Raw genomic sequence first — 55,432 nt, 5'->3', positions numbered from 1 at the left:
GGCCTACACCAAGCTAGCTTCCCACCGAGAGGTTGGAATTCCTATGATTCCTTTTGCTGGACAATTTCTGAAGAAGAATTCTTACAAAGTGCTGAAATAGTTTCTCAACGTCTCAAGGCTCATGGATATCAGGTACAGATACTGCAATCTGCAATGAACTATAACTTTGGATGATTTGACCGTGTTAGTAGTACTTTGGGAGTTTGGTTATATATAGACTGATTTCTTTCCATCAACTCCTGTAGTTTGTCGTGGTGGACTATCTCTGGTATAGGAAGAAAGTCAAGGGTGCTTATCCGGATTCTCTTGGATTTGACGTGATTGATAAATGGGGAAGGATGGTCCCTGACCCAGGAAGGTGGCCTTCTTCCATAGGTGGGAAAGGGTTCAGTGAAGTAGCTAATAAAGTACATAGCATGGGTTTGAAGTTTGGGATTCATGTTATGAGAGGGATAAGCACACAAGCTGTCAATGCAAACACCCCTATCCTGGATACAACAAAGGTGTTGCTTTGCATTTCTGCTATGACTTGATTTTCTTTTCTCTTCTGTATTAGAATTTTGTAGTGAAGAATGCCCCTACATAACAATTTTACCTGAAAAAATACAAAATTGGCAAGCAGAATATGGGAATAATGTTTTATCTCATGAAAGTTCTTTTTGGCCTTTGATTTCCTCCTTTGCAATTTCCTAGGGAGGTGCTTATGAAGAATCTGGTCGAGTATGGCGTGCAAAAGACATAGCAATGCCAGAAAGGGCTTGTTCATGGATGCGTAACGGTTTCATGAGTGTAAATACAAAGTTGGAAGCTGGGAGAGCATTTTTGAGATCCCTTTATGAGCAATATGCTGCGTGGGGTGTTGATTTAGGTACTAGGACTACTATCATGATGTGTATCACGTCATAAACAAAAATCGTGATGATTTTAAATAATTTATGGCACTATCTTCACCTTTGTAGATGAAGTAGCTGTACTGTTTTGTTCCATCAAGATAAACTTAGCAGATAGAATTGGTATTTTAGTAGTCCCATAGATTTCAGGTAATGTTATCATATCATGGAGCTTCTATTTTCACGACTATATAATCAACACAGCCTCTTCCTTGGGCCACATTTGTATTGTAAACTTAGTTGGCTACAAGTTTCCTTTTTCATCCATTCAAAACTCTAAACTTATGTAAACGTTTAAAGAATTGATTAATTGTTCATTCATTTGTTAATTCAGGGGTTACATGGAAAAATGCAATAGAAATGACTCCGTGGAATCTTAACTCGATGATCTATGAGAATATAAGTGATTATATGAGTACTTTGGCAGCAATCTTGATAGTTTTTCTGCCTGTGCAGTGAAACATGACTGTGTGTTTGGTGATGACTTGGATTTAAATGAAATAACTTATGTATCAGAGGTAATCTACACTTTCCTCTCCCTCTTACCTCCTCCCTACCTCTCATTCTCATATAAACACAGAGTGGTAATATTTTGCCAATGACTTATTGGTTAACTTATCATATGACAATGTCATACCAGGTTCTCAACAAGCTTAATCGCCCTATTTTGTATTCTCTGTCCCCTGGAGCCACTGTGACACCAGCAATGGCCAAGGATGTCAGTGGACTAGTCAACATGTATCGAATAACAGGAGATGACTGGGATAAATGGGCAGATGTCAGGGCTCATTTTGATGTAACAAGGTGATTAAGTTATTTATATTTCTGTTTTAAGATACTTTCAGCCGTCTGCACAATGTTGCAATCATTCTACTTTCCATATACATTCTGTTTTTCCATCACCATATTAAATAACTTTAGTTAATTTAATTCTGTACCAGGGATTTTTCTACAGCTAATATGATTGGAGGAAAAGGTTTAAAGGGGAATTCGTGGCCTGATTTGGACATGCTACCATTTGGATGGCTAACTGATCCAGGTAACGAGACAGGGATGCTACCTTTTATTTGTCTATTCTGCATGTCGTGACCCTCATACTGTGCATGGGTTGATTATTAGTATGCATTTATAGATCAGTTAGTTCATTTATTTATGCTTTCATGTGACCTAGAATCTCCTAGCAGTGTAAAGCATTCTCTGCAGACGTATTTATTCGAATAACATGAGGATAATGTTGGTATGCAGGATTTTTGTCTTTAGAAAACTTAAAAGTTGTTCCCAATATCGTATCCTAGATAATTGTGATGAGCTTGACTTATTAGTATATGGATTACAGAATTACTTGTTTTCTCCGTATTCTATTTGCAGGTTCAAATGAAGGTCCACACAGGTATAGTAACCTCAATCTAGAAGAGCAAAGGACACAGGTATTGATAAAAGGCGTAACTGAGTTGCTTTCCTATATATTCATTTATCTATTTTGATATGTTTACATGCCAGACCATGAGTGAATCTATTCTTATCTGACAGATGACTTTGTGGTCTTTGGCGAAGTCTCCCCTTATGTATGGGGGGGATGTGCGGAAGATTGATCCTACCACATATGAACTTATCACAAATCCTACCCTGCTAGAGATTAATTACTTCAGCTCAAATAATATGGAGGCATGTGAGCTATCTAACTTACTTTTTGGGAATAATAGGCACTCGAGGCATATGAACTTATCATGAATCATTTAACTTCTGCAATGACAGTTTCCCTACATCACTAGCTCAAATAATTTGAAGCACCCTGGAGGGAAAAAAAGAAGACCCAAGAAAGGAATAAAAGCATCGTACACACAGTCATTAGGTCTGACTCGCTGTTCTGAATCAAAGGCAAGCGGTTGGTCTATTGAAAGTCTTAACCAAGAGCTTGAAAGAATCTGTTGGAAAAGGAGTTTAGAAAACAAGCATCAGGCCCCCTTCTGCGTACACAAAAGAGAACTTCAGTTCAGATTGTAATCATACTTTATCTTCTCCATTCGTCCAATTTCCATTTAAATATTTCTGTTGTTAATTGTTACGTTGGTATTGTTGCAGAGACGGGGAGAGTATGTATCAAGAGGACTATCGAGGAAAACATCAATTAGTTGCAACCGACAAAATGAATTTTTGCTTGAATGGTTCTCCAAAACATAAGGTTACTTCTAATGAGTTCAAGAGAGGTACCTTTTCACCTTGCGGATGGGATTCAAATCAGGTATGTTGTAGTCCATACTCCATGTACAAGAGTAGCGTGTGGCTCTTAATCTTTAGGGAAGGAATCCTGTGTATGATTTGGGATCAACTTCGTTATGTGCATATTATCTTTTTTACCGTTATTTAAGTATCATATGCCTTGGCCAGTTTGTATTCTATTGGATGCTGATCTATCTGGTCTTCTACAGATATGGGAACTGAACTCCAATGGGACCCTGGTAAATAGTTACTCCGGTCTTTGTGCAACAGTAGAGTATGTTGAAGGTGAATTTTCGTAAACATTTACCACATTTTAGAACTAGTTTCCTGGGGTTATACTTTTCTTCTTTTCTTTTTCCCTTATCACTCATAAAGCAAATTGGTCACTCATGCAGCTAATGCTAATTCTGGTGGGGTTCGCTCTTGGATTGCAACAGGAAGAAAAGGTCTCTCGCTACTTTCTAACAAACACTCTAGATGAATGTCAATAAATTTCTTCTATTCTGCAACTGCAAAACATCAAAATCGGAAAGATTCTTATAGCTAAATCATGAGTAGCATTCAAAAACTTAAATAACACCTAAATTATATAGGATTTGGCTCCTATTAAATAAGGGTCCTATCAACTATTATGTTTTCATTCACTTCACCCTCTAATAGGAGTCACAGTCAAATCCAATACTTATACAACGGCAAATTTTTAAGAAAACAGAAATAGTGAATACTGTACTTCCTGAACAATTCAACTTACATATTACATGATATCAGTATATATATCCTCGTCTCTACTATCTGAAAAGCCAAGGAACCCTCCCCCACCCCACAACATGCATGTGCACTCAAAGAAAATGCTTTGAAGATATTCTTGTATAACTCTTTAACTCTTATATCTGTATTCAGGGGAAATTTATCTTGCTTTCTTCAATCTAAGCGAGCAAAAGACGGTGATATATGCGAAGACATCATATCTGGCTAAGGTTCTTCCTGACAGAACCATCGATTCATGCAAGGGCAAGGAAGTGTGGAGTGGAAAGGAAGTATTAACAACGCATGGGACGATATCAATGAACGTGGGAATCCATGGATGTGCATTATTTGTTCTATATTGCCACTAGTCTGGCCTCCCCCCCTTATTTAATTACTCTTTCTCTGGTTGGGATTAATTAAAATTTGTATGTTAATGCAATGCAATGCGGTATGTAACTGTTGGACCCACCACGTCAGACAAACCGCATAGGTAATTATAGTTGTATTTTTTTTTCTTTTTAATAGCAATTATAGTTGTATGTTAGTAAGCCCCATGTTTTTCCAAGTAAACACATTTTATTTGATAGGGGTGCAACTGCCAGGTACATGATTAAGAGGAGTTTAAAAATTAAAAAAAAAAATGTGCAATAATCTTTTATATATTATTTTATATCTAAATATAAAAATATGATATAGTTATAAAATTTTATTACTTTTATTGTAGATTTTTTTATAAATCGCATTCATCAAAAAGTGAAATATATTTTTAGTACCTTAAAACATTTTTAAATTTTGATTTTAATCTTTTAAAACAAATTTATCATATTTTGGGTCATTTTAATTTGGAGATGCAACATTATTACTCCTAAAAGTTATTTCTACGGTCTATAATAATAGACTATGACAATAGTATAGAAGAAAATTAAGTATAATAATAGGCAATAGTATAGAAGCAAATTAAATAAAAAAATATAGTATCATCGATTTTATATTTATTGATATTATGTTATTTGTTTAATATAATAAATAATAAACTATAACATTTTTAAATAAATTATGTATTTATTTTTATGTTATAAATATTTTTATTTTAAAATACTTATGTATAAAGGTTTACAAAATGTGTTAGGAATGCCACTTTGTGGTGTTGTTAGGGCTCCATAGATCACTGTCTAGATCGTAAGATGACTTAGTGCGTGTTTGTTTTAGTTTTTGGACGTGAAAATTCACGTTTGTGATAAGTAAAAAATTGTAACTTCTACATAAATTGGCTTGTAAACGTGGAGAGAGAGTGAAAAATCACGTTTCTAAATCTAAAGCAAACACACACTTATAACACGTGATGGAGTGTAGTGAAAAGTGAAAACTCAAACGGAGTATCTAAACCAGAAACTACTTGTAGTTAGAAAATTGACAATGCTCATGGTGAGTTAAACAAAATGACCAGCAAAAACTAACAACACAGCATAGTATAAGCTAGTTGCCAGCTGCTACCATCACTTTAGTTAAGCGCTGCATGCGAAGTTCCATCTTTTTTCAACCAAAAGAATTATTAAAAAAAAAAAAAAAAAAAAAAAAAAACTATTTAATTTAATTAAAAAAACTCACTTAAAAGAGAAAATAAACTATGGATCGAGAGTTATGTAACTTCACTCAATTGCAAACTATCATCTGATAATTTATCAACGTTTATAACAAATAACTAAAATGTTATATTAACAATAAATTGTAAGGCTAATTTTTATATATTGAATATGAATTTTTATATCTTACAATAATATTTTTTAATAAAAAAATTTAATGAGAAAGTTTATAATTTTTTAACTTTTTTATCTAATTTAATTTTTATTTATCATATCATAATTATTTATTTATAGTCTTTCATATTGGGATAATTCTAAATTTCTCTACATCATTCTCCTATTTCTTTTCTATAATAAGTATCGGACACTTTAGAGCATCTCCAATGCTAGATTCTTATCCGATTCTTAAGTTTAAGCTCTCATTGCTTATAAGAAACCTGCATTGGAGCATGCTGACATGGCAGGTCAAATTGCTAAAATTTAAACACTGTTGCTTATATAAGAGACAATTGCTTAAGAATAAAAAAATAATTTAATATTTCTTTCCTTTACTAATGCCAATAACTATAATAATTAAATTTTTTAAAATTTATTAAAAATGAAGTATGAGTGATTAAAAAGTGGAGGTGCTTATAAGCAATTTTAATTGGAGTAAAAATTATAAAAATGTAATATAAGTTGTTTATGAGTGACATGACAGTGTAGAATCTATTTAAAAAAAGGTTTTTTGTTAAGCTAACAATTAGAAGATAAAGAAACTCCTAAACATTAGCTATGAATCTGATTGTATAAAAATGAAATCATTTTATCCTAATAATTATAATTATATATATTCAGCTAATCACTCCTTAATTTTTTAGGTTAACATTGTATTTTTAATTCAAAATCCTTCAAACAAAATTCAATATATATGTCCAAGATAATAATTATATTTTTTTTACAAAATAATAAGAAGATTTGTAAAAAGGTATGCAAATGTTTGGAGCGAACTATCAATTTACTCATCCAAAACACTAGCAAATTAGTTCATGAAAGAAAGAAAGATTTAAAATCGTCTTCAACACCATTGTTAATGTTTATTAATTGAGATGGATAAATTGAGACTTATAATCTAACTTATTTAAAGTCTTATTTAACCTAATTGCTTTAATAAAAAAGTTGGATTAAAAATTTTAAAAACATCTATGAAGAAGTGTGACCTATTATTGTGAATTTTAAAATATGTAGTATAAATGTATAATCTTATTATATATCACATTTTTAATTGTATAGTAATGTTTAAGATGCACGCTTATATAAGTTTTACAAATATTGTTATAATACCCTACTGGGCTAAATGGGCTTTTCACATTCACAGCACTAGGGTTCCAAAACCTCACTAGTACATAAACGGTTCGTTAGACCGAACGTGCCGCATTGCATTATTGCTCTGTGCGAGGCTTCAATTTGCAGCTAGGGTTTCGCTTAGAGCAGACATGGGAGTCTTCACCTTTGTCCTCCGCAACTCCGGCGGCGAATGGACCGCCAAGCAGCATTCCGGCGACATCGAAGCCTCCGCTGACTCCACCTTCGATCTTCAACGGAAGCTCGTGCAAGCCGCCCTCGCCGTTGATTCCTCCGGCGCCGTTCAGTCCTCTTTCTCTCTCGTGTCCCCTTCCTCCGCTGTGTTCCAGGTACACCTTTTCACATCCCTTACGATTGTTGCTTTATTTATTTATTTATTATTATTCGGAACTGAAAATTTACGGTTTATGTTTGCTCTGCGTTTATCTTTCATGTTTTTTGTTTGTATTATTTCGATTCCGTAGAATATGATAATTTCTGTGCGTCAGTGCATTGTGTCTTTTGATAGTTATTGACATGTGAGATTCTGTTGAGGAATGATTAGTTTGGCTTTGTTATGCTTTTTCTTCTTTGTGGTATTTTGTTTTTTCATTCAGATTATTCCGAGAATATGAGTTGACTTGAAGTGAAAGAGTTTTGGTGCTCTGACTTGCAAAGCTTCACCATTGTTCATTACCAAAGAGTTTATGTACACTAATGCTTATTGATTAATGGTAGAGTCATAAAATTTGTAAGCAGTGAATCAATCATAATTAGAGTGTCACCTATATTCTATTCAAATATTTATTATACTGATGCTGATTAACGTGAAATTATTGTTTAAGTTGAAAAATAACACCAATTGGATCTACGATCGTGTTTATTGACGAGCCATAGAATCATATAACTTAGATGCAATGATTCAATCATAAATAGAGTTTCACCTTAAAAATCTAAGCAAATCTTTACTATGCTGATTGCTGGTTAACGTGAAATTCTAATTCAAATTGAACAATAGCATCAATTACATGTACGGAGAATTGAATTCAAGTTTTGTCGGTTGATTACTTGTTCTATTGGTTATGAATGTTGGCCTTTTAGCCTTGGTGGTTTAATTTTTTGGATTGAAGCATTAAGTGGATCACTGATGTGGTTTTTTTTTTTCCCTGTGTCGATTGTTTTGTTCAGGTGATAGTGGGTGGTGCAGTATTTGTTGGAGGTGGTGGTGCTGTTGCAGCTGCACCTGCGGGTGGTGCTGCCCCAGCTGGCGATGCTGCTCCGGCTGCTGAGAAAAAGGAAGAGAAGGTAGAGGAAGAGTCGGATGATGATATGGGATTGGGACTTTTTGATTAGAGTTTTTTCTGCTTTTTATTGAGTTTTTATGGCAAAGAGCTTTTAATGTTTAATCCTATAGATTGTATTTGTGTATTGGTTTGTGCCAGTTAATGGTACACTGAACTTCGTCAGATAGAGTTTTGTGTTGCGACCTATATGGATCTTTCTGTATCGGGTTTTACTAACGAATTTCTTTTTTTCTAAAACATGTCACCCTTTTATTTTTCTATTTTTTTAATCACTGGCTGCTTGAATTTTGTGCGGATTACATCTAAGAACAATTTTCGCCATTCGTATTACTACATTTTCTTGCTAGAAACTGATTTTATCCCCAAATTCTCTTTTTTTTCCTCTTTCTGTAAAATGATGCTTGTTTTTACCTCAATTTAACACATTAACCGGTTGATTCTAACTTTGTTATCGTTTTGTAATTTTTTCTTGCTGATTGTAAAAAGGATAATCCAACCCTTCTATGTAACGGCTAAAGTAAATTTAAACGTACAGTGTATGGAAAATGTCAGCAAAGCACATTTTCTAACATCTTTTTGATAGACCAGTGAAACTTCAAGCTATCCAAAATGCATTCCTTTCACCATGAGGGCATATAAGTGGAAAAGTGAATTTTGGTCGTGTAACCTAACATGGATAACTAAGATTATTTTTAATTAGATTTAATTTTAATCAATTTGAAGTTGACCACTAGAGTTAGCCTAGTGGTTGGATGGGGAGGAGTTTGAATAATTAGAAACATCAGGACTTAGGTTCAATTTTCATTGTAATTTTTTCTATCTTTAAAAAAAAAATTAATTTGAAGTTAAGTTCTACGATTTAGTTTTTTTCTCGTTATCTTTTATTATGGTGAGAATATATGAAATGAGGTTTTTTTCTACCGTGAAAAAAAGAAGAAAAAATCATGTTTTAAATGGTAAAAATATTTAAAGGGGAATGTAGATGACTTTTAAAAGTGATCATGCGAGTGATAAACTTTTAAGGACAAAACTATTAATCTTGATCTTCACGTTGGGGTATATGACTCAAATTTATAGTCTCCACAGCTCATGGAAGAAAAAAAAATCTTATTTCTACTAAAGGAAAGAGACACTTCATGTTTTTAAATATTTTTAAAAGTAAAATAAATAAATAAAAATATAATAATTTGAGCAATTATTTAAAATTAATTAATGATAGTTATTAAAAGAATTTATTTTTTAAAAAAAAATAAGGGTATAATCGTCCACAATTGTGGATACGAAAAATGGTTAAAAAAAGTATTTTCTTTATAAATTAGTATACATTTATCTTTATGAAATATTGAATAAATGTTATCTTTATAAAATAACAAATTTTAATGTTAGTCACTAAATTATATTTTACTTTTAACTTTCTAAAATTTAAAGTAATTATTATTTGTTTCTAACATTTATTGTAGAATATTTATTACAAGTTCACATATTACATAATATTAAAAATAGTTGTCAACTAATTGTGATTATGACTCGAAACTTGTTAAGTCAAGAATCTCAAGTTGAGAGTTAGACGGTTTTCTTCTTTCTTTTTCTCCTCTTCTTAGTTGATCAATTAGAGGTAAAAGAAGTTTGTGATTGATGATTCTAGTGTTGTAGTTTATATTTTCTATTAAATTCTCTTTATGTTTGTTTTATATTGAAAATTGAAAGGAGATGATGATTATGTTGAGTTGTGATTTTGGTTATGTTTTGAATGAAATTTGATGATCATTGGTTTATAATGGTTGCATGTTGTGTATGAAATAGTTTTTGAGTAGTTCATGGTGCCTAGATGTTGTATTATAATGTTAGTGGGTTGTTGGATTTTAGGTGGATTTGGGCAACTCGAATTTTTGTCAAGTGCAAAAATTATCATTGTGTCATGTGTGACTCAAAGTCAAGGGTTTTCTATCTCATGACATTAGGCACATGATTGGTTGCATCAGACACAAGGAGAGAGAATCGTTTTTGACTTGGTCATGTCAGACATTAAGTTGAATGACATCAAGCATAAGGACAAAAAATTGTCTCTACGTAAATTGACATTAAGCACCAATGTAGTGACGCCAAATATGAGTTAGGCAGTGGCCCTTTACTTTATTTGGGGTTGAGCATGGATTTTGTCACACCAAGCATGAGGGAGTGGGGGGCTCTCTAACTTAGTCGCGTCAAACGAGGGTGGTTTGGCATCAAACGTAGGCGAGACAGTAAGCCCTTTATCTCAATGGCATTAGGCGCCTAGGGATGGGGTTGGGTGTGAGCTGTGTGATTTCTATTTTTATGTTTTAAGTTGTCTAATAGTTGAATGACGATGATAAATCATTATTTTTTAAATTGATAAACTATATAATGATGTTTAAGTTGCTAAGTTGTAAGTTGATAGTTGAAAAAGTTGTAAAGTTGAATGATATTATAGTTGATTAAGTTGTTAAACTATTAGACATGTGGTGTAGATATATACCTTTGTTAAGATACATAAAAATTAGAGGAGAGTAGCAATTGTTTTAGAAATTTAAAAATTTTCATTATGGATATAAGTTGTGGTGCTTCGAGATTTTATGCAAAATCCATACGTGGGCAAGGTTGAGACATAAGTGTATAAAATAACTAATTGAATAAGGTACAAGGCCAATGACTTAGTATTTATTCTTAAATTTTAAAAACTGTTATTTAAATACTTAAATATTTATTGTGTTGTTGATATATATTTGTTTATTCTAAAAGTAAATCTACCTAGACTTATTTCGTTCAATAACTCGTGTTCTACATTAAATTTCAACGATTCAACTATTGAATTTAAAATTCTTAATGCATAGATTAAATTCGCAAATTCTTAAAAAAAATTGAAAATCACACACATACATACATATATATATATATATGTGTGTGTGTAAAAAAGATGTAGTATTTCCACAAATGAACCTTTATTTCATGTTGGTTTTTACCCATATCTACATATTTATGTGTTTTTCAATAATTATTACATGTTAACTTTATGTAATTGTATCTAATTTTCATCGCTAGTAATTGGTATGTAAGTGTAGGGATTATAGTCAATCATTACAAGTTTTAATTAACTTGAATTTATTTAATTAATTTTTAATTAATTTTACAAATTACAAAATTTTAGATAATAATTAATTAAAACTTGTAATTTAACACACATATTAATACAACGAGTTCGAGTGAAATAATTCGATTTTCACTCATGTGTATCTTGTACAAACTGATAACTTTTTTTATTATAAAATATATAAGAACTATAAATTTAATTCACATAAATATATGATGAATGACCAGTATTAAAAAATATTTAATATCCGCATGACCATTAAAAAAATGACCATATTTTTATTTTAATTTTGATCGTTCAAATTTAATACACTACACTCACTTACTTGTTTAGCATAATAGCAAGTCATATTTTCATATTTGAATGATTAAAATAATTTTAATTTTAAATTAAGTCAATAAATTATACGGTTGAGATTCCTTTTTATCACGTTTTGATTTCCCACCTAATACCATTTTATGGTCGTTGGGAGTCGTCGTTCCCACGTTACAAAAAGGAAGTTCTGTTTTTAACTTTTTATGTTTCTTGTTGGATGAAATAATCTGTCCATGTATAAAATTTACAAAGTTGCGTTTTACATTTTTAGCTCAAAATGAATGTATAAATTCTTTTTTGCTTTGAGAGGAAAAATAAGATTTGCTAATTGCTATTAAAGTTTGTCACTGAAATTATTTAATTAAAAACAGTGTGTTAATAAAGTTTGAATAGTTGATGGACAGTTAAGTATTTTAAACATGTTGTTTGTAGTTTAATTTTTAATTGTATATATAGAAACAAATTTATTAAAAAAAGTCAAGAACATTTTTAGTAATCTTTATGCTTTACAATTTATTCTAATTGTATCCTTTATATCCTTCATACACATAAGAAAATAAAAATAGTGTGATATTTTCATTTATAAGTATTTGTTTGTTATTAAACTAATGCTTTATAAAATAAACATTTAACTTTCACGATGTTCATACTAAATTATTAATAATGAAATAAATATATAAATAATATACTAAAATATAAGATTTTAAAATATTGAAACAGATATAAAAATAATGCAGCAATATAATATTAAATTTTAGAGATAAAATATATATTTTATTTTAATATTTAATTACTACTTATTTAATAATAGATTGTTATTAATTGACATAGGAAATATAAGAGATATTTATATGTTAAGTGTAATTAATTTATTCATAAAAAAGATTATTCAAATGAAAATGAATGTGAGTAAGAGTGACATATTTACGCAACTTAGAAAAATATTATAATTTATATAGGGTGATGTTTTTATTAAATTATTTATTTAGAATATTAAGATAAAATAGATTATTGTATATTTAATTACATCTCATATTTATCAATATCTTTTTTAATAAAATACATGTATCTTCCATCTAAGATTTTTATGTTTGAGTTAAATAAAAATATTATGATTGACAAAAAGTTATCTAAATATTTAATACAATTATATATCAAAGATTTTAATATGAAATTACTAATTAAGCTAAAACAATCATGTAGTGAATCAATCAATATGTTTGATGATATATATATATATATATATATATATATATATATATATATATATATATATATTATTTTTTTGATTTATTAAAATTATAATGACAATATCAATGTCTAAACTTAAAATCCTATGCATGTTATTCTAATTCCCTACTTCTAGACTAAATCTAGTAGTTCTTATGTATATGCCAATTATTGAAACAAATCTTGCATTTATATTCATAAAAATAATATTTAGTACTACTATTTGATTCTTTTAGTTTAACTATTAATTTTAACTTTGAGTTAAATATTTGAAACAAAGGATGCACTTTTGATAATAATATCATATTGAACTTAAGAAAATTATCTCATCTAAACAACACCATAAATAAGAACAAGAATAAATCAAATATTAAATAAAATTTTATGATCTATTTTCTTTAAAGTTTGACCTATTTATTAAAAATGTTAGGTTCAACTTTTTTAAAAATTAATTAAAAATATTACACTTACACTTATAAAAAAATTCTTTTAAGACTTATACATATCAATCTATTTATCTATATAATATAATATAAAAAAATTAATACACATGTTACATTACTAATAATATATTAATTAAATAAAATTATAATAAAAAAATTAATTTATTAATAATTTAATATATGTATGTATTCATTAGTAGCCTAACATTATTTTAATATATTGTATTTTATTTTAGTTTTTTTTTTCAATTCTTTTAGAACTAAATTTTAGTTCTAAATTACTTTTTTTACCATACAAATTAAAACTAAAATCTCATTGATCTATTTAAAATTAAATTTTTTATTTCATTTAACTCTATTAATATAAGATAGGTTTTAAACAAATTAATAGGTTATGTAATACATTTAAAAAGGTTAGACTAAATTTTTAAAAAATAGTCTATAGATAATATGTTAGGTTAATTTTAAAAAATAGAACAAACGTATATATTCAAAACTTATCTTGATTTGGTCTATTTACACTCCTAATTATGTATAGAATAAAATAATATTAATAATAACTAAAAATAAATAAATTAAAACTTTTAATAAAAGGCACCCTGAAAATGTCTGTATAACATTGAATATTAACTTTTCAAACGACTTAAATGTTAGTAAATTTGTTCTTTATACTCTAAACATTTATAGTGAATTGAGATAGATAAAACAACAATACGTATTAAAAGATTAAAAATATTTTTTTTAAAAAATAAAATATTTTATAATTCGCTCTCTCTATATATATCAAAATGATTGTCTGCTTCTCTCTGTCTCTCAACTTTTTTTTTTTTTGCAATTTAATTATTTTATCTCGTAAAAGAGTGAACTTTATTATGTTAGGGTATAAATATATATTTTTTATATTAAACTAGCGAGGTTTAGGTACTTCGTGCTTCTATATGTTTATTATTTTAAAATTTAAAATAACTCATTTATGAATGAATTCATTTGTTGGCATATAATCATATAAATAATTTTACACAATATGATATTTTACCATCATAAATTTTTTTTAATAGGAAGACCAAATAAGGATTCCATCTCAAGACGATTTTTAAGTTCCCTGTAATTTATGATAGAAATTAAATGTCATTTTGTTATTATTTTTAGTTAACATTAACATGAACTAAAACATATATCAGAATTAATAAATAATTAAATTGAATAATGTCATACCTTTCAAAAATAAATTTTAATTCTTTATATAATACATCATCCGTAATTTCTTTGACTTTAAAAAACTACAAAAATAAATAATAGAATATCATGTATCAATATGAGATATTTAAAATTACATGTAATTTATTTTAGTTTATGAAAGAAATAACCATAACCTAAAAAATAGAGATATTTTATTTTGCATGAAAGTTGTCAACATAACAGGTATTACTCAATCTTGCATTTTCAAGTGTCTTAATATTGAGAAAAACATGAGTTAGAATTGATTTAAATGAAGAAATGTTAAAATTATATTTTTATATCTATTAAATTGACACTTATAAAATATTTTCACAACCATATTATTATATTATCTTTCTAATTTTTTAGATAACAATTAGTTTTTCACCATTTTCCAAAATTTAGTTAATACAAAAGAGTTGAACACTACAAAATAAATATGTGATATTAAAAACATAACTTCTAAAATTAACATAATTTTATTAAAAAATGATTAAAGTTGAGAAACATATTTAATTTAGTAAATCCAGTTTTATTGAAAAAAAATATAATAAATTTAAGATACACATTTAAGTTCAATCAAACATAGTGAATATATTATTTGGGTAACATAAATCAAATTTTATGGTTCATGGTTGAATTGTAATATATTTTAATTTATAATATTTACTGAAATTATATTAGATATTTATAAATATATTTAAAATTTTAAATATATTAAAATAATAAGTTTTCAAATAAAATTTTAAAATATTAAATCTATAACTTAGAAAATAAAAATCAAAATAAGAAACAAACATATTTTAAATATGGACATTTAAAAAATTGATTAAACATAAAATAAAATAAAAATACATTTAAATTTACTATTGACTAAACTTGAAATGAATTCAATGCAAAGGATGCCTTCCAAATATATTTAAATTTATCTATGTCGTTGTAAATTTTAAAACTTTTAAAAGTAATTTTTACTATTACTATTAAATCGAATAACTTGTAAACATGTTACATGCCATTTTTTTGTAACTAATAGCATTGATGCAATGTCATCATTGAGAAAAGAAAAACAAAATTACACTCCTTCTATTCTAATTTTTAGCATATCTAATTGCAGATGATGTAGAAAAAAAAAAGAACATACTTTTTGTTTGATGGACTTGTGAGTCTTAAATCATTTCTTCATCCTCGTGTAAGTGATGATCATCAAGGGTGTACTAATCGTCATAACCACAGTCATGCTTCTTAATGGTGTCCTTATCGGGGTCAGAGTATTATTCTTCTACACCATGTGTCACTATTTCCAACATTAAAGAAGATGACTTAAAATATAATACAACTTGCTTTCAAATGTGATTCATACCATGATAGAGTGGGGATGAATTTGGAATAAAGCGGAAGTTGAGAATTGATTGGGATGAGAAAAATGTAGAGAGGGAGAATGGGAAAAAGATTTTACAAAGGAGGTAGAGAAAATTTATAAGAGCGAGAAGATAAAAATAAAATAAAATTATAGATATATTGTGTAGTTATTATTTTAAAAGAAAGTAATCATCAATAAGGGTAAAATTTTAAGTTATAGAAGTTATAGATAGAGGTTATAAGAGAATACTAACCTGGAAACTATGAATGGGAAAGCATAAGATCAAAGGTATTAATGGCCTTCATCGATCAAAACACAATATGGAAGACATTGATGTACATCATTGACAATGAGTCATGGAACCATGATTCAATCGGGTAAGTCAATTTCAACAATGTGTTTTGACTTTTTTTAGGACAAAAAATATGTTTTGTTTATTGCTTGAAAGTATAGGGAGTGATGTTGTCAGAAGAATTATGTGCAACCCAGTTAGATACGATAATTGTGTGATTTGGTGATAGTATTGAATGAAAATTTTGGTAAGAAATAAAAAATACTATCTTACAAAATGTTGGATTGAGACTCATAATAGAGTGAGAACGGATTTGGTTTTTATTATTTTGAAAATAACATACTTAACGATGATTATTTGTGTGATTATTATTTTGAAAAAAAGTAACTACCTTACAGTTATTATTTTGAAAGAAAGTAACCATCAATGTCAATAATAATAAGAGGTAAAATTGGATAAAAGAAAGTGAAAACTAAATATTTATAAGTTTTAAAATATTTTTTTTGTAATTTTAAAACTATTAAAAATTAAATAACATTCAAAATTCATCAATTACATACTGCTTGTCTTTATAGCACCATAAAACAGTTGGGTTAGATTTTACATGTTCCTTGCTAACCATTAAATGAAAATTTACAATCTGCACATAGTAGAAACTACACTTAGTACTGAAATTGTGCAGCCTTAAACCGAGTTTTCAAAATACTTGTTCGTTGATTGATGGAAAGAAGTTGAAAGGAATCAAATCATAATCAATTCTCTAATTTGAATTGTTTAAAATAAGATGAATGTTGACGACAGAAAATTCTACACAATACTCCACTTTCTACTAACCAATTTTATGAATAAAATATAATCAACCATTTTTCTTTATTCCATTCTCTATTGAATATTCATTAATTGGGGCATATTGTAAAATGCAGATGCCTGGTTGTGGTACTTGTCTCCAATGATGACAAACATGCATGGACCTATGCCTCATTTTAACACCATTTTCAATTGGAGTTCTGATTCGCTCATCCACCTTCTTCCTCATTTTCTGCAATAAAATTTAAGTTACCATCCACACTAACAATAACAATACCCTTTACAAACTACGAACTAACAGTAGAACCAAGTTTTATTATATTTCAAAATTTTTCCACGTAAAGACTTCACTTCTTAAAAATTTACTTATCCACATTGTGACAATATAATAAAAAATTATTTGCTAAAAAAAAGTAAATATATAATCATTGAACTCGCAAATGGTAGTTAGTATTGATACACGATACGATACAATGCAGTTCACGTAACAAGAAATACGAATCGAAAGTAGTACCGTTTATGAACAAATCGTTTCCGAATTGCACGAATCGCTGGTGGAATCGAAAAATAGAGATATCTTAAATTTGAATTTTTAAAAAGTTTAATAAATTTAAATTCACTGTAAAAATAATGCAAAAAAAAATTGTAAAAATTACTAAATTTAATGTAGAATTTTTTTTAATAAGCGTGAGAAGATAGAATTGAGAAAAGAGAATCAACCTGAAAAAACGTGACTGAGGAATCTGAGCAGAAGTGAGAAACTGTCAATCCTTATATGCAATTGCGAAACTGCCAATCCTTGAAATCCTTCCTATGTTCTTAGCTCATTTGTTCGTTCTCATTCTATGTCAAAACCCAACAAACAATGATGGTCGTAATGTATACAATTGGTGAAATGTTTATTGTGGGCAATTAAAGTGGATTGATAAATGAAAAAAAAAAGTAGAAAGGTTTGAAGGAAATGGGCCTAAGGGGATTGAAGGGAAAACAGAGTGCTAAAGACGATAACCAGACATGACAGAGAGAAAAAGAAAAAGAAAGGTGTGAGGGGTTTGTTGCGAGAAGAAGATAATGAAATAAAGTGGCTGGTTGGGGAGGAAAAATTCGTTTTCTCTCAAATCTCGATTGCCATGAGAAAGGATGTACCATAAAATGGAAGATATATTATGCACGAATATGAAATTACTTTAACAAAAAAGGGAAGAAACAAGAAAGACAGGAATATGGAAGTGCGAACAATGAGTGTAGTTACTTAGATAATATGAGGTTAAAAGGAATAAGAGTGAGTAGTTACTTAAATAAAATTACATAATTACTTCTATTAATTATTTAATATGTAATATTATTAAGAGTAAAAAAGTTATAGTAAAAGTAGAAACTAAATGGTAATTATAAACGTTTGTATCACTTTTATATAATATTATAAATGAATGATTAACGAGAGGAAAAAAAAAACACTTATATCGTTAAATATTTTTAAAAGTAAAATAAAAAATATAATAATATGAACAGTTATTTATAATTAGTTAATGATGATTATTAAATCCTATTAATAAAGTATATAACCGTTTATAAATTATAAAAGTAAAAAATGATTATAGGAAGAAGTATTATCTTTTATCTTTATAGATAGAAAATAGATTAGTATATATTAGAATAGACAGGATAGGTTATATGATAAATAGTAATTGAATAAAAATATATTTTATCTTTAAATTTAAATATTATTTATCTGCATTATTTTTATATTTGTTTTAATATATATATTTTAATTTTTATCTCTTTAAATATATTATTTTATATTTATTTAAATATTTTTTAACTTCTTATTTATTTAAATAAATTATATTTATATTTATTTCAATATTATTATTTTAGCTTGTGCATTAGATAAATTAAATATTTATTATATGTAACTAAAATCTATAATAAATTATATATATAAATAAATATTATGTTTAAATATATAAATTATATTTAAAATTTATATAAATAAATATTTTTAACATAAATTATATTTTAAATTTATAATAACTAATTTGTATTGTAGTATAATATTATTTTTATTTATTTTTAAAATATTAAATTTTAATTCATAAATAATTATAATAATTAAAAAATCGAATTAGATGAAAAGTTAAATTTTTTAAATGTTTGTGTTAAGTATATAGAAATTGATTTTTTTTTTTTTGAAAATGATTATATTTTTTTAAAAAAAATTTAAATTATAATATAAATTATTTATCATAAATATAAATATATACACTTATAAATAAATAAAATTATTTATTTATTATAAATTCAGTTATATGAAGTACACAATTTTTATATATATTACATAAACTAAAATAGTATTTAATTACTATATCCTTAATTTGCTTGATATTGTTTGGAATAAACAAAGACAATAAAACAAAGAAAATATAAATCCTATTCTTTTAAATTTAATATTACTTCTTAACGGTCTAGTTTTCATTGAACATAATCCAATTACATTAATAAAGTTTGAATTTAAAAAGTTAATAAAGTGCGAATTAATACTTTCATCAGTTTAATGATTAATTTATTATTTTTAAAAAGTTGACATTTAAAGAACATAATTTTAACTATAAAACAGTGATATAAGTGATACTAATGTAATGTGAAGTAATTTTAAATATAAAAATTGTTTATGTTCTTCAATTAAGGGTTTAGATTCTAATTTTAAATATGGAATGAATTATGTTAAAAAAAATATTCACAGTCCCTAACTTGATCAATTATTATTTTTGATGATTACTAATATACAGTTAAGAGAAACAAAATTATATTAGTATTAAATTTTCAAGTTAAAGAAGCATGTAAAGTAAAATGAGAATGAAGAATATAATAAAAAAATGTAATAATATCTCTTATACATGATGTTTTATTATATTAAAAAAATAAAGAAAAAAAAGGTAAAAAATTGAATTAAAAAATACTAAAAATATGTAGGAGTTTTGTAGTTAAAAATTGATTTTGCCTAAAATAAAAGGGGAACGAAAAAGAAGGTGGCTCCAGGCGATGGGAAGGAAAGGAAGGTCCCCTAATCCGCGCGTGAAGAATCCCGAAAGGCACGCGCCCAAATGAAACAAACAGACACACACAAACGCTAATGTGTTCTTTTCTTAATCTTCCTTCCTTCGCATTCCGCACCAACGCACTCTGCGCTCTCCTCATACTCTTCCTCTTCCTTGCATGTTCTCGGAGCTCCGGCTCCAATAGCGGAGCCCCGGCTCAGTACAAAAACACCAAACTTCACTCTCTTCCCTTCCTTTTCCTTTTCGAGATCTCCAAACCAAAATGTCCAAACCCTGGGGCATCGGAGCCTGGGCCGCCGATTCCGAGCGGGCCGAGGCCGAGGAGCGCGAGGCCCAGGCGGCTGCTGCGGCCGCCGAGACCCAAAACTTCCCCAGCCTCAAGGAGGCCGTTAACTCCAAGCCCAAAAAGAAGAAAGGAACAACCATCACGCTTTCCGAGTTCAACCGAGGCGGTTTCGCCTCCGAGGGCCTAACGCGTGACGAGATGATGGCCCTCCCCACCGGCCCCAAGGAACGCACCGCCGATGAAATGCAGTTCAACCGCCTCGGCGGCGGTTTCTCCTCCTACGACCGCTCCGGCGCTCGCTCGCGCGACCGCGACCGCGACGGGGGCAACAACGAAGGTTCCTGGGGCGGGGGGAGAAGATCCTACGGCGGAGGATTCGACGAAGAACGCAGAGGTCCAAATCCTAGGGTTTCGGAACTCGATCAGCCGTCGCGGGCGGACGAGGTCGACAATTGGGCTTCGGTGAAGAAAACTCTCCCCTCGTTCGATTCAGGCCGCCAGAGTCGCTACGGTGGCGGAGGCGGTGGCGGTTTCGGCGGCGGTGGCGGTGGAGGAGGCTTCGGTGGTGGTGGTGGTTTTGGTGCCGCGTCTAGGGCTGATGGAGTGGATAATTGGGCGGTTGGTAAGAAGCCTGTTGCTGCTAGATCTTCAAATTTTGGTTCCGGTTTTCGTGATTCCGGCGTGGAGCCTGATCGGTGGGCGAGAGGTGGTCCACCGCGTGAGATTGAGCGGATGGAGCGGCCGAGGCTGGTGTTGGATCCGCCCAGAGGGGATGGTTCGGTGAATGATGCTCCGGCGAAGACGAATAAGGGGAATCCGTTCGGCGCGGCGCGGCCAAGGGAGGAGGTGTTGGCTGAGAAGGGGTTGGATTGGAAGAAGATGGATTCGGAGATTGATGCTAAGAAGACGAGCAGGCCCACGAGTTCGCACTCTAGCAGGCCTTCCAGTGCTCAGTCCAATCGTTCTGAGGGTCCCGGGCTGCAGGGGACCGATGCTGCGCCGAAATCACGGCCCAAGGTGAATCCCTTTGGGGATGCCAAGCCTAGGGAGGTTCTGCTGGGCGAGCGAGGCATGGATTGGCGGAAGATTGATCTTGAATTGGAGCATCGCTCTGTTGACAGGTTTTGTTTTGTTTCTTGGTCATTTGATTTTTTTTTTCTTCTTTGATCCGTTGTTTGAACTTGTATCTGTTGTCATGCTTGTAATGCTTGTCTTCCCTGATTTGCATGATTTATTCAATTGTTGCAACTTGCAAGTAATTACCATAAAAAGCTTTTGTCCCCATTATACAACAAGGTTACGAGGACCCTATATGTGCTTTTATGGTGGGTTGTTGTGGTGTGTTATTAATTTGATTTGTGGCAATATTTACAGATTAGGCAAATCAAATAGCATGATATATAGGTAAAATAATTAAGAGTCCACACTGGAATTGGATTACATCAATGGTATTTTTCGGACTGGTCAATAAATGGTTTGCAACTGCTTATTTAGAGTGTGAAATGCTTTTAGTACAGATTTTTTTTCGTGGTGTTTTATATAGTTCATGCAGTGTTTTATATAGTTCATTGCCTGTGTATTTCCCTTCAAATTTGGAAGTCCTCGTTTCAAGCAGGTTGTATTTTGGTGTAAGTTGACAATTGGATTGGGGGGGTTATATTGAACTGATTAGAGGTTTTTTTTTTTCTTTTCACTACACTAACATTTTATTGGGAGTTAGAGATTAGCGAGAAGATCATCATTTTTGATGGTTTCATTTTGTCCTGGGGGGATAGTTACTTGGAAGATTAAGAGCACTTATTAGCATAATGAATGGTTTCTATATAATATATTTTATAATTGTAGATCAAAAGCTATCTGTGGATATAGTCATTATGAAAAAAAGGGTTATCGTGTAATAAATTGATATGATAAGAAGGCTTCCAGTTATTGGCTATTAAGCACTAGTGGTATTAAAATCTTTCTGCATCACGATTCTGTTCACTTACTAGATGGAAACTTTTGGGGCTTCAATCAATTATTTTACTATCTTTTTCTTGTATTCAGTTTTTTGTGAAAAAGTTGCTAGTTTTTTCAATTTTTCACTTAGCATGAATTGTGCAAAGATGGGGTTTATCTGGTCAATGATTCTTATTACCCCGAGCTTTAAGATGTTGGGAATGGTAATTTGTAATAGGATAACTGTGTTCGTGTAACTGAATGAAGGGGAGTATTGTTATTAACTATCAAGTCCTTATCTAGTTCTATTAGAGTGATGACTGATATTTTTTATCAAGAACTTCTGACCTAGTTGGTCTGTAAACTGTCTTTCAAAATTAAACTTTTATGTGGACTGGCTCGTTGGAGAGGTTGTCAATGCTCAATACTGTTCTAGTTAGCACTTGGCAGATAGGTTATATATTCTGGTGAAACATACTAAAATTAATTCTTACCACATTACCACGTGCATTTAGGTGGGTTGGGTCTTTAGCCAACAATATTAAAGTTGATAACATAACATTAAAACAAGTTTTTCAGAGTTGAATTCAAAATGCTTATCATGTTATTTTTTCCCTTTTGAATTTAACTAGAGCATAAATCTAAATATTGAGGGAATCCAAATGGCTTCACTTTGTTTAATTTAATCAACACAAGTACAAAACCTACAGCACAATGGCTTCCAATTTATGGGTGGGCCGTAATCGATGTGTCTGGTTTTACTTGTTGAAAGGTGTTACTTTGATTTATTTTCACACCCATGCTGTAATGTAATATCTAACTTTTGGTTGGAGCATGGCTCCCCAACAGTGGATGATCGCAAGGGATGGGGATTGGGAAAATTCTTGGTTGGGTGTTAGACTGTTCTGTTGGTCTTAAGATAGAAGAGCAGCAAATGGCCAATACAGAAGAAGAAACCTAGAATTGTATTCTAACTGAGCCTTATGTCTCAAATTTATGTACACCTTAGAAAGGGGGTAGCGAACAAAGATAGAATGGCGAATGATCTTTGCAGCATAGTGGAGGAGGACATTGTTATGCAAGAGGAAAGGTGGCAGTGACGGACTGGACACTTGGTAGTAGGGGATTGGTTAAAGGATGTTACAATCATGGAAGGGAACATGCATATGAAGGAAATGGAGGTGGTTTTGGGGCTATCAGATCATTTCAATAATTTGAGGTGGCTGTAACTGTTAGGCAGGGATGGCATTTTGCTTCTTTGATTATCGCCTTGTTTCTTCATCGACAATTCCCATGGTGGATGCACCAGAAAAATCATATGCGGAACCCATGTCAAAGTTATGCTGGGGCTAATGTATGATCTTTATGCTGGCATACCTCTTACCTGGTAAACTCTGGGGTTTATTCCTAGTGAATTCTAGGTCACCCACGGGAGTTATACCTAGTCCTATCTTCTATATTTCGTGTTTTCGTCGCGTGTTAGGGGCTAAAGAATGATGCAAGTTGTTGATTAGCAAGATCTGTTTTTTAAACAGAATTAAGTTGAAAATATATGTTTGTTAGTGTTAGAATATAGGGGCATCAAGTCCTAGTGCTGGTTGGGGTCAACTTTGGGCCAGAGATTATTTTCCTATGACTATAGGACTGCACTAAGGTTCAATGTTTACCATACTTATTGGTATAAATATTGTATCACACTCATTTTTGGTTGGTTAATACTATTACCTTTTTTTTCAGTCATATTCTTCTAAATCTTAACCTATAATTCCAACATGGTGTTAGAGATGTATCATCCTTCTTGATAAGGAATGTGCTTTTGGCTTTGTTGAGCTCCTCAGAATTGTGTTTTCTGATCTATCTGTGTTTTTGTTCAAGTCTATAATCATCCTGGTTGTGACCTAAGGTCGTGTTCTGAACACGGCAGAATCTCTCTTGGCTGGTGTTCAGCTGTTCAGGTGACCCAAGGGTGGTTGCGGGAGTTTGCATGTCACTTTTGGTCAGCCTGCATGAGATGTCCTGCTGGCTATGGTTTACTGGCTATTTTTCAGGGTGCACGCTAGTTTTAATGCACTCTGTTATTGAACTCTGACTTGTGAGTTCTGTTTCAGTCTTTTTTTAAGGTTGCAAGGAGCTAGAGGCACACAATGTTAGGGTAGCGCTGGTACTGGTTGACAGGCAGTAGTTTGCCTTCTCCAGCGTGTTTTCTTCTGACATTGTTTCAAACTGTGTTTTATTCCTGTTTTATGTTTTGGATTCAGCATCATTCACCTCTGTTCTGCTTATGGGTGGCATATCTCTCTTTCTAGCTGTTGTTCGTTGTTTGTGATTAGATTTGCCTTGTTTTCTATTTCCTTTATCAGTTTGGCTCAATTTATCTCTCTGTATGGTGTGTTTGATTGTTACATGTCTGTGATTGGCATGCTTGGTTGCTGTTGTGTTGCCAGCTCTTTTTGGTGTCTGGTGACTGTTATGCATTGGCATAACTTGTTTGATTTTGGACTGATGCTCTTTGGGGCTTGGGTTTTTTTTTTTTTTTTTTTGTGGATTATTTTTCCTGGAGATTGGAGCTTACTGTTTTTCTGCTATCAACAATTTGGGTTTCTGGGTGGTCTGAAACTGATCCATTGTTTAGATATCAGTTTGGATGGCAAGGGGACCCTTAAGGAGAAAGGTCAAAGGTTTCTAGCAGCTGTCTACCTAGCATTTTGTCAATATTTTTATATTCAGTGGAAGTACTACTAAGCCTAAATTCTTTAGTTGAGACTTGAGATGGGCTGTGTTATTTGTCTTATGCCTAGGGTTTGCTATTTGGGACAAACTTAAGTGCTTAAGCTTGAGGGAGAGACTAGAGTGTTAAGAGTATTAGGATTATTAAGTTTCAGTGTTATCTGCCTTGGGTTTGTAGTAGTTGTACCAGTACTAGACATAATTTTTTAGTATAAGTAGAAGTATTTGTGTTATTGTTATGCAGCTATCTATCAATTTCAGTATATTGTTAGTTATCTTTCTCTTTTATTCTTTCTTACCTAAACCTTATAATTCCAACAGGTGATTGCTAATAGTTTAATCATTGTTCTATATCTTCTAATAGTTTGGTATTAATCAGGAATTGCTGTATTAAATCTCGATCCTCTTGTTTATTTTATTCACCTTTCTGGCTTATGCCAAAAATTGCTGTGTAATTTTGTGTAACTAATTAGGCCATGCTTTACTTTGAATTGTTGGTCTTTCAAATATCCAAGTTACCTTGTTGACTCCTGAAGTAACATTTTAGGCCTGAGACAATGGAGGAAAAATTATTAAAAGAAGAAATTGATAATTTGAAGAAGGAACTTGAGAAAGAATCCGCAATAAATTCAAACAAGGAATTTGCAGATGAGGCTGGTGGAGACCAAACCAGTACACATGCAATATTACAACAGAAAGAAAAGGAGCTGGAACAACTTATCCGTGATTTGGATGACAAAGTTCGTTTCGGGCAGAAAGCCGTTGAAAGGCCAGGTTCATCAGCAGGAAAATCTTCTGCTCCTTCTGATAGGCCACCTTCCAGATCTGGCTCATTTGAGGATTCTAGAAGTGTGGATTTTACAGACAGACCTCGATCTCGTGGTACAGGAGATATGTGGATGCGTCCTAGTGATGACAGAAGACAGTTTCAAGGTAGCAGGGAAAGGGGATGGTTTTCTGGTAGCAGAGACTCGAATAGGTGAGATATACACAATTCTGTATTTGCAGTATCATCTTTCAATTTTATTCACCCTTCCAGTCTTGCCACTTCTAGTAAAAGTTTGCTTGCTTTGACTAATGTATTATTCATACATTATTTATAGCAACTGGTTAAGATACAGAATTGACAGTGGCTTTGAATTCAATTTTGTTTCTTCTCTTGTATTATTTGACATATATTGCTTTTACATTTTGGGAAGACGTTTAGAATACTGATATTTGTTGTCTTACAGGTCAAATTCAAGAGAGAGATGGTGAACAGCAGTTTTGTGTGGATTAAGAGTTATCTTCAACTTTTGATGACCAGAACCTAATACTATTTTATTACTTGTCTTTTCTAATCGTTTTGTTCATTTTACTCCAGGCAATTGGAGCAACAATCATTGAGTACTGGCACTAAAACTTTTGCCTAATCTATTATTGCATCTCGAAACATTGTAAATTTGTTTTTCCCTTCTGGTAATTTTTTGGGTGTCTGGACGAAGGCAGAGAGCCTGTAATTTTATTAGGACTAAATTCTTATTGAGGATTATGGAACTTGCTAGTTAATGTCAATGTGATATTGTTCTGATATAAAATTATTTTCCTTCAATTTTGCATCTGCACAGCACAGTATCGGTCAATTTAATGCTTTAACAGTAGTAGTTTAGCCTCTTTCCTCTATCTGTGGAGGCTGAGGTTGGTGACGGTGGAAATTTTAGTGTCGTTATTCACTTGAAAATTCATGTCCTCCCAGTATTTTTGTATTATCCATTGCCATCCTTAATACAGGAAGTTACTTCCAAAATTTTATCACTGGATAAAAAATCCCTAAAAGTAAAGTTCTCTATGCCACTGGAGCTTAAGTTAATTGTGCTTCGATGTTCTTATGTCCGGAATCTGATATCACCAACCTTAGGAATAAGTTTGAAATACATCAGTCATATCCAGTTATAGTGACGTCTAGGGTTGCGTTTACATATTTTGTAAACTGGTTTCGCAACATTGTTTAATTGGTTAGTTTTAAATTTAAATATGCATTTTCATACCTGCGTGAAAAGTTGAGGTGGTCAAAAATCGATGCTTAATGTGGTTCGGCCCGCATGATGATTTTTAAATTCTAACGGTCTCTAAAGTTGGTATTTTCTCCTTTTATATTTAAAGAAAAGACGTATGGAACCCTCTAAAATGTTGAATTCTACAAAGAGGTTTTCTGAAAATTTGTTGCCCTCTCTATTTTTTTCTTAATACAAATGGTATGTTTGATTTATGAAAGAAAGTGGAAGCCTGGAAGGAAGGAAAGTGAGTCGATTTTTTAGATTATTTGGTAAAGATGAAAATAAAAAGAAAGGTTAAAATATTATCATATTTTTAATTCATATACTTTAAAATAGATTTTTATTTGTTTATACTTATTTTTTTTCAATTCTTTTTACCTATTTAGTCTTTATATTTGTAGGTTTTTAATCTTTTTAGTATTTCTTGTTGTTTTTTTATGTAATGTTCTTTTTATATTGATGTGATAAATATATTAATTTAATTTTATATATTTGATATTAAATTTATTTTGTTAAAATTATTTTAAATTAAATTTTTTAATATTTTGTGTCTCTTTTGTACTCTTATCTATGATGTCTATTGTAAAATAATTTTTTTTTCATTCATCCAAAAATAAAGATCTCTATCGTATTAACACAGAACAGAGAACATTTAAAAAAAAATACATATTAAAAGAATTAAAAAATTATAAGTATAAGAATTAAATATCTAAAGCAGAAAAAGTAAATATTTAACTTTAAATTATAGAGGAAAAAAGAAATGTAAAATAATTAAAATTATAATGACTTATAAATGTATTTTAAGGAAGAAAGTATTTGTTGACTTGTTTCATTTGATTGTGTAGAAGTTAATTATAAAAAGTTTACAAAATTGGAGTTGACTACTTTTTTTAATAACCTCGTGTTTGATTATTGTTTAAAAAAATGTAATGAAGCGTGCATATGACGCAAATGACAGATGACTGATGACTGATGAGAAACGAGAAATGTGAGCATGAAATGAAAGTTATGGAAGGCGCAATGGCAGAGAAATGGATAGAAATAGTGATATGGGTTGTAATTTCAACGTCATTAATGCGAAATGGAAGTGGAACTAAAGAGTGCAGTTTCCCAGCCATTTTCAACTTGGGAGATTCCAACTCTGATACAGGCGGTATCTCAGCAGCGTTCGGGCAAGCACCTCCCCCCAACGGAATCACTTTTTTCCACTCTCCTCACGGACGCTTCTCCGATGGTCGTCTCATTATCGATTTTTTAGGTAAATCCATTCTCTCTCTCTCCAATTCTGCCTTCAACTCTTATCAAAATTCCTCTGTTTCAACAGCCAATACCTTCGACTTGCCTTTTCTCAGTGCTTACTTGGACTCCGTGGGCTCTAACTTCACTCACGGTGCCAATTTCGCAACCGCCGGCTCCACCGTAAGACCTCAGAACACAACTAGGTCTCAGAGCGGATACAGTCCCATTTCCCTAGATGTTCAGTTTCAGCAGTTCTCTGATTTCAAAACCAGATCCAATCTCCTTCGCAAGCAAGGTACACTCACTACTCATCATATCCTGCATATTTAATTGCAAGTTATAAATCTTATCAACTTAGATTAATGCTAGTTTTTATTAGTCAAAACTCAAAAGGTTAATTGGTTGGAGATTGTTCTAGTTTCTTTCAGTTTGCACCACATGTATGATTTAGTATAAATCTTATTCGAGTTATGGATGCCAAACCGTGTACCACTGTTTAAGTTAAACAACTCTTTACTAATTGATTGATTGAAGTTGTTTTAATGTAATCACGAATTTTGAGCTCAAATCCCGAATATATGACTGTATTAAAAGGAGAGCTTTGTTGCATTACTTATTATCAAGTGATTTTTAATACTTTGTTTTTTTAGCATTTTTTTTGTTTGTTAAAATTAATGCTGAGTCTCACTAATTTAAAAATAAAACATACATATTTAATGAGATTCAGGTAAATGTCATCTAATGAGAAAAAAATTGTCTAAAAGACTGTTTAGCGCTGTGTTACTATAATTTTCCTAATAACAATAATGTCTCCTTTGAAAGGCTTAAATTTGATTTCTACTCCTTGTAATGGAGTAGCCTCTCCTTAGCTTTATTCAACTAGAAAGAGAATATTAGTTGGTTTATCGATTAAAATAGGTGGCTACATGATATATTATTTTAATGTGGTACAGGAGGGGTGTTTAAGGAATTATTGCCCAAGAAGGAGTATTTTTCTCAGGCTCTATATACCTTTGATATTGGCCAAAATGATCTCACTGCTGGCTACAAACTCAACTTAACCACAGAACAAGTCAAAGCATATATACCTGATGTATTGGGCCAGTTCTCCGATGTCATAAAGGTAACTCATTATTCATCTAATCCTAAGCTTTGATAATTTGATGTGGTGCATGAAATTTATTGAACCATGGTGTTGTCATCATGTGAAGTAGGGTGTGTATGGGAAAGGTGGAAGGTCGTTTTGGATACACAACACAGGCCCATTGGGATGCCTGCCATACATGCTGGACCGCTATCCCATGGAACCAGCCCAAATGGATGAGTTTGGGTGTGCCAAACCATTCAACGAGGTGGCCCAATATTTTAATTACAAACTGAAAGAAGCTGTTGAGCAACTAAGGGAGGAATTGCCAGAGGCTGCAATCACCTATGTTGACGTGTATACAGTGAAGTACACCCTCATCAGCGATGCCCAAAAATACGGTAAGGGTTTTGAATTTTTCTTTTGCTGTTGTTGCCTATGAAAATGTAATTAAATAATATACGATGTTTGCAATGGAAAGGTTTTGAGCATGGTGTGATAGCATGCTGTGGACACGGTGGAATATACAACTTCGATAACAAAGCGAGATGTGGAGCAACCAAAAGGGTGAATGGGAAAGAGATTGTGATAGCCAAATCGTGCAAAGATCCAAGTGTGAGGATTATTTGGGACGGAATCCATTACACCGAAGCTGCGAATAATTGGATCTTCCAACAAATAGTCAATGGCTCCTTCTCATATCCACCTTCCCCTTTAAAAATGGCTTGTTATGGTCATTCATTCATCCATCCCCAGTGATCAATCAATCCATTAGGAGATATAAATTCACGTTCTTGTAAGAGTGAATTTTGATCCCTGAGCTTAACAGGTTTTATAAAGTGTTTACCGAATTATGTTGACAAATCTTATTGTTATCATTGATATATATTTTTATGAGAGTTTATTATTATTATTATTTTTATTATTTATGGGAATCAAATTTGATATTAAAGAGTTTATAATATTCACATACACTATTTAATAATGAGTTAGACTCTATTGATAAACAGTTAACTATGACAATTGTATGTTAAACAGGTGGGTATTGTCTAGTTATTTTATTTTATTTTATATATAACTATGATTTTTAAAATTTATTTAATATTGAGTGTATTATGCTTAGCTTGAAATATAAGAAATGATAATTATTTTAAAATAAAATTATTTTAAGTTTCAATTAAATATGTAGTGTGTGTGTTTAACTATAAAATGAAACTTATACAAAATAGTAAGTAGTTACATAAAAACATGTATGTGTCTGTTTAGCTTTAAAATGAAACTTGTACAAAATAATAAGTAGTTACATAAAAAATTATCTCATACTTCATTTAAAAAAAAGTAAATTAAATTGATATTTATTAAAGTTTTGTCAGCTTACACACATATCTTTTTGCTTTTTAAAGGTTAGCATTAACCTCCCTTATAGGAACATAATATGAATGTCTAAAAATATTTTAAACAAATAAGAAAAGTCAGTATAAGAGTAAAAAAAAAGTATTTATATGCAATTTCATGAAAAATTAAAGGTAAAATAGTTTTATATGGTTAATTAATTAAATAATATTGTTGATATAAATCTTTACATATTTATTATAAAGGTCAAAAAATTAATATAAATAAGCTTGCAATTAGATGATTATGAAAAACTATTTTACACTTTCACTTATTTTTGAATAAACACTTAATTTAGTTTCAGGTAGAGATGATTAATTGGTCCTTAAAAGATTTTTTTTGTGACATTTGAATTCCTAAATTTTAATTTCATTATGTAAGTTAATATTTTAGTTATACTTAATTACTAATCCGATAGTCTTATAATCAATCAACATATAATTGTTATGTTGACACATATTCTTTCACCTAGTTGACATACTATAATTATAAATTAAATAGATTTAGAGACATGACACAATAAGATTTAATTTTTAATTTAATTTAAAAATAACCGAAGTGACATTTTAATGACTTGTTTTTTTCTCGCGCACTCTCATTATCATTTTTTTTGTGCGAATCCCTGGCCTTGTTTAAGTGTGGATCAACCCCTACTACTGAATCACACGCTTGGGGTTCGCACTCTCATTATCATTGACTTCTCCACTTGTACGCAATTTATTAAATATAACAAAAACATTCATATTCAATTGATGTATCTTATTTGAGATCTTTCACAACAACCACTCATTTTGTTAAACCTCAAATTTAATAATTTTAGGATTAATAATCCTAAACCTATAGTAGTCAAACACATACGAAAAAATTAAAGATGACAAATACAAAAAAAATCTAACCGTAAATATTTTTATGAAATTCAACAATAAACTTCTATTTTAATTAGAGCACTTAGGACCATAATATTTAAACATGATAAAATTTTCATTAATGTTTAAAAAATATCAAAACTTTATATTATGATCCATATTAAGTGATTAAAAAAAAAAGAATTAATTAAAAGAAAAGAAAATGTTAACTTGTCATTTAATTATTGATTATTCAAGAAACTAACTAAATTAATAATTGAATATAATAAAAAAATTAATTTAAATAATAAAATTAAACTTTAAAGGCTCAAATAATTAAAAAAAAATCTTTTAAAAACCTATCCACTCTACCATGTTTTATACAGGGAATTCGATATTCACACCCTATTTTCTCGGGGAAATTTACTCTGAGGAATCATTAGTCTAATGGACTAATTGATGTACATCTCCTTAAAAATTTTGTATCAGAAAAAAGAAAATAAAAATAAAAATAATAGAGGAATGATAAAATGAATGGGATTTGTCTTACTCTTATCTCCGTCTCTGTGTCTCCGCACTTGTTGCAACGATCTGTACTGCCACGGCACGGCACAATAACTGTAGACAGTAGTAGCGTTTGTGGTTGGTTCGAAACTCGTGTGTAGATAACGCTAACGCTAACCAAATGCTTGTCTGTGCAGTTCTCACTCACACTCCTCCGCACAAACTCACTCTCTGCCTCTCCAATCCCAAACCCATCCGATTTTCCTCAAATTCCGTGACCCTCCCCCACACCACCGCCCCCTCCTGCTTCCTCCAAACCCTCAACGCCACCCCTACCTCCGACTCCGATGACGGCCTCCGCCTCACCGTCTCTTCCGCCGCCGCACTCGCCTCCTCCATCCGCCAAGCTTCCAACTCCTCCGTCGAGTTCACCCAGCGCCTCGAGAAGGACCGCCAGAGCGGACTCGTGCTTCCCAGCACCGACTTCCACCGCCTCTGCCTCCACCAGCTCCACCTCTTGCGCAGGATCGTTCCCCAAGCCCTCCTCTCGGTTGGTGCTCCTTTCGTTTTTTAAATTAGCTGCGTGGTTAGGTTCAATTATAACTCTAACAACCTTTAATCCGCTTCCTTAAATTACTGTATGTTAGAATTCATGGTTCAGAGTAGAGAAAATAGATAAAGACTGAAAATGCAATGTATTGAAAATAATACTCTCAACTCCTTTATATTGGCAACAAAACTAATAATACTTAATACTGTTGGGGCGCAAGCAAAGTCCCACATCATTCAAATAAGAGGATGAATATGGATTTATATACACATGACTATCTTCATTGGTCCAAATGGTATCAGAGTCAATGGTCTGATCAGGTGACTGGCTTGAGCTTTCCTTGGAAAAGGGGTAGAACCATGGTCCATGTGTATTTATGTGGTAATTCCTAGTACACAACAAATAGTATCAAAGCCGATGGTCTGATCAGGTGACCGTTTTTGGGTCATGATTTTGGGTGATATCCAAATATGCATAAGTTAAAAATAAGATTTTGGAGAAGCTAGCAGGAGAGAGCTTCTACAAATTAATTCATGCATAAGCCAATTTTAGCTTATGGAGAAACTTATTTTTATTTTTCCTTCTTATTTTTTTTCTCCGAGAAGTACTTCTTGAGGACAAATGCGGCTGATGCAACTGCAATTGTGGTTGCTGAGATACCATTAACCTTGGTGTTGTGGCCAAAATTGAGGTTGCTGAGTGTTTTTGAAAACCTTGTTGGCTTTCCATCAATTTGGTTCAAATTTTTCTTTGACTTTGTCAAGTTTAAGTCAATTTGCTTCTTCGTGGAAGTGCACATTAGTCAATTGGGTCCATTATCGTCTGGTACCAAATTTATGTCACCAAAGTAACCAAATTGAATAACAGATGTTGAGGACTATGTGTGTGTTTGTTTTATCATTTAAACCTTCATTCCTCACATTCCTAGAAATAAAATGTGACTGAAGAAATTTGATGGATTGACGCCCAACTGAGATTGAACGTGTATACAAACACACCTTAAATTGATTAATTTGGTAATGTTAGGAACCAGCTTGACTAAAGATCCAATTTTAGGGATCAAATTGATTGAAGGACAGTTACTAAGGAAAGGACTGAATTTACTATTTTTTTGTAATATTCATGACCATGTTAGCTATTATTGACAAATTTAGAAACTAAATTGATGTTTTACTCATTTAAGGGATTGAATTGACATTTCTAAGTAAGGATTAAAATGCTAGTTTGCTTAAATTTGAACCGAGTGATGTTTGTTAAGTAGCTATGTTGTTTGTGTTGTTCAGGTGTATGTTAGACCAGCCGGTAGTTATGTGATGGACCGATTGGAACTGAGGCGGGTTGCCCTGTACCCTGGAGATGCAGAATCAGAGGCAGAGGGCATTGTCATTCTTGTGGGCCATTTTAATATTCCTGCAGGCTTGCGTGCTGCTGAGGCAACGCTTTCCAATATGCAAGTGTGTTGATTTTCTTGTGCTCACAGTGTGCTTCTTCTTTTGTTGCACTGTGCTTGATTATTCTTGTTGGGTAAATGTTAATTGTAGGTTAATGTTGTCCCTGAATGTAAGGCTGTGGTTCTTCCGATGGTGAAGCACCCATTTGTTGTTGGTTTCTTGGTTGCCGAGCTTCCATTGGTGGAGCCGGAACAGTGTCAGAAACCTCAAAGTGATGGGCCAGATAACCACATGTCTGTTGAGGAACCTTATTCTTTGCCTCCCTTTATGGATTTAGACAAGAAGTCGAGGGAAATTCAGACTCTTCCCATCAAGGATGAAGCAGTTGATATGCATAACTTCACTTCTGAGCAAAGATCAAATGCTGTCAACATTTCACAGTCTCTAGCCATGGCATATGTCATGGATCAGGTTAATATACTGCATCTTTTTTGAAAAACCATGACATTAACTCCAACTAATCAAATATGAAATGCTAGAAAGTTTGAATCTGCTCAAATTTTGTGGGAGTTGCCTTCAAATTTGCATTGCATAACATTTGCTACTTAAATGTGTGCTTTGAAAGTTGGTGCGTTCAAGTTCAAAACTATTTTATTTATCATTTGAAATTTTGAGCAAGACTAGCTGGTTTTTTAGCACGCAATGCAAGTCTTTTAATTTATTTCTCTCTAACTTTGCTGTATGGTTTCGTGATTAGGTTATAAAAATAGCTTTGACACTTTGTATGGGCCGAAATTTCTAGCTCATGATTATGCTTCTTTTACAGAAAGCAATGTTACTTCAGCAATCAACATGGCAAAATAATGTCAGGATGGGCAATTTGGTTGAGCAAGTACGAGTTATTGATTGTTATTGCATTCCTTTAATCTATCATTTTCATCATGTTCTAATTTTTCGTTTTTTTTTTAAATTTATACAGATCCGTGGTCCACTTTCAAGTATTCAAACCTTGAGTAAAATCCTGTCTACGCAGACAAAGAGAACCCAGGTTTGAAAATTGTCTAAATTGTACTTAATTAAATGTAAATTTGCATACACTTGCATTTCTGTACTTGGGGAGCCCAATAGCTGGGTTGGACCAGGTCCAAGCTGACTCAATTTTGGGCCAACGGTATGGGTCAGGCCATATGAGACATATGATCCAACCCCATGGATAAAACCCTGGTCTGGTTGGGGGACATGAATTTTTTTGTGTGGCAGGGGCTGTGAATGTGTACTATGATAGTTATTTTATTGTAATGATAAAAACTGTCATTATCAGTCAATTGTAAATCACTTTTTTTTTCTTTCTTAAAACTAACTATATATTCATGTTAGTTTTACAAAGAACCGTTTAATTATACTAGGTCAGCCCATGAGTTGAAATGATACATGATCATGTCTAGTCTGTGACACTATAAGTGCATGCATTAAATTACTTTTTATGTGGATTTAATATTCTGAAAAGCCTTTGTTTGATAATGCACTTTATGTGCAGTGAATCTGCTAACTTCAGTGAATTGGAGATTTGGGCTATTTTCCGAAAGCCTATTTTCCGAACTGGGATTCAAATCGTATCAAGATTCATGATCGATAAAAAAAAGAAGATAGAATATACAATTAACAGACACTTTAAAACACATTCATGATTAATAACTAAAAAATATAAGTATAGGAGCATGAGATGCATGAGTTCTTTTAAAATTTGTTAGAATAGAATAAAATTAAAAATTATGATAAGAGGAGGGATCCGTTTACTTCAGGAGTAAGTCTACCTAGACTTACTCCGTTCAATAACTCATGTTTTATATCAAATTTCAACGATCCAACTGTTGAATTTGAAATTCCTAATGTATAGATCAAATCTGCAAATTTTTAGAAAATTTGAAAATTATTTGATATTTCTATTAGAATTATTTTATATTAAAATTTATAATAAATATTTTTCTATTAGATTTATTATGTATTAATTATAAATATTCTGCTATTAGATTTATTATATAGTAATTATAAATGTTCTTATATTTATAATAAAAAGATATTAAACAGTAATTGAAATATAAACACTTATCACATCAATTAAATATTCTTTATTTGATACTAAACAAAACTTGAATATCAAGTTAAAAGTTAAAACTGAGGGCTCAAATGTGATACAACTGTCTGAAACACAGGTTCCTGAAGTTAAAAAAGCATAAAAGAGAGAAAAGTGGGGTGAGGTAGTCATATAAAAGGTCAGTAACGAGAAAGAGTAGTTTTAAGGATAAAATTGGAAATAAAACGTGTACGCAAAAAATGTTTATCGCCTTTATTATAGTTACTAGTGTAAAAGAGGTACTCTGAGCTTCTATATTTTATAAAAATTAAAAATAATAAAAAGATAGAAACAATAGAGCAGGTGATTAGAAGTGAGAGAGGTTTGGAGAAGGAAATGTATATATAGGTATAGATTATTTATATTTATTATTTAATTATTATAGTAATATAGTTATAGATTATAGATTATGTCTCATGGTTGTTGGATATCAAGAATGTCTTGTAATTGGTAACATCACAGATTTCATATGACATTGTTGAAGACCTCTTGGTGCAAGGTGATCGACTGAGGGATGTTTTCCAACAACTCCAGGATGCCGTTTATTTGACGAAGGTACTTCTTCTTCTTGTACTTATAAGTTATAATCAATTAATCATGCATAGATGCAAATACTTTTCATATACAAATAATCAATTAATGACTTGATGTTCATTGTATGTTGGAAAATCTTGAATTTTTATCACTTATTGTCTCTTCCTCTATATAGTTGTTGCATGCAAAAATACACTTATGGGTAATGGGTGAGTGTGCCCTGTCACAAAAATAATAAAGATATTTCTAAGTGTCATATTCAAGGGATTAATTCACGAAAACTGGATTCTCTGAAACCTTTTGCTAAAACTATCAAAAAGAGATGATTGCAAGGGAGTTAAAAGAGAACGAGGGTCAGGAACTAAATTCCCAAAGCACATAAAGAGTTCAGTTATAAAATTCCCCATGGCTTAAGCCTCACTCGCACCCAATTGTAGGATTTCCAGTTTTTCTATAGTTATGTGTGATTGATTTCACAGAAGAACAACGAAGGGAATTCATATTGTGTGATTTGTTAAGACATTTGATTCAATATGTAATTTTATTTTAGGCTCAAGAGAGGCCCAGTTAGGGTGCATCAAACCTTATTGTGTATAGGTTCAAGTTTGTAAAATCCATTTTAAAGAAACAGTTGGTTTGATTTTTATCCAATAGGTTTCCATTTTCATTGTAACATACAGTTTGGTTCATGATGGTTCTTTTGCCCACTCCTAGCCATGCTAAAGTTTCAGCCGCTGAAAATCAAGCCTAGAGGGTCTATTTTCCCACATTTTTGGACAGGTCACCAATACCTTCAATCCTGTGAAAAAAATATGGGAAATTGGGTAAAACCAATGCAGAATATGCAATAAGACATTAAAATCCACACAATCAATGGTGTACTTTGTTATATCTTAATCTTTTGCTTTATTGGATTTTCCACAACAAATGTAAACATAATTTATTGGTTGATTGATTATCAAAAAAATTGTTGCAACATGGTGAATCACTAGTAATGGCACTTGTTATTGTATATGCCTATATGGTGAAGGGGAAATTTCTGGTTTGAATTGCAGGCAAACCAGATATAGGTCCCTCCCAAAGAGGCAGATATGGAAATGATATAAAGCTAATTGAATTCTCTCGAGTCTTAATCATATAAAGCTAGATTTCTGTGTATGTTAGTCAGAAGTCTCTTGCTTGGCTGAATATAAAATTCTGCAATTTATAGTTGAACCAATATCTTTTATAATTTTTTTCTGAATAAACAAAATTGTATTCCAATACAATGACAAACGAAGGGATATTTCCAAGAGTGTTACTTGTCCAGAATATCTGATGCAAAAATATTGACACACATACTGTTGTATATGCCTTTTAGTGTCTACCACCAGCATTGTAATTTTTTAATTTTGGCATTTTCTCACCGCTCTTGAAGAGGCTTCTTTTTTAAATATATATTTTAAAAAATTATATTTGCTTGAACAAAGTTTGTGCTGACCAGATAAGCAAAATAGGCAAGCAAACACTTAAAGAAATCAGTGCCTCTGATGTTCATTTTTATGCAATATGTAGACTAATATAGTCCGCTACAATGAAGAAGCTATCAAGAAAATGAATGGTTCTACTCACATACTTGCTGAATCAGCAAGATCTCAATTATTGGATAACTCTCCAGGGGATGGCTCTGCAAACAAAATGAAAAAATCTAGCGAGTCTCTTTCTCTAAGTGCTGCTGTCCAGGATATAGAGATGCCGTTACCACCTTTGGCTCTTGCTCCATTGCAACATGGAATCAGGTAGGTCTCATTGGTTGATTAATGCTTATGCTTCTCTTCATAGTGTCATGATTCACCTGCATTTTCTCTTGATTGTGATATCCCACTCAAAACCTAGATAAACTCCTAACTTGGCACTTTTTGTTGCATCAATAATATCTTATATATTTAATTTCTTTCATTAGACGTGCTTTTGGCTTTTAGATATTTATTTTTCTTTCAACTATTGAAATTTTTTCTGCATTTATTTTGCTTATGCTTTTTATTAATGTTAGGAAGACCATGCAATGTTTCTGAAGTATTGGCAGACCTGGTTGATTCTGTGAGGCCTCTTGCACAGAGTCAAAAACGTGTAGTAGAACTAAGTGAACTCTCATCACCTTTGCTAGCTGCTGTAGAGGAACCTGCGTTGCGCCAGGCTTTCAGCAATCTTATTGAAGGTGCTTTACTACGCACACATGTTGGAGGAAAGGTTGAAATTGTATCTACTACTGCACCCGCTGGTGGTACCCTTGTACTTATTGATGATGATGGACCTGATATGCACTATATGGTAATTTCAATCCACTCCCACTCATTGCTATGCTTACTCACTTTTCTTTTGAACAAGCTGGAAATTGTTTTATGCCTGTGAGGGAATGAGTGCTTAGTTTTTTTAGGGTGAACTAGGGCATTCCTCTGTCAAAAGTTAAGGATTTAACTCCTAAGATATTGAGATTCATTTTAAGGATTAACTTCTCCTTACATACACAGATTTGAAAATCGAATTCTTGACCATATGCTTAAGGAGCTTGAAATTAGAGCTTCAAGGATACTAATGTCAGAAAATATTGCAGCCTTTTCCCACGTATAATTTGCATGATTCACAGTAGCATCCCATGCAAGTCTACCATAATATTGTAGATATTGGAACACTTGCTTTGTGGTACACACATCTCATTGTCATTGGGTCACAGATTTGAAACTATGGCATGTTTCAAACTATGCAACCCATTCCCTTGAAGCCCAGTCCTTGTTGCTTCTGTTTAACAATTCTTCGATTGAGTGCTTTGTTGCAGGGGGAATTGAATTTTTTGACTATGAAAATTAATTGTTGGTTATGAACTTGTGTGCAGACTCAGATGCACTCACTCACACCTTATGGACAAGAACTGTTGTCTGATGATATGATCGAAGACAATATGACTTGGAACTTTGTTGCTGGGCTGACTGTTGCCCGTGAGATACTAGAGAGCTATGGCTGTGTCGTTCGCATTGTTTCACCTCGGATTAAAGATGCTCCACTTGGGGCTGGGGGAACTCGTGTGGAACTCTGGCTTCCTTCGTCAATTGTACAATCTGATTTGAGCAGCCACGCCCAAGAGGTATAGCATAGCATGAATTTGAAGTTCCCATTGAAGATAAATACATTCTTTCTATACAATTCTACATTGTTGCACTTGGCCAGTTTAAGATTGTGAAATTAAGGGGTGGTAAATATTACTAGTATAAGTATCCGCTTCTGTATATAGCTCGTAAAATTTCCTGGGTACAGACTTTAATTTTGACTTACTTGTGTGTCATATTATATAAACAAGTTCTTTTAACATAACAGACGGTGTATGCATATTAGACCACAGGAAGACTATTTGGGTTTATAAGAAACCACGTATCTGAAGCTTCTTTTTCTGTACGATTTGAATCCCCTTAATCCAATATAAAGAAAAGAAAATACTTTCTGTTTCGGAAATGTCTCGTAATTATCCTAATGTATTGTTGATTTGTCTCGAGTCCAGAGCACTACACAGAAATGTACTTCTTGATCCTTAAAGCTTAATTTTTTTTAATAAATAGATGTCATGAATTTTAATTCATTTTAATCGATATTTAAAATTTACTTTTTACAAAAACACTTTAAACTTTGATTTCATTTTAATTAGCCCTTAAATTTTGTCCTTTTGACGTATAGACCTTTCCATCATTTTAGTTAAACTATTTATCTTAAAACTTCAATTCATGTTTTTATTTTTGTACAACAATTAAAAGAAAAATAATAAAACGCAATATAAAAACTATTTAATTTATCAATTCTTAGTTTTATCGTGTTCTACTGCTTAAGAAAGCGATTCATAAATTAAAATTAATAAATGATTGAAATTTAAAACAAAAGTGGATAATGGTTAAGATTTCTTTATTACTAATTTAAATCCAAAATAATAAACTTAAGAATCACTTGGGTGGAAATTAAAGTTTAATGTATTTATTTGCAAAAAAACAAAAGAAAAAGAGTAAAAATTAAGAATCTATTGAAACCAAACTAAAATTCAAGATGTCTATTTTGCAAAAAGATAAAGTTTATGATAATTGGTTTTTTTTTTTTCCTGATATAAATTACGCGAGTTAAGTCTACAATGTTGAGGTTTGATATATTAATGTAAATGATTGAATCTAACTATTAAGTTTAAACTTATTTGTTTAATATATAAGTTTGATCGGACATTTTGTGTATAATAACAACAATGAAGTTTGAATAAAGAACCTCATACAGACTACTAAAATTCCTTGCTACTAGGTTACCTTAATGGATTTGATCACACACATTTAAGAAATGAAACTGAAATAACTTAAAAAAGAGGGACCAATAATACTAATGAATTGATGTCTCTTCTTGTTTGGGTGTGTTAATTATGTATATGCTTGGAGGAAATTTTTTTGACACTCATAATGATTCTTTGACTAGAGCAAGATTGTATCTAGTGAAAAATATGTAATAGAAAATAAAGAATTGTGTACAATAAAAGTTGAACTTAATTGTCTCAACAAAAAATGAAAATTTAATATATTAAATTATTTTATTTTGCAATTTTGATTCTTTAATATTTTTTATATTCAAAATTCCCATTGAAATAATTTTTAGTATGATTATTGTAATAGTCAATAAACTTATTTTGCATAGTGGTTAGATTTTTTATTTTTTATTTTAATAAAACAGATCTATGCATTTCATTTATAATCTGTTGAAAGATATATGAGAAAATGTTGTTAAACTCGTGGAGACCAACATAAGATACATTTACCTTAACTAAGTATCGGCTACTAAATTTGCGTGTTAAGTATGTAATCCACTAAGAGCCGGTAGGCACTTGTGTATCAAGGATCTATACTCGGATATATGTGGTTAGATGAGGATACAAAATCCTCTAAGTATATTTAAATTAAATTATAATAATTATATATATATATATATATATGTTTCTTCTTTTAAATCTAATTTTCATTTTAATAAAAAAATAAAATAAGATTATATCCTACTATTGCTGTCTCTAGAGATGACCCCATTCACATAATATCGTATTCATTGTTAATCTGCGTTTAGATTGAAGTGATGGCTAACAAGTATTTGAAAAAAAATGAACAGTTTATCGACCTTTCACTAACAAGCAAGACTACCTATTCCAATTATTTTCAAAGATTAGTTAACATATCACTTTCTCCGACAAAACGTACATGCATCTAAATATGGCTACGTGCTAAAACGAAGTAAAATATGAAATAAAGAATTAATTGATCTTAAATTTTGATGCATATTAAAATTAAATAAGCTTTCAATCCATTATCAAAAACAAATTCCTTCTGAAGATAAAAATTCAAAGAGGATATAATCTCTTTCAGTAAAATCTTTTTAATAACATTTCATCTAGATACATCAATGTGATAATCATTACAAATCCAAATTTGGCCAACGCAGCATGCGCTTGTGGCACACTAAATACAAATATCATTCCACATTTTTATATTACCTAGTTTTGGATTTTTTTTTTTCTGTAACGACAGCGCTCCAGAAGAATAGTACCATGATTTATGACCTCATATACTTGTCACTTACGTGCAAGTAAAAAAGGGCTATTGCTACGGTGCCCTTTTATACGCGGGGGTTTCAGTGTCTCTTATGTAAGGATCAATCATATATTGACATGTGAATTTTATAAATTGATTCATTGTGAACTGGTTAAGGGGTAACTTGACATTTTGACATATGGTCAAGGGATAATTGGGTAATTTTCACCAAGGGTGTTACTGTAAACAGAGGAGTACTCTAAGTCATCGCGTGACGACGACAACCACGGTACCCACACCGCTAGCACTGCCTCGGGGTCGGTGGTTTCTGGCGCGAGTTTGTTCAGCTACGCGTCCATGACAACATGTGGGATGGCCACGCGCGTGAGAGTCGCTGTTTACAAGAGGTTTGCTGGAAGAGAGGGTGTTTCAGCTCCAACATTCTGGCCACGATTGATAGGGCGATAACGGACAACTTAATGTTTTTCGTTGTTGCTCGGTGGTGAAGTGGCTAATTATTTCAGAGACCACGTAGCTATCGGATCTTTTTCTGCAATGGAGAAAGGGATTTTGGTTTCTTGCTCCGTTGGGAATGCAGGTCCTACTTCCGATAGTCTCTCCAATGTGGCTCCATGGATTACTCGGGTCCTAGTTACACAGGGAATGCTAGCAACGCCACGAATGGGAACTTGTGCGTGACGGGACGCTGTCTCCGGAGAAAGTTGCTGGGAACTTGCGTCACTTGCTTCGTTGGAGATGATTAGGGTTTAAGGCTCACAGACCAACTTGCTTCGTCGGAGAAGACGGAATTTTCAGATCTACAAACTTGCTTTGTCGTTTGAGAAACGGATTTCAGGAACGGGGTTCAAGATCGTTTTCACATATATCAAAATCCCAAATTACCCCTTGACCAGTTTACAATGAATCAGCATATAGAATCCACATGTCAATCTATGGTTGGTCCTTACATAAGGAGGCATTGAAACCCTTTCGCATAAAAGGGCACATTAGCAATAGCTGTAAAAAAGCCTTTAATTACTACCTATCCTTTTGCTAATACAAGTGACAAAATTTTAGGCCCCTATAATTTGAACCTGTTGTGGCGGTGGACCTCGTACTTCATGGTGCTGAAAGAAACGATATTTTTTACGTAAAATAATACTTAACATAATGTATATAATAAAATAACTAAAGATTGATGAGCCTGATATAAAATTTTCCATGCCTCCTCTCATTATAAATAGTTTCTCATTGCTACCACTTTTCTTCACCACACCCAGAGGTATGAGTTGTGTAAACTCATTAGTGTTGCTCCTCACCACTCCAGTGTTGGCTAATTTCAAGCCACCAATTTATGAGCCTTCCCCAGTTGAGAAACCACCCACCTATGAACCTCCACCACACCATTCTATCCTCCACCAGTGCACCACCCTCCACATGAGAAGCCATCACCACCCAGAATACCAACCTCCTCATGAAAAACCACCACCTGAGTACCAACCACCTCATGAACATCCACCACCTGAATACCCACCTCCTCATGAGAAACCACCACATGAGAAGCCACCATATGAGAAACCACCACATGAGGAGCCACCACCAGAATACCAACCTTCTCATGAGAAGCCACCACCAGAATACCAACCTCCTCATGAGAAGCCACCACCAGAATACCAACCTCCTCATGAGAAGCCACCACCAGAGTACCAACCACCTCATGAAAAACCACCGCCAGAGTACCAACCACCTCATGAGAAACCACCACCAGAATACCAACCTCCTTATGAGAAGCCACCACCAGTGTATCAACCTCCTCATGAAAAACCACCACCAGTGTACCAGCCTCCTCATCATGAGAAGCCACCCATTTACAAACCTCCACCACCTTATTATGGCCATTATCCACCATCCAAGAAAAACTAATAACAGTGGCCACCATCATATGTTTTCGTCTACACAAAGTTAGTGCAGTTGTGTTGGTCATATATAAAGATTTTTCCTTTCTTTTTTGTTTTGTTTGCGTTTAGCAAGCACTTTAAGATGGAAACTATAATCTGCCCTTCTGCTGTTCTGCATGCACTACTTCTTCAAAAGAAAGGCTCCAAGCCTCTGTGCAATCATTTCAAAGAAAGAATTTTTATTATATATAATTAAAGTTTATAATAAATTTATACTAATATATAAAGAAAATATCTATTTTAGTAATTATCTTGATTTTTATATTTTTTTTTTATCAAATTCAAGATTTTAAGACTCAAAAATAAATATAACACCAATTGAACTAACATATTTTTATTATTTAATCTCATTATTTTATTTTATTTTTAATAAAGATATGAAATATCTAGACTTTATTAATTATATATATAAAGATAAATATTATATTTGAATATAAATTTTATTTAATATATATATATATATATATATATATATATATTAGTCATATGAATTATATTTAAGATTTATCATAAATAATTTATATTAAGATACAATATTAATTTTAATTTTTGATAATTTACTAAAGATATTAAAATTTAATTTATAAATAAATATAATAAATAAAAATTAAATTATATAAAAAGTTAAAAATATCTTCAAAATATTTATCATAGAAGAAAATTAACTAAAATCATTTTCATTAATGAGAAGTTGCTAAAAGAATTTCACGTAAGTACATATCAAATCCTATATATTAAATACGAGTTTCTTTTTTTTTTGAACGAAAACATTTTTAGGAACATTTTTTTAGAGTATTTTTAGAAATTTTCTTAACTATTTATATGATTTAATTTTTATTTATCTATAAATTAAATTTTAATATTTTAAAATAAATTATTAAAAAATAAAAGCGATATAAATTATTTATTATAAATCTAAGATATAATTTATATATTAAAATATAATATTTATTTATATTATAAAATTTAATTATATATAATAAATATTTAACTTATGTATTTTACAAGATACTGATTTAATATATAGGAATCAACTATTAAAAAAATATTTATCTTGTATATTATATCTATCTAGTATGTATATATATTGAGAGATATATATATATCCTGGTCAAAATAAAAAGTTATGAAAGTTGTTAAATACGAGTATAAGGAGTGACTGTTTGAAATGCTGCTCCCTTGAAGAACAAAATGACTTCAACGAATCAACAAGATGTTTGAATTATATAATAACTTGATAAGAATATTAAAAAAACAAAAGAGGATAATATCTTAACTAAATATTTGAATTCGATAACCAACGAACTTTAAACAGAATTGATTTTGAAAGTGCGGCCAATTGATTAAATATGTCGACATCCACATACATTTTGTGTTTACAGTGTTGAAAATTGCGAAACTCAACTTCAACATCTACTCCAAACCCTAACACCTAGCAAAAAAAACTCGTTCAGGTGTACGTACGGGAAATATCCTTAACCATCACGTGCTTCAAATATCCATTCATTTATGACGTTATTACCGCCAATTTTAATCCCGCCCACGCTTACAGCACTTGAATTGAATTGAATTATCGATGATTATCATATCATATATTCATATATATCATTATCAATATCAACTTACACGCTTCTTTTCTTATCTTAAATTCTTCTTCAAAAGAGAGAAATCATCACACTTCACATTACTCATTAAGTTTGCACTCATATCATATCACACCACACAAAATGAATTGGGTTCGCGGAGCCTCTATTGGCCGTGGAAGCTTTGCCACCATCAACATCGCCATTCCCACAAACGATTCCACTCACTTTCCTTCTCCTTTTGTCGTCAAATCCTCCAACACTCACACTTCCCACATGCTCAACAACGAGAAACATGTCCTCCACAACCTAGGATCTTCCCCATACATAATCACCTGTTTCGGCGACGACCACACCGTCGAAAACGGCCAAGAGTTCCACAACCTTTTCCTCGAGCACGCCGCCGGAGGTTCCCTCGCCGACCACCTCGACAACCACGGCGGCAGGTTCCCGGAGCCACACGTGCGGCGATACACGAGGACCATAGCAGAAGCTCTGAAGCACGTGCACGCGCGCGGCTTCGTCCACTGCGACGTGAAGCTCCAGAACATTCTCGTTTTCGACGAGGGCAACGTTGTTAAGATCGCGGACTTCGGGCTCGCGAAGGCGAGAGGGGAGAAATATGCGAAGAGCGAGTGCAGGGGGACGCCGCTGTTCATGTCGCCGGAGTCGGTGAACGACAACGAGTACGAGCCGCCGGCGGATGTGTGGGCCCTCGGCTGCGCCGTCGTGGAGATGGTTACCGGAAAACCTGCATGGGAGGTTGGCAGCGGGTCGAATATATGGTCGTTGTTGATTCGAATTGGGGTGGGAGACGAGTTGCCGAAGATTCCAGAAGAGTTGTCGCAAGAGGGGAAGGATTTTCTTGGGAAGTGTTTCGTTAAGGATCCGAAGAAGCGGTGGAGCGCTGAGATGCTTCTCAACCACCCTTTCATTGCCCATCAATATGATCACACTGTTTCATTAGACAAAGTGAAGGACCCGTTACCGTCACCGAGTACCCACTTCGATTTTCCTCACTGGGCTTCCACCCCAACGCTTTCTCTTCCTTCTTCCCCGGATTGGTCAGAATCCGACGGATGGATTAATGTTAGATGAAGTTGCAGTTTTGATAACGGATTATTCTTCGTCACGTTATTTAGTTTTGTTGTGAATTAAGTTGGAACAGAACTTATTGCCGCCACCTTTGGCCAACTGTACAGAGATTTATTTCGTAAATATCAAATTTTTGTTTTACTTTCTAGGGTTTCTATTTTCTTTCCCGTGTTTACTGTTTAGTTTAGTTAACCAGTATGGTACGAGTGAGATCGATATATACTTACTGGTTTTAAAAAAAAATTTAATGTGTGTAAACAATTAATATATATATATATATATATATATCTTTTTACTATATTGTATACATAGATATAGAAGTAAGACTATATCAAAAGCAAATGAATCTGCTATCATTTATGATAATTAGATAACAATATATATGAATTCTAGTAATCTAACTTTAGTAAATAAGTGATAGGAATAACACATCAATAAAAAATAATTTATGGAAAAAAGGAACTAAAACACCTTTTAATCGATATAGTTACTATATTTATATGTGTTCTTATCGGAGATCAGTCGTAGGAGACGATCTGCTGGGTAAGATTGGTGATACCTGTAAAAGAGACTCCGATATTAAAGTTAATGTTTGTGGGTGTATGAATCTCGTATAAGTAATGCACGTACCTTAATTTGAATTAGGGTTTATCTGGATTTTGGGCCTGAGATCGGTTATGACTTGTTCAGATAATGAACCTTTGTCTTAGCCGATGTCATGTGGTGCATATTCGATATCAATCTTCGCTGTGATGTCGAGCTCAAGCTCGGCTTAGCAATGTAGATAGTACAATATGTGTTAATAATGTTTTAGTTTTACATATTTTCAAACTTGTCATCATTAATTTAGAATAGTCAAAATATTTGATCATGTAAAGGACACAAAATTACAAGAAATAAAATTAAAAAAAGAATATATAAGGATAACTAATAAAAATAAGATGTATTAAGACTATGAGAATGTGTTTGATAAAATATGAAAGAAAAATTGAATAGTTTATACATTAGTTTAACTAAATAAGTTTATTTAGTATGTGAACTTATTTAAAGAATTTTTAACTTATTTTTTTTAAGTTTTGGCAGGCTAGTACATTCTTAAGTAATATATTTTTAACTTATTTTTAGCAAGCGAGTCAACTTATCTTGTTTTTGATGGATGGACTCTTTTTATCACCCTACTTTTTGGCTTGTTATCATGAAACTTGAAAGTATTTGTTTGAAGTTTATATTTTCATTTTATATTCATGAATTCTTAGTACAATATAATTATTAATTTGTTGAATTCGTACTTAGTGCTTGTTTTGTTTTGTGATTGACACTCATTTCAACTTGTTTTGTAACCTAAATTTAGAAATTGAGGTTTAGGTCGTTGTAGTTTAATAATTATGTAATTCTTAAGTCCAACGATAATAATAGATTATATGGATGCCCTCGCTTAAAAATTTATTTTTCATAATATTTATTAGAGGTGTAAGTAGTTATGGGTAATTTGTGAACTTAAAGTGATCCAATAAATTCATATCGAATTTTTTCAGTGTTTGGATTAGGCCCAATTCAACCCGACCTATCAAAATTTGATATTATATAGATCGGGATTTAGAGTTTTTAACTTGTTATCCAATCCGACTTGATCTTATATTGTTATAATAATAATAATAATAATAATAATAATAATAATAATAATAATAATATTTGAATGATTATTTGTTCAGGATAATACTCACTTTCACTCTTACTTAATAACAAATTTTGTGCTTTAAATTAATAACATTATAATAATATAATATATTTATTTTAAATCTTATTTTGTATTAAAAAATGTTGATTTTTTAAGTTGACAATAATGTAACAAATTAATAAATTTATTTTAAAATTTAATTTATATCATTACTTTATTTTATAGGTTGATAACATTGTATTTGTAATAATATATCAAATAATTTATATATATATATATATATATATATATATATATATTTAAATATTTAAATTTTCATAAAAATAAATAAATTTAATTATGTTAGACTGATTAACACAACCCATCCAACCTGTTTGTAATTGGGTTGCGTTGTGTTGGATTAAAAAGGAATTTGCACAAACTCAACCCGACCTAACCTATTAAATTTTAATTGAATCGGATAAAATATTCACTTAAATCTATATCTTACACGTCTAAATCGGATAAATCGGATAAAAATAAAATTAAATTAAAAGAGGAAACCCCATTATAAATCGTTTGTTGTAAACTTACACGTCTATATATTGACAAATAGTCGTCTTCTATATCTTATTATATAAATATACTATTGCGATAAGAGTACGTATGCATATCGGATGTATTCATTAAACACTAAGCCTATCAATTTAATAATCAAATATGTGTTTTAATTTTGCAGTTAGCTAGGTATTCACACATGACTATAACTATTATTTTTATCTTATGCTCTATGTGTGTCTGTTTAGAAAATAAAATAAAATCTTATTAAAAATATTTATTATATAATACACAAATAAAAAAATAATATTTACTTTTTAAATATATATATATATATATATATATATATATATATATATATATATATATATATTCATATCACATTCAAAAGTTATGTTATTAAAACAAATATTTATTACCTTTGTTAGGAACTAACTTTCATTGTAGAATTTGATTAATCACTTTTAATGATCTCTTTTTCCATTCATATTATTTTCATCGTTAAGATATTATTATTTGATGGTAAATCGTATCGTTTAATTTTCTTGGTGCATTAGAGAAAAAAATGCTAGTTTAATTTTCAGAAGAGTAATGTTGGGACTTTCATGAGTCTATTCCAAAGAATAAATTATTTATGATATCATTCTTCTTTGGTAATTAAATTTATATTTAAAAGATAATTATAAAATTTAATTAAATAAAAGTCGGGATAAGTATTCATAAAATTTAGTGGTGCATAAATTATTTTGGTCGATCAATAGTATTTTCCCTAAATCTCAAAACGAGAAAAGCACCAGGAGCACTTGAGAGTGAGTCTTTGCAAGTGTAACCTTTGTTTAGCCAGCAAGCGGGGATAAAACATTGTGGAATTTGTCATCAACCAGCTAAGATGAAACTGTAATAATAATACAAATACTTCATTCAACACAAATATTTCAAGGTATTAAGAAAGATTCCCTATTTTCATTCAATATCCCCCATTGTACTGTGTACCAAATTGTTAATGATGAGTTAAATATTTTCTATTACAAAAGAAACTCCTAGCAGAGGGAAGGTAATTCCTTTCATACCCTTTTTATGAGGAAATTTTGGTGCCCTTTTGTGTTTATGATGAATGGGTTGTCAACACGTGGCTTATTTGTCCACGTCATTGTTAGGTTTGAAATTTTGACCAAACGGGTATGCATCCGACTCAATTGATTATCTAAGAACTATATTTATACTCTCTAAAAAAATATTTTAAGAAGTCTTGACTAATCAGCAAAATACAAAAAGGGTTATCTACAACTTTTACATATCTTATGTTTATAAGAAAAGTATTTCATCTTGAAAATATTTTGAGAAGACAACCCTTTATACAATAGTAGTTTATATTTAAAGATTGTTAGCTATTTATCAAATCAGTTGATTTAATATAAGAATTAATACTATTAATGTACGCATTGGATGTCATAGTTGTAACATCAATCATTGTAAGATTTTAATTAGAATGAAAACTACAAAAATCATGAACTCATATAAATATATGATAAATGAGTATAAGACTCAATTTTAGGGCTAGCTAAGACATGATAGAGTACACATTTTTTTGAATGTTTCAGTCTTGGATAATAGCTAGATTTTTTTCTAGTGTGTTTTTCATATCGAAATATTTGGTGTTCAAGTGGGACTTTAGGAAAACTTTTCTAATAATCACACTCTTAAAACTTTTAAAACTTGCTATTAATGACCGTTGAATCTATTGATCCTAAAATCATCGAATTTGTCAAACATGATCCCTCTCCAATTCTATCTCGTGTTGTATCATTTTCAAATAAGTTAACTAATTACTTTTAAATTTGATGTTTAATAGTTACTGTCTTCATTTATCTTATATATTATATTTACATGTTCACATCATTTTTTTAATCTAATTTTTATTTTCTAATAATGCAGTTTCGAAAATATATATTTGTCGAGACCCGGATAAATTTGGTAATATGACTAGTAGGAAGTAGTCATGATGCTAATTTTATTTTTTGTTTATTTATTATTTTCCTTTGATGTAGACTATTTTAACTTTTTTCCGTAAACTTTCAACATTCAAATTGTCAATTTTATCTTGTATTATGAAAATCTATGCATTTAATTCTTGCTTTGCACTTGTTGGATAGAAGAAATAAAAACACTAATTTATCTTTCCGTTATGAATATATTTAAGGTGGATTAATATGTATATTTCGATTTTGCATAAAAAATTGTATATTTCAATTTACAGTGTATAATAACAAAAAATTCCATTTCAATTTTGCATTAATGTATATTTTCCAATTTTTAGGAACATTTTAAAGAGAAATGCAATCAGGAAACAAATTAATATCTATTCTTTTGAAAAAAGAAAATCAGGACAAGTTTGAATATCGAAAAGTAAATAAATAAATAAATTGATTCATTAAGTTTTATTTTTTAATAAGGAAATAAGTTAATTAGTTATATGATATTGTCATTTGGTAATATTTCTGTCATTTACATGTATACGTGATTCTGTAAATAAAAAAAAAGTGTTATTATTATTTTTTTAATTATTAGAAAGATAAATTTTATCAAGTTTATCTATTCAAATTTTCAATTATTTAGTATAAGATGGGCCCGAGAGAGTGCTTTGAACATATAGAGAGAAAGGAGGATCGTCAGACCTCACGATCACGTGAGCGAGCTTTTAGGTTACAAGCAAATCGCAAAGTCGGTAGCGAGTGAATGAGTGGCTAGTGTTCGAAAGAATTACAATTCTTTGTAAAAATTACACAGTTTTGATTTCTTTTTAAATGATCTATCAACAACTTTTTAGTATTTTTATTTCATTAAAAAATAAATTATTCAAATAAATTAACCCATCTAAATACACTTTAAAATAAAACATCCTTCATGCAAACCTTTATATTGTCAATTTGTCATACGTACCATCTACTTCACCTAATATATATTTTCATAGTTTAGTTGTCATGTATTATTAAGTAAAAAAAATTATATTGTCAAAGTAATCAATCTTAATTATATATAATTTTTAAGATAGTAATTATAAAAATTATTAGTAAACTCAATATATGTGATAATATATATGTCATTATATAAGATTGAGATTTTGAATTATTTATTGATATTTAGTACTAATAATATATATAAAAAAATTACCAACTCTTGGGTTGAGAATTTTTAGCAATTTGATGTTAAACCTATTATATCATATTGGGTAATATTAAGAATGCAGCATCACATCTTCCATAAGGGATAAAAGGTATCACGAGAAGCTGATGAAATCGAAAAAAAGGGAGGGGTTGAATGCATGGGAAGAAAAATGTCTCTTTTGGACGGAATACTACATAGAGAGAGGAAAAAATAACACAAAGATTGATGACCTTGAAATCACGAAAAGAAAAACCTTGTACGTGCATGCATGTTTCTTTCTCCCTATAAGTAGTACTAGTAGTTGCCCATTGTTACCATATATATAATTTTCTTCACCATGATTCATGTATACTCACTCCTGTTGCTCCTGCTTGGAGCGGTGGTTCTCACCACTCCAATGCTGGCCTCTTCTTCTGAGCCTGTCCCAAAACAACATACTGAGAAACCACTCACCACCACTACAGTGTCATTTGCTGAAAAGAAGTTGAAACCTTCTTCATTTTATAAACTAGATGATGACGAGCCTCCGGAAAAAAAGGTTAAAACCTTCTTCATTTTATAAGCTAGATGATGACGAGCCTCCCGAAAAAAGGTTAAAACCTTCTTCATTTTATAAGTTAGATGATGAGCCTCCCGCAAAAAGGTTAAAACCTTCTTCATTTTATAAGCTAAATGATGACGAATCTCCCCCAAAAAGGGTCAAAAACTTCTTCAGATGCCGTAAAAGGTTGAAGCCTGCTGCACAAGCCATTTGAAACTAATAACCAGTGGCGAGCCTCATTGTAAGAGAGGTCCTTTTGTCATTTATAAGGTTTTGTGTTTGCACTTAGGAAGCACTACATATTAAGATGTCTATTACAATAATCTGCCCCTTCTGCATGCTGATCACTAGTTCTTCAAAATAAACAAAGGCTCTATGTCTCTATGTAATAATTCCAATTTTCCTTTCTGTTTCAACAGGATATTGTAATATCCAATATATGTGGTTTTATCTATGCCTAAATCAGGGTTTTCTTTGTGCTTAAATCTCACTCTTTAATTAATTAGGTCAGGGAAATCACCTTCTGGCACAACATCAAAGATTATATACACACAAATATAAAATAATGAAAATAAGAATTTAATCAATATATATTTTATCTATGTACTAAAAAAAATTGTCATGTAATACTATAATATTTATTATTAAAATATATTTTTATCAATTTTATAAATGTTGCATATTATTAAAAGAGTTAATCATTGATACACTTTACACGGACAAGCAATTAAATCTTTTAAAATATTTTATTTTATTTTTATTTCATTAAATAAGCAATTGATATGACACTATATATTAAAGGATATGATTGGTTGTCAGTGTAAAAAAACTTTATACTGACAATATATAAGTAATTAACTCTTATTAAAAAGTACAAATACAAACTATATATATTGACATATAATATTTGTTTTTGATTCTAATTTAAACCAGTCTGAATAAGAATCAATGTTAAAATATTGTTGAAATTACAAATTTATAATAACATTATGAACATGGTTATTGGTTATGTAATTGGTGTAAAAAGAGTAAAATCACATTTTTTTACTGATGATTCCTATAATGAATTAAAAGGAATTAGTTGAGAAATACAATAGTGACATGAGAATAAAGCTGTAATCAAAGATTGTCCAACACAAATTTACATTATTTAAAGATCATATTCGTCTAACATAATGGCTGTACCATAAGTTAAAGCATGTATTGATGGTTCTTTTATAAAGCTCGAAAACAAAACAAAACAGAGAAAAAGAAGCCAGAAACTAAGACCTATAAAAGACAATCAGTGGTAAACTGGTAAGCTACTTTTAATTGAAAAGCGGAAAAACAGCTGGGGGAAAAAAACTAGTTGGAAAAATCTGTGGTATAGAGAAAGTCTTTGGTTTCACTGATTAAAAAATAATGGCTGGTCCAAATTCTCAAACAGTATGAACATTTCATTTTTTAAAATTTATCACGTTTCTATATCCGTGTTTTTTTTTTTTTTTGGATAGACATGCAACATGAGTACATGACACATGCAACTATTGCTTCCTAAAGAGTTAAGCGGAAACACTGCATTTTAACGGAAATCTTAATTTCATTGCCTCAAATTATGCCAATATTCGATTAATCAACATATATTTCTATGCGGTAGTCCTTCGTTTCGAGGGCATATACTTGAAATTTTATGCCAATTTTCTTTATGTTTATCAAAATTAACTTTTTTCACCAATAATTGAAAATTTTAAGTTTAAGGGTCAGTAAGATTGTTTGATTAAAAAACGTTAAAAAGAAATAGTCAAGTGATGTGGCCAAAGCCAAAAGAAATGCAAGAGTAAAATTCAGTGCCTGGCCTGCACTGACTTCATGTACCAAGGGAATTGAGAAGGACTAAGGAACGCATGCACTTTCACAAATTGCGTTTGTAAGGATCATGACTCGATCATGTTCACTCGAGTGTGTTTAATCTAAAGGAGTAGGTGCAGTCCATAATCTAGAGAAAGCATAATTAAGGGGCACATGGTGTGTGCGCCAAAGCCAGGCTTCTAGTCCTCTGGCTTGTGCTTTTAACCCAAAAAAAAAAAAAATGGTTTGTGCACCAATTGCCATTATTTTCAATTTTTCATGCCCACCCACTCCACAATTCACGCATAATTACTCGACTATGCCTTCCTTCTCTTGCCCATGGTTTCCATATGAGCCCTAATCATCATCCAATCTTCAACTTTTTTATAACACCTTCATCTGCCCACCATTCAATAACCCACATACTTAAGTTTCAACAATCAGTAGTAATCTACTAGATTTTCTGTGGCAGGTTTATAGGGTATGGATAAGATTACTTTGTTCACTAAAGGCTAGAATATGCATTTCATTTTGGTACATATTTCTATCAATAGGCCAAGCTAATTTATGGTGATATTTGTACTAATTAATCAGCGTGACAGCCTAGCTTTGGATTTTATACACCAATGCTATTAGTAAAAAAACTACGGATTTTTACTCTCATACAGACATCGAACATGACACGAACATTGATATCAGGACACAGTTAGTTAATGTCCAAAACATAGAATATGGGGACACAATATACTATAATTAACATGACAAAACTCTAAATTGGTAATTAAGATTTATATATAGAACTTTAAAGTTGTCAAACTTTACAAATTTTATATGATGAGGATGCATTGAAGCTGAATCATTTTTCTTAAAAGTTAAAGCAACTAATAATACTTATGAAAATAAAATTAAAAAATG

General features: G+C 31.3%; 7 protein-coding genes and 1 long non-coding RNA gene across 11 annotated transcripts in view; 7 read left to right on the top strand and 1 right to left on the bottom strand.

Annotated features, from left to right (window-relative positions):
• Positions 1-4,401, top strand: part of LOC109790734 (uncharacterized) — a 6,012-nt gene extending 1,611 nt beyond the window's left edge. For 3 of the 4 annotated variants that reach the window (XM_083069276.1, XM_083069274.1, XM_083069273.1), the window contains exons 3-15: positions 1-132; positions 246-503; positions 694-868; positions 1,347-1,408; positions 1,531-1,694; positions 1,832-1,929; positions 2,259-2,317; positions 2,421-2,555; positions 2,646-2,890; positions 2,973-3,132; positions 3,320-3,395; positions 3,506-3,556; positions 4,011-4,401. The exon at positions 1-132 is cut by the window's left edge and continues 28 nt beyond it. In XM_083069276.1, the coding sequence (XP_082925402.1) occupies positions 1-132; positions 246-503; positions 694-868; positions 1,347-1,408; positions 1,531-1,694; positions 1,832-1,929; positions 2,259-2,317; positions 2,421-2,555; positions 2,646-2,890; positions 2,973-3,132; positions 3,320-3,395; positions 3,506-3,556; positions 4,011-4,225 (1,830 nt within the window). In that variant the 3' untranslated portion in view covers positions 4,226-4,401. The remainder of the gene's footprint in view (positions 133-245; positions 504-693; positions 869-1,346; positions 1,409-1,530; positions 1,695-1,831; positions 1,930-2,258; positions 2,318-2,420; positions 2,556-2,645; positions 2,891-2,972; positions 3,133-3,319; positions 3,396-3,505; positions 3,557-4,010) is intronic. The other variant, XM_083069275.1, reaches the window with a different exon arrangement.
• A 2,435-nt stretch (positions 4,402-6,836) lies between these two features.
• LOC109790737 (large ribosomal subunit protein P3z) lies at positions 6,837-8,304 on the top strand. Its single transcript, XM_020349948.3, has 2 exons — positions 6,837-7,113; positions 7,952-8,304. Exons 1-2 carry the CDS (start codon positions 6,916-6,918, stop codon positions 8,114-8,116), a joined length of 363 nt encoding a protein of 120 aa, XP_020205537.1. The 5' UTR covers positions 6,837-6,915; the 3' UTR covers positions 8,117-8,304.
• An 11,615-nt stretch (positions 8,305-19,919) lies between these two features.
• EIF4B2 (eukaryotic initiation factor 4B2) lies at positions 19,920-26,442 on the top strand. The gene is made up of 3 exons (XM_020349939.3): positions 19,920-21,307; positions 25,399-25,830; positions 26,084-26,442. The coding sequence occupies exons 1-3, from the start codon at positions 20,163-20,165 to the stop codon at positions 26,106-26,108; spliced, it is 1,602 nt and encodes a 533-aa protein (XP_020205528.2). The 5' UTR covers positions 19,920-20,162; the 3' UTR covers positions 26,109-26,442.
• Positions 26,443-27,769: 1,327 nt separating this feature from the next.
• On the top strand, positions 27,770-30,132 carry LOC109790739 (GDSL esterase/lipase At3g26430). The gene is made up of 5 exons (XM_020349952.3): positions 27,770-28,145; positions 28,212-28,421; positions 29,080-29,249; positions 29,341-29,611; positions 29,692-30,132. Exons 1-5 carry the CDS (start codon positions 27,860-27,862, stop codon positions 29,967-29,969), a joined length of 1,215 nt encoding a protein of 404 aa, XP_020205541.1. The 5' UTR covers positions 27,770-27,859; the 3' UTR covers positions 29,970-30,132.
• On the bottom strand, positions 28,210-32,130 carry LOC145954615 (uncharacterized). Its single transcript, XR_014431847.1, has 2 exons — positions 31,998-32,130; positions 28,210-28,444 (listed from the first exon to the last, which is right to left on the bottom strand). It is a non-coding gene; the product is annotated as an uncharacterized LOC145954615 (long non-coding RNA).
• Positions 31,980-39,989, top strand: CSK (chloroplast sensor kinase). The gene is made up of 9 exons (XM_020349945.3): positions 31,980-32,501; positions 33,785-33,955; positions 34,043-34,363; positions 34,719-34,784; positions 34,872-34,940; positions 36,489-36,581; positions 38,115-38,338; positions 38,597-38,870; positions 39,433-39,989. The coding sequence occupies exons 1-9, from the start codon at positions 32,133-32,135 to the stop codon at positions 39,685-39,687; spliced, it is 1,842 nt and encodes a 613-aa protein (XP_020205534.1). The 5' UTR covers positions 31,980-32,132; the 3' UTR covers positions 39,688-39,989.
• A 3,385-nt stretch (positions 39,990-43,374) lies between these two features.
• LOC109790728 (uncharacterized) lies at positions 43,375-44,159 on the top strand. The gene has a single exon (XM_029269716.2). The coding sequence runs from the start codon at positions 43,418-43,420 to the stop codon at positions 44,054-44,056; it is 639 nt and encodes a 212-aa protein (XP_029125549.1). The 5' UTR covers positions 43,375-43,417; the 3' UTR covers positions 44,057-44,159.
• Positions 44,160-45,095: 936 nt separating this feature from the next.
• On the top strand, positions 45,096-46,915 carry LOC109790727 (mitogen-activated protein kinase kinase kinase 20). Its single transcript, XM_020349936.3, has one exon. It carries the CDS (start codon positions 45,819-45,821, stop codon positions 46,770-46,772), a length of 954 nt encoding a protein of 317 aa, XP_020205525.1. The 5' UTR covers positions 45,096-45,818; the 3' UTR covers positions 46,773-46,915.
• The last annotated feature ends 8,517 nt before the right edge of the window (positions 46,916-55,432 follow it).

The sequence above is a fragment of the Cajanus cajan genome, chromosome 2 (assembly GCF_000230855.2).
Source record: "Cajanus cajan strain Asha chromosome 2, NIPB_CcT2T_4, whole genome shotgun sequence".
NCBI lineage: Eukaryota > Viridiplantae > Streptophyta > Magnoliopsida > Fabales > Fabaceae > Cajanus > Cajanus cajan.
The sequence above is the reverse complement of the archived record's forward strand: the minus strand, read 5'-3'. Positions and strand labels throughout refer to the sequence as shown.

What these genes read in the sequence shown, in the direction of transcription:
- LOC109790737 (XM_020349948.3), top strand. Translation starts at nt 6,916, where the DNA reads ATGGGAGTCTTCACCTTTGTCCTCCGCAACTCCGGCGGCGAATGGACC. An exon ending in CTTCCTCCGCTGTGTTCCAG is followed by an intron (nt 7,114 to 7,951) that starts GTACACCTTTTC and finishes TGTTTTGTTCAG; the next exon opens with GTGATAGTGGGTGGTGCAGT.
- EIF4B2 (XM_020349939.3), top strand. Translation starts at nt 20,163, where the DNA reads ATGTCCAAACCCTGGGGCATCGGAGCCTGGGCCGCCGATTCCGAGCGG. An exon ending in GAGCATCGCTCTGTTGACAG is followed by an intron (nt 21,308 to 25,398) that starts GTTTTGTTTTGT and finishes GTAACATTTTAG; the next exon opens with GCCTGAGACAATGGAGGAAA. An exon ending in GGTAGCAGAGACTCGAATAG is followed by an intron (nt 25,831 to 26,083) that starts GTGAGATATACA and finishes GTTGTCTTACAG; the next exon opens with GTCAAATTCAAGAGAGAGAT.
- LOC109790739 (XM_020349952.3), top strand. Translation starts at nt 27,860, where the DNA reads ATGAGAAACGAGAAATGTGAGCATGAAATGAAAGTTATGGAAGGCGCA. An exon ending in TCTCATTATCGATTTTTTAG is followed by an intron (nt 28,146 to 28,211) that starts GTAAATCCATTC and finishes CTGTTTCAACAG; the next exon opens with CCAATACCTTCGACTTGCCT. An exon ending in CAATCTCCTTCGCAAGCAAG is followed by an intron (nt 28,422 to 29,079) that starts GTACACTCACTA and finishes AATGTGGTACAG; the next exon opens with GAGGGGTGTTTAAGGAATTA.
- CSK (XM_020349945.3), top strand. Translation starts at nt 32,133, where the DNA reads ATGCTTGTCTGTGCAGTTCTCACTCACACTCCTCCGCACAAACTCACT. An exon ending in TGGCATATGTCATGGATCAG is followed by an intron (nt 34,364 to 34,718) that starts GTTAATATACTG and finishes CTTCTTTTACAG; the next exon opens with AAAGCAATGTTACTTCAGCA. An exon ending in ATGCCGTTTATTTGACGAAG is followed by an intron (nt 36,582 to 38,114) that starts GTACTTCTTCTT and finishes TGCAATATGTAG; the next exon opens with ACTAATATAGTCCGCTACAA.
- LOC109790728 (XM_029269716.2), top strand. Translation starts at nt 43,418, where the DNA reads ATGAGTTGTGTAAACTCATTAGTGTTGCTCCTCACCACTCCAGTGTTG.
- LOC109790727 (XM_020349936.3), top strand. Translation starts at nt 45,819, where the DNA reads ATGAATTGGGTTCGCGGAGCCTCTATTGGCCGTGGAAGCTTTGCCACC.